This window comes from Cupressus sempervirens, chromosome 1 (assembly GCF_028749045.1).
Source record: "Cupressus sempervirens isolate cs-2001-9-10 chromosome 1, ASM2874904v1, whole genome shotgun sequence".
Classification (NCBI taxonomy): domain Eukaryota; kingdom Viridiplantae; phylum Streptophyta; class Pinopsida; order Cupressales; family Cupressaceae; genus Cupressus; species Cupressus sempervirens.
The window spans coordinates 120,734,744-120,806,832 of record NC_143118.1 but is presented as its reverse complement, the minus strand read 5'-3'; positions in this window follow the sequence as shown (position 1 = coordinate 120,806,832).

Below are 72,089 nucleotides of genomic sequence, written 5' to 3'. Positions count from 1 at the left end.
ATTTTAGTGGTTAGTAAATTTTATTTTTTTAATTAGAAGGTGTTAGAATTGGATATTAAAATTAGTTTGTTAGTTAATATATTTAGATTATGTTAAAGTTTAAGTTAAGATTTATTATTAAAATGATAAGTTATTTTTGAGTTAAGAGTTAGTAAGGATTGCAAGGGGGTTTGCATTAGAATAATTATTATTAGATTTTAATTAGTTGTTAATTTTTAATGTTAGTGAATAATGATTATTATTATTTTTGAAAATAATAATTCGATTTTAAATGAAAATGATTATTTATTTTTAATATGAATGTCAAATTGGTTGAGATATAAATATTGGGGTAAGTTTTATTTTATAATTATTCTTTAGTGTTAGGATTTAATTAAAGTTTAAAGTAATTAAACAATAACTAGATTTAATTATTATTGTTTCAAGTTATATTAAATAGTTTTTAACCAAATAACAAATGGAAGCTTTATTCATAAATTTGGTCAACTTTTAGTCAAACTTGATCTTTGTGTATGTGAATATGACCAAATGTGAGTATGAATTAGAGCAACAATTTGATGCAAATTCGCATTAAACATTTCAAAATGAAAAGATGAAGGTCTCTTAAATAGACTTTCCTAGAATTCATCAAAGGCTGAAATCAATTTCAATCAATGGTCAGGATAAAAGGTAAAGTTTAGTCATAAAGGGAGATTTCCAAATTAAAGGGAGTTAACAGATTTAATTTGAGTAAAATAAAGAGTTAACTGATTCAATTTGAGTAGAAAAAAGAGTTAACTGATTTAACTCATTTTTGATCAATAGTCAACTGGAAATTTCATTTTTTGAACTGAAGAGAGATTTTGTTGAGATATTTAATTTAATAAAATGAGATATGCTCTCATAATTACTTTTTCTATTTAATTAAATAATCTTTAATTAATTAGAGACAATTTTCTTATTTAATTAAATAACTTCATTTAATTAATTAGGAATGGCTTCTCATTTTATTAAATAACTTTGTTTAATTAATTAGAAGTAAGTACTCCATTTAATTAAATAATTTCGTTTAATTATTTCAAAATTATTTTCAAAACTAGTCAACTCAAGTCAACCGTGGTTAAATCTGGTCAACTTTTGGTCAAACTTAATCTTTGCGTATGTGAATATGAGCAAATGTGAGTATGAATTCTAGCAACAATTTGATGCAAATTCTCATTCAAGCTTTCAAAATGAAGAGATGAGGGTCTCTTAAATAGACTTTCCTGAAATTCATCAACGGTTGAGATCATTTTCAATCAACGGTCAGGATTAAAGGTGAAGTTCAGTCATAAAGGGAGATTTTCAAATTAAAAGGAGTTAATAGATTTATTTTGAGTAAAATAAGGAGTTAACTGATTCAATTTGAGTAAAAAAAGGAGTTAACTGATTTAACTCATTTTTTATCAATAGTGAACTGGAAATTTCCCTTTTTGAACTGAACAGAGATTTTGTTAAGATATTTAATTTAATAAAATGAGATATGCTCTCATAATTACTTTTTCTATTTAATTAAATAATCTTTAATTAATTAGAGACACTTTTCTTATTTAATTAAATAACTTCATTTAATTAATTAGGAATGGCTTCTCATTTAATTAAATAACTTTGTTTAATTAATTAGAAGTAAGTACTCCATTTATTTAAATAATTTCAGTTAATTATTTTAAAATTCTTTTCAAATCTAGTCAACTCAAGTCAACCGTGGTTAAATCTAGTCAACTTTTGGTCAAACTTCACCTCTGCATATATGAATATAAGAAAATGTTAGTATGAATTCCAGCAACAATTTGATGCAAATTCTCATTCAACCTTTCAAAATGAAGAGATGGGGATCTCTTAAATAGACTTTCCTGGAATTCATCAACAGTTGAGATTGATTTCAATCAACGGTCAGGATTAAAGGTGACGTTCAGTCATAAAGGGAGATTTTCAAATTAAAGGGAGTTAACAAATTTAATTTGAGTAAAATAAGGAGTAAATTGATTCAATTTGAGTAGAAAAGGGAGTTAACTGATTTAACTCATTTTTTATCAATAGTAAACTAGAAATTTCCCTTTTTGAACCGAAGAGAGATTTTGTTAAGATATTTAATTTAATAAAATGAGATATGCTCACATAATTACTTTTTCTTTTTAATTAAATATTCTTTAATTAATTAGAGAAACTTTTCTTATTTAATTAAATAACTTTGTTTAATTAATTAGAAGTCAGTAATCCATTTAATTAAATAATTTCATTTAATTATTTAAATTTTTTTTTCAAAACTAGTCAACTCAAGTCAACCATGGTTAAATCTAGTCAACTTTTGGTCAAACTTGATGTTTGCGTCTGTGAATATGAGCAAATGTGAGTATGAATTCCAACAATAATTCAATGCAAATTCTCATTCAACCTTTCAAAATGAAGAGATGAGGGTGTCTTAAATAGACTTTCCTAGAATTCATCAACGGTTGAGATCGATTTCAATCAATGGTTAGATTAAAGGTGAAGTTCAGTCATAAAGGGAGATTCCCAAATTAAAGGGAGTTAACATATTTAATTTGAGTAAAATAAGGAGTTAACTGATTCAATTTGAGTAGAAAAAGGAGTTAACTCATATAACTCATTTTTTATCAATAGTGAACTGGAAATTTCCCTTTTTGAACTGAAGAGAGATTTTGTTGAGATATTTAATATAATAAAATGAGATATGCTCTCATAATTACTTTTTCTATTTAATTAAATAATCTTTAATTAATTAAAGACACTTTTCTTATTTAATTAAATCACTTCATTTAATTAATTAGGAATGGCTTCTCATTTAATTAAATAAATTTGTTTAATTAAATAGAAGAAAATACTCCATTTAATAAAATAATTTTGTTTAATTATTTCAAAATTCTTTTCGAAACTAGTCAACTCAAGTCAACCGTGGTTAAATTTGGTGAACTTTTGGTCAAACTTAATTTTTGCGTATGTGAATATGAACAAATGTGAGTATGAATTCCAACAACAATTTGATGCAAATTCTCATTCAACCTTTCAAAATGAAGAGATGAGAGTCTCTTAAATAGAGTTTCCTAGAATTCATCAACGGTTGAGATCAATTTCAATCTATAGTCAGAATTAAAGGTGAAGTTCAGTCATAAAGGGAGATTTCCAAATTAAAGGGAGTTAACAGATTTAAATTGAGTAAAATAAGTATTTAACTGATTCAATTTGAGTAGAAAAAGGAGTTAACTAATTTAACTCATTTTTGATCAATAGTGAACTGGAAATTTCCCTTTTCGAACTAAAGAGAGATTTTGTTAAGATATTTAATTTAATAAAATGAGATATGCTCTCATAATTACTTTCTCTATTTAATTAAATAATCTTTAATTAATTAGAGACACTTTTCTTATTTAATTAAATAACTTCATTTAATTAATTAGGAATAGCTTCTCATTTAATTAAATAACTTTGTTTAATTAATTAGAAGTAAGTACTTCATTTAAGTAAATAATTTTATTTAATTATTGCAAAATTCTTTTCGAAACTAGTCAACTCAAGTCAATCGTGGTTAAATCTGGTCAAATTTTGGTAAAACTTGATCTTTGCGTCTGTGAATATAAACAAATGTGAGTGTGAATTCTAGCAACAATTCGATGCAAATTCTCATTCAACCTTTCAAAATGAAGAGATGAGGGTCTCTTAAATAGACTTTCCTAGAATTCATCAACGGTTGAAATTGATTTCAATCAGCGGTCAGGATTAAAGGTGAAGTTCAGTCATAAAGGGAGATTTCCAAATTAAAAGGAGTTAATAAATTTAATTTGAGTAAAATAAAGAGTTAACTGATTCAATTTGAGTAAAAAAAAGAGTTAACTCATTTAACTCATTTTTGATCAATAGTGAACTGGAAATTTTCCTTTTTGAACTGAAGAGAGATTTTGTTGAGATATTTAATTTAATAAAATGAGATATGCTCTCATAATTACTTTTTCTATTTAATTAAATAATTTTTAAAGGATTAGAGGCAATTTTCTTATTTAATTAAATAACTTCATTTAATTAATTAGGAATGGCTTCTCATTTAATAAAATAACTTTGTTTAATTAATTAGAAGTAAGTACTCCATTTAATTAAATAATTTCATTTAATTATTTCAAAATTCTTTTCGAAACTAATCAACTGTGGTTAAATCTGGTCAACTTTTGGTCAAACTTAATCTTTGCGTATGTGAATATGAGCAAATGTGAGTATGAATTTCAGCAACAATTCGATGCAAATTCTCATTCAAGGTTTCAAAATGAAGAGATGAGGGTCTCTTAAATAGACTTTCCTGGATTTCATCAATGGTTGAGATCGATTTCAATCAACGGTCAGGATTTAAGGTGAAGTTCAGTCATAAAGGGAGATTTCCAAATTAAAGGGAGTTAACAGATTTAATTTGAGTAAAATAAGAAGTTAACTGATTCAATTTGAGTAGAAAAAGGAGTTAACTGATTTAACTCATTTTTGATCAATAGTGAACTAGAAATTTCCCCTTTTCAACTGAAGAGAGATTCTGTTGAGATATTTAATTTAATAAAATGAGATATGCTCTCATAATTACTTTTTCTATTTTATTAAATAATATTTAATTAATTAGAGACACTTTTCATATTTGATTAAATAACTTCATTTAATTAATTAGGAATGACTTCTCATTTAATTAAATAACATTGTTTAATTAATTAGAAGTAAGTACTCCATTTAATTAAATAATTTTGTTTAATTATTTCAAAATTCTTTTCTAAACTAGTCAACTCAAGTCAACCGTGGTTAAATCTGATGAACTTTTGGTCAAACTTGATCTTTGCGTATGTGAATATGAGCGAATGTGAGTATGAATTCTAGCAACAATTCGATGCAAATTCTCATTCAACCTTTCAAAATGAAGAGATGACGGTCTCTTAAATAGACTTTCCTAAAATTCATCAACGGTTGAGATCGATTTCAATCAACGGTCACGATTAAAGGTGAAGTTCAGTCATAAAAGGAGATTTCCAAATTAAAGGGAGTTAACATATTTAATTTGAGTATAATAAGGAGTTAACTGATTCAATTTGAGTAGAAAAATGAGTTAACTAATTTAACTCATTTTTTATCAATAGAGAACTGGAAATTTCCCTTTTTGAACTGAAGAGAGATTTTGTTGAGATATTTAATTTAATAAAATGAGATATGCTCTCATAATTACATTTTCTATTTAATTAAATAATCTTTAATTAATTAGAGACACTTTTTTTATTTAATTAAATAACTTCATTTAATTAATTAGGAATGGCTTCTCATTTAATTAAATAACTTTTTTTAATTAAAATAGAAGTAAGTACTCCATTTATGTAGTGCCTACCCTCGTTCACATCTTTTCTCGAATTATTGAATTTGTTATTATCAGACTTTGATGGACTAGTTTTATGTTGATGGTTTAGTGGTATTATTTTGACAGTATCAGATATTATGATATGGATTCAGTTGATATATGATGAGATCATTTAGACTTTACATTTCATGTATGTATGATGATCATTACATTGTTTTCAGTTATTAATGATGACTAGTTAGATGGTATATTATCTCATGTGTTTTATTATGGATAGTTAGCCCATACTTGCATGTGTATGGTGTGAGTGTTTTCATATTGTATGGCGTTTCTAATGTGGTTAAGGAAGGGAGTCGTAGTCATCTGCTTAGTCAGGATCTACACGATGCACCACTTCCTGCCATTTTCTGTTTAGCTTAGCATTATATATTGTATGTACATGCATGGTTTTTCTGCAAGTTGTAGGTATCGGGTATCGACTTCCCTAAATTTCCAAGATGAGCATACCCTATTATACTATCTCAATGATAAGAGAAGGGAGATAAATTTTCAAGTCCAAATCTCAAACCTTTAAACCAATTGTCCTAGTGAGGTAGGACAAGTATCTGAATATTTTACCCATTGAATGTGTTAGATGACATGATTCGTGATTTTTAACACTTTAGACTAATTTTGAATGATTTGCTCTATGATGGGTTTTCATATTTTATCTTGGAGGTCTATGGTGAGTTATCTATTAATTAAGTCTTAATAAATAGATTTAATTAATAAATTAATTATTTTTGAGAAAATTAATAAAATATCATGATCTTTGATATTTTGAGTATAATTAATTAAATGAGAATTAATTGAGAGAAAAGAATTAAATAAAAGAAAATTAATAATTAATAATTAATAATTAATAATAATAATAAAATAATAATAATAAAGTAATAAATAAATAAAATAATTAAAGTTACAAAAATTAAAATGAAAGTTATAAATATTTAAATGAAAATTATATAAAAAGTGGATTGGAGTTGTAAGCTTTCATGGGAATTAATGCACTTTTCTATTTTTCATGTGTCAACAACATAGAGGTTAGTGCATTAATTAAGCACATGGTGTCTACAAACTTAAGGCTCATCTTGAAGGTTGGAAAAAGACCCATGCTTAGTTGGTGACACCTTCTAGTTGTTTCTAGAAGCATTCTAGATGTTTCCTGAAAGCTCTTTATATTCGAGCATTCATAGAAGCTTAGACATAGCATTGGAGAGCAATTGGAGCATTGGAGGACTCGAGAACTCTGAAGAGGGGAGCTTGTTCTGCGAGTTTTCTGAGGAAGAGCAAATTAGCATCAGAATCCGGGTAGATTCTCGTGATTTTACGTATGCTATTTCTGCATCTTGCATTCCCTGTCTTCTTTGTGTCTTCAATATGTCTTTTGAGGAATTTCATATTTTTATGCTTTCTCAATATGAGCAATTAAATTTATTTGAGAATTTTATATGCATAGATATGAAAGGAAAATGGAGCTAGGGTTTAAATTATAGCCAAATCCATTAGAAAGTTATTGAAAAAATTTAAAAGAGTAAATATTTTAGAATCGTATATATATATATATATATATATATATATATATATATATATATATATATATATATATATATATATATATATGATTTGTAGTGCCTGCCCCTAGTTCACATTTTGTTATCGTTGCTGAACTCTTTTAGGGCTAGTTTTATATTGATGGTTAGCAACATTGTTGTGAGATTACCAAATATTCTACTATGGATTCAATTTATTATGTGATGAGATTACTTAAACTCTACATTTCATATATGTATGATGGTTATTTTTAATGTTCGCAATTGTTGATGATGATTATTACATTGCTTTCAGTTATTTATTATCATATGTGTTTTCTTATGGATACTTACCCCATACTTGCATGTGTATGGTGTGCATGTTTGCTTTGCATGTTTGCTTTTGTATAGCATGTCTAATGTGGTTAAGGAAGAGAATCATAGTCACCTGCTAGTCGAGATCTACATGATGCACCACTTCCTGCCATTGCCAGTTTAGTTTAGTATATATTGTGCTTGTACATGCATGGTTTTTATGCAGGTTGCAGGTACCAGGTATCGACTTCCCTGAATTGTCAGGATGAGCGTACCCTATCATATTATCTCAATGATAAGAGAGGGGAGATAAATTTTCAAGTCCAAATCCCAACCCTTTAAGCCATTTGTTCTAATTGGAAAATTAGGACAAGTATTTGAGTTGAGTACCCTCTGAATATGTTGGATAATGTAATTCGTGATTTAAACCTTTGGTTTGATTTTGTATGTATTTTGGCTATGATGGATTTTCATATTTTTACCTTGTGAGTCTTTGATATATTTTCTATTAATTAAGCCTAATTAAAAGATTTAATTAATGATTTAATTTAATTAAAAATTAATATGGTATTTTAATATTTATTTTATTTAATTAATTGGAAAATTAATTAAATAAAATAATTAAATTTGAAGATAAAAAGTTAAAAGTTTAAATTTGGAATGTGAAAATATTTATTTTAATAATAATATATTTGGAATTCATTTTTAAATAAATGACTAAATAATATTATTATTAAAGCTAATAAATATTTTAGCAATTAAGTTTTTGGAAAATGAAATTTAAAAGTGGAAAATATATTTTAAAATTATTAAAAAATTCTAGATTTCATGTGACTAAAATATAAATATATTAAGATTGAAAAGTGGAATTATTAAAGTTAGTGCATGAGATTTAATAAATAAATTAATTAAATTGGAAAGAGTAAAGTAAATATTATATTAATGATTGTACATTATTTTAATATTTAGGAGTTTGCAAATTCTTGAGAGTTGTCATGTAGACAACACACAAGTTTGCACTCTAAGAATGCATTAGTTGTCTACACTTAGAAGTTAGCATTTAATTTGAGCACATGGTGTCTACAACCTTAAGACTCATCTAGAAGGTTGGATAAGACCCATGCTTGGTTGTCATGCTTATCTTCTAATTATTTTTAGAGACACTCTAGATGCATCTTAGAGGCCTTTAAATAGAGGCTCTCATAGTGTGTTTGGACAAGCTTAATGGAAGCTTAAATGAAAGCTTAATGAAAGCTTAAACGAAAGCTTAATGGAAGCTACAAGCTACAAGCTTAATGGAAGCTACAAGCTTAATGGAAGCTACAAGCTACAAGCTCATATTCTTCTTCATGCTCATATGCTTCTATATGCTTCCATGCTTCTTCTAGCATTTTTAGTCACTTGGAGATTCTCGGTTGGCTTGGATCTTGGAGAAATTGCGAATGATGGAGAAGGAAGAGATTTTCTATGGATTTCTGAGGCATGGCAAAATTAGCATCAGTGTCTAGGTGCACTCATGATATTCACATATTCTCTTTGCACTATTTCTCTTCCTATCTTCATCATATCTATTATATGTGTCTGATTATATTCTATGAATGAATTTGCAATTTGAAATGGAATCTAGATATTTTATTTGGTTGAGAAGAAAACATTAAAAAACCCTACATCCAATTAAAGAGAAATTAGATCTAAACGGTTTTGAGTTCGAATTAGAATCAAAATTGAGAATGATGATTTCAAATTTATAGTTAAACCTATTGGATGGATTAATGGATGGGTTTAGAAAACAATTATTTTAAAGAGAAAATTCTTAATTTAAGGAATTTGAAAGCCCTTCTTATTCAAAAGTTATATGTGTGTTCTATTTAAATATATAGAATCTGCATACTTTTATAAAAATATAGGAATACATATATACATACATACATACATATATATATATATATCTATATATATATATAAATGTAATTGTTTGATATGAAATTATCGATATTAATCGCAGTGGAGATTTATCGATTTTGTATCGCATGAAGCGTTATTGAAAAAATGCTATTTTAAACTACGTTTCATAAACATATATGTCAACTTATATTTTGGGGCGGGTGGGGTTACACCCACCACACCCACCTCCCTCTTACTATCTCTGTCCAACGGTTACCCATGAGTCAACACTGCGAACCCAGTGTACTCGACTGCAGAGAGAGGGTACGAGCGACTGCATGACATATACAATACCGCGCAGCGATTTAATAATCACTTTGCATGCACATTGTTTGAAGTTTCGACTTTGATTTATGTTTTTCTTTATATATGTAAGTTTGTGTTTAAAGTAATATGTTATTAATATTTAATAACTATTATATGCTTGATAAATGATTTTTAAAAAAATATTAATAAAAAATTATCAATTATTATTTTTAAAGGCGAGATATTAATTATTATTAATATAAATCACATTTGGTTTTGAAGTTAAAGTTTTCTTAGTATGATTAAAGTTTTAATAATAGGTTGTAATTCATTAACATATTTAATATCTATATTAATACTACTGTTGTATTATAAATAGATTCTATTTATAAATCGATGTTCATGAATATTGTTACTCAACACTAATAGTATTAAATATCAATTAATGTAATTGTCATTGGGCTAATAGTATGAGTATTAGTGATATAGTTAGAATGAACTTTAATAATTAAGTGATTTGTTATGTTGGGGTTCTCAATTGACCTATTTGAGAGTGATAAATGATAAATGATTAATAATAATTGGTCAATTATTATCAATAGAGAAAAGATATTGATATAGTTCATGTAGAGAACTTTTAATATTAATTATTTAATGTATATTAAGTACTATTTAATATATATTAAATAGTTAAGAAGTGGTAATTTATAAAGATGTTTAATGAGGATTATTAAGAGATGCAAATTTTATTGATACTAGACAATGGGTCATTGTTACATTTTGACCTTGTTATAACATAGCTATGATTTGAATTATTATTATAAAGTATTGATATACCTTAAAGGTTAGCAAAATATTAACTAATGAAGTTTACAGAAGGATTCTCTAGATCGATTATCTATAGATGAGTTTAGTATTTATTAATGTTTGTTAGGTTTAACAAACTATTAATAAATAATGGTATTAATGGCTTAAATAGTTAATTAAATTATAATTAGCGTACCATGGGAGAAATTTATTTGAAATGATAATATTTGGTATTGGGGATTTATTACGTCTTGTTATTAAATATTATCAAGTTGTTATTATTGAACTATTAATATGAATATTAGGGATTTGAGTTATAGTTGACTTTTAATGTTCAAGTTATAGTTAGCTATTAGTCAACTGATATTAATTAGAACTTTGCTATGGTTATGCAACTATTAATTAAATCAATCAATGAGACTTAATTAGATTTAATTAATAATTAAGTTATGTAACAAAGTTTTAATCGATATAATAATAACGATTCTTTTAGTGGAGTTGTTAAGTATCGAAGTTGATAAATCTTATTTTAATGACTTGAATAAAGACTTTAGTTATTTTAATGGTTATTATTGATGATTGCAATGATTAAATTAAGAGACATAGTATCTAGTAACATTTAGTTTTAATCAAATGTTTAAAGGTCATGGATGGTGTACCTATGTTAATTTAATTGATCATTTTAATAAAGTTATAATCTTCTTATTCGAAGACTAGTAATTGACTTTCTTACATAATGATCCTTGATTTATTTTGGAAATTGAAGTAACCTTAAAAGAAGTGTTAATCAATTAGAATATGGATCATGGTTAAAATAGAGAACAATTTAATTAAGGTCAATGATGATCAGTTTAGTGAATATTTAACCTTAAGTAATTCTTAGAATGCAATTCTTAATAATGGAAGGATAATGCTATCGGGGGAACAAATGGGTTGACTTGTAGGTCAAATGATGAAACTTAGACACTTGAAGTATACTTAAAATGAAAACCGAAGCTCTACACTTGATTCAACTATGAGATAATAGAAAAACCAAAACATGTGTCTGCATCGTGTATTCTATATGCTTCTTGATTTGGGTTGACTAGTGATGACCAGTCCTAGGTTGTTACCAGAGGCTCGGGGGTTATGAGATGTGTTGGCATGTTGATCTTATTTGGTCTCGATCTTTATAAGCCCAACCATGATTATGTGATCGTATACTCTATGAAATGTTTGTATTTGTTCATCAGTCTTCATGTGTGAAGCTGAGATGTATGTGTATGAGATACTTGAGCTAATCATTTTTGAGTCATCGATCAGTTATCCTTGGATTACTTTCTAGTCGCCATGATGGGACTGAAATGTGGATTTATTTCCTGATGATGTCATGTTGTGACATGTTTTGACTCAACCATTTTGGAGTCTTCGATCAGTATGATTTTTAGATATTCTTGGTTGCTTGTTGAGAACCAATGGATGAGATGATTTATTTTGGTTATTGAGAACCAATGGATACTTATGATTATCAGTGATGCCTTCAGTTGCCAATAGAGAATTGTTGTGGTCATAATTTTCTATGGATGTTTTTCCAGATGCTCATGGAAATTTTGATGATTCTTATCTTTAAGATTTGATAATTCTTATTATGGATATTTGATGCTTATATTGTGGATATTTGATGATTATTTTTATGGATTATCTTTTGGATTTCTTTACAGTTGCTTCTACAGGACTGTGGTGATTTATGATTCTATGAGCATTAGGGTAGGTAATCTACTTGTAGTGTCAGGAAGTGGCTTGCAATGGGGGTCAGGGCCCTAAGTGGTTGCCAGGGTAACTCATTGTAAGTTTTGTTAATAAGTGATAACATGTACACACTAAATGGGGATTAAATGAACCTAAAAAGATAATTTTTTTGGTTCTCCCCCATGCCTTGAGTGCTTGTACAAGCTAGGATGGGAGTAGTGAGAACGCATGGTTGCGACCTTGCATTCCATAGTATGCCTTGTCAGTATGAGAGGATACTAGTGGCCGCATGAGATCTGTATGGACCCATGGAGTTTAGCTAATTGCCAGGGTAACTTGTACGTGATAAATGCGATGACACTTTCCTGCTTGTAGAATAGGTTTCCTACATGTCATTGTGTGCCTCTGAGAATTAGATGTCGATTTTTGTGTGTGATGGAACCTTTGAGTTAGTATACTTTTAGGATTCCTGGACTTAAAGAGATTTATACTTTGTGATTTTGATATCCTATTTGGGACTTGAGACTATCTCCTCAGCACGGTGGGAGTGGACCATTGAGGTTCCACGCGGTCGGGTGGTAGTGTTTTTTTCCACTCTTATCATTTGAGATTCGTCTGAGACACCGTGGCTGGAGTATTATTGGTTGGTATTTATCTTCATTCTATTCTTGGAGCATTATGATAGATGATATACCTTATGATGGATGTATTTACTGGTATGTTCTTGTATTGATGATTTGCATATGTTAGTTGATGATATATTATGCTTTGCTTTGCATGTTAGTAGGATGTTTTAGGAGTGACATTCCTACTATGTTTATAGCCGATGATCTCTTCGGTGCTTTGGAATGTTACGCACGGAGGGATGGCTAGGATCCATGATGGTCTAATGATGCTATTTACGGTTGGGAGGAACCGTGCACTTAGTTAGTTATGTTTGTGATGTATGGTTATCTTTTATGAAGGATGTTTATATCTTTATGATGATGATGTATCATGTATGGTTATGGTTTCATTATGTTATTACATCATGGATTAATATTGGATGATGATGTACTTTATTTGCATGGATGTTTATTCTTTTAAACTTTTCATACCTTGTAACATGTATAGTGGATGATTGAGCAATCTAAAATGTACACTCGTATATGGTTTAAGAACATTGGATGTATCATTGTTATTTCATTGTTAAGGATGTAATGTTAAATGAATAAGTTATGATTAGAAGTAATTCAACGTTAAGGGATCTTTAAAGAATGTAATCTGTTATGTTATGTTATTTTCAGTTGGATGTTACTATTGCTTCCACAAGTGTTGTGTATGATTTTACTTTCATGTTTAAAAAAAAATTGTTTTGCAAACTTAGTGAAATTCTTTGGATCCCTTGGCGGGGCATTACAAGATTTTAGGTCTGCATTTTTAATGCATATCCAAATATATATGTTTATAAATTTTTTGCATACACACACACACACACACACACACATATATACATTTAAATAAATAAATATATATATATATATATATATTTATTGAAAGTTCGAATGTTGAATTTCATTTTTCTGTAAAACATTTATAAATTTTTTTATTAAATCGAATGACAAAATGTTTATTTCAAACATTATTGAAAATCGCAATTTTTTAAAAAAAAAAAAATATATATATATATATATATTTGGGAGGGGCGTACCCCCCCCGTACCCCATGTAAATGATATGAAGCCTGCGCACTATACCTATAGTCGCAGGTATTGCAACAACCGTCGCAGGCTCTGCGACGACAGGCAGGGTCGCACGAACACTGCCAATGGTGGTGGCTTTTGTTTTTTAAAACGAGGTTATTAAATTGAATGCCTCCATTTATATATGTAGCGCATGAATTATATCAATCAAATTTTGTTATAATTCAGTTTTACAATGTTAAAGATTGTGTTATTTATGATAGAGGTTGACAATGTATATGTTATTATATATATATTTATGTATGTATATATATATATATATATATATATATATATGTATATATATATATGTACATAAGTATATATGTATATATAATTAATTATAAATGAATATTATAAAGTTCTAAACTAATGGACCACTCTTGTAATGATTTAAAATATTGATATTGAGCTTGTCAATTATGAAGAGATATTAATAATTAATTTATTTGAACTCAATTTAATTAAGATTAGTCATTAGAATACATAATCGAAGTTTTGATTCATTGAGAGTGTCAATTTTTAAACAATGTTATATAAACAAAATATTATTAGATCAATTAGAAAATTGAGTCTAATAGTTTTGGGGAGAAACTTTTATCTATCAACCAAATACATTTGGTATCAGAGCTCGAGTTTCTACATTGGGAGCTCTGGATATTTTGGAACAACTAGAACTTTGAACTATCAAGTGTATCTGTTCAATTTGAAACTAGCTGAACTGAAATAGAACTTCAACTATTACTTGTATATTTTTCATAGTTCAACACTTAGTTTTCAAAACTAAAAATTTTACTTAAACTTAAACATAGAACTGAACTTAGTACCTTTTACTATTGTAGGATGGTATCTGGGACTAGGCCTTCTGTTAGAGGCCATGGTAGAGTCCGTGGAAGAGGGTTGTTCGTGGCAGAACTGTCAGTGCCCATGAGGGATCGGCTCGTGTAGAGAGCAGGGAAGAGCACTCTAGTAGGCAGCAGGAAGATAGCCGTAGAGAGGACCAAGCTAAGTCTGAAGAGGTTGGTTTGAGACAGATGATGAGGACTATTCTAGGACATCTACCTCCTATTCAAGAATAGCCTAAAGTGCATCAGACAGAACAAGAGCATAGACCCAGGTCTAGAAGTCCTCGGAAGGATTGTTAGAGGTCCATTGTGTCCACTCAGATGCAGGATCTTTCAAGATCCAAGGTTAAGCCTTTCAATGGGAAAGGTTCTAGTTATGTGGTCGAGTAGTGGCTTATTTCTCTCAACAAGATTTTTGCCATGCAGGAGTTCAAAAACAATGTTAAGGTAAGGTTTGCGATCACTAATCTAGAGAATTTTGGGGCCACTTGGTGGACGATAGAGGAGAAGAAGTTGGGAATCGATATGAGCAGTGTCACATGAGAATTATTCCTAGAGAGTTTTCATGAACGATTCCTACCAGAGGAATGGAAACAACAAAGGGCTGATGAATTTCATAATCTCAGATAGTACACTTTGTCAGTGATCGAGTATGAGCGTAAGTTTTATGAGCTTATGCCTTTCTCAGGGTTCAGTGAAAATTCAACTCAATTGACACAACATTTTATTAGGGGTTTGAATAACCGTATTATTGGGGGAGTTAAGGTATTTGAACCAAAAACCCTCAAGGATGCTATGCATCGAGCTATCCTTGTTGAGCAAAGTGTCAACCTTGGTCAAGGTGGTTTTTTAGGAGCGCCAGCGGCATTAGGATCTAAAAGCAACTACAATTCAGGTGGTAACAATAAGCTTTCTTTCTCTGAGGGGAAACGGTATCAGTAGCAGTCTCAACAAACACAGCAACAAAGGGGCTCAAATTCTCAAGCTCAAGGTAGTGGCAAAGGTTCTAACACCAAGAACAACCACAATGCTCAATGCAATAGATAGAATCAGACCAATCAGCCAGCTTAGAGTACCGAGTCTTTTGTTAGTAGGAACAGTCGTTGGCAATAAAATGTACCACCTATGGGAAGAGGTTCTGACAAAAATACAGAATGCTTTTCATGTGGTCAGATTGGGCATTATGCAACTCAGTGTCCTCAGCGAGCACCTCAGTTTTTAGGACCTATGCCTACAGTTTCAGAGCCTATAGTTGGTGATGCAGGTAGAGCTCATAGAGTTTTTGCAGCAGTTGAGTAGCGTCAGGCAGATCATCAAGGAACAGTGGTTGAGACCATAGGAGCTATTAGAGGTATATCTCTTTTAGTATTGTTTGATTCAGGAGCTACAGATTCTATTTCACCATCTGTAGTTCATAAGTGTGGGCTTAGCTTACGAAGCTTTGATATGACAATGGATCTTCGAGTCATACCCCTTGGTTCCTATGATGTGGTTTTAGGCATGGACTGGATTGGATCTCATAAAGCCAATATAGATTACAGGAAGAAGATTATTATGTGCCAAGATGACCAAGGGAATGATGTGCAAATAGTTGGGATACCAAGGCCTATATCTCTGCAGATGATTTCTGCTATGCAATTGAAGCAAAGTTTTCGTAAGGGATGTCAGATATTTGCTGTTATGGTAAATGATCTTGATGAGGAAGATTCCATGAGGGAGACTTTAGATCACCCGATTTTGCAGGAGTACACAGATGTTTTTCCAAGTGAGATTCCAAGCATGCCTCCTAAGAGGGACATTGATTTTAGTATTGATCTGATTCCTGGAGTGGAGCCTATCTCTAAAGCTCCTTATCACATGACTACTCAAGAATTGTGTGAGCTATGTCTTCAACTAGAGGAACTTCTGGCCAAAGGGAGCATTCGACCTAGTGTATCACCATTGGGAGCTCCAGTGCTCTTTGTGAAGTAGAAAGATAGTTCTTTGTGCCTTTGTATTGACTATAGATAGTTGAATAAGGTGACTATTAAGAATAGGTATCCCTTGCCTAGGATTGATGACTTATTTGATCAGATCAAGGGAGCTACAGTATTCTCCAAGGTTGACCTTAAGTCAGGATAACACCAGCTTCGTATTAAGGAAGCAGATATTCACAAGACCGCTTTTCGAACTCGCTATGGACATTATGAGTTCACAGTAGTACCTTTTGGATTGACTAATGCTCCATCGATTTTAATGAGTTTGATGAATGGTGTGTTCCAATCTTATCTGGATAGGTTTGTACTCATGTTTCTTGATGATATATTGATATATTCTAAGACTCAAAAGGAGCATGAGGAACACCTGCAGTTGGTTTTGCAATGTTTGAGAGACAATCAGCTTTATGCCAATGCAGCTAAGTGTGAATTCTTCAAATCAGAGATTTAGTATTTAGGGCATGTTATTTCAGGTGATGGTATTTCAATGGATCCTGCAAAGATTCAGGTGATAATAGATTGGCCGACTCTGACTAATGTGTCAGAGATTCGTAGTTTCATGGGTTTAGCCGGTTATTATCGTAGATTTGTCCAGAACTTCTCTAGGATAGCACATCCTATCACTTCTCTTCAAAAGAAAGGAAAGAAGTTCGTGTGGATAGAGAAATGTGAGGAAGCTTTTCGGAAGCTCGAGGAGCTTTTGACCAGTGCACCAATTCTAGTTGTACCAGATCTAGAAGGTGATTTCATGGTATGTACATATGCTTGTCTTGAAGGGATTGGGGCAGTGTTGATGCAGAATGGAGGGGTGATTGCATACGAATCACGCAAGCTCAAGGATCATGAGTTAAATTATCCTACGCATGATCTTGAGTTAGCAGCAGTAGTTAATGCTTTGACAAGGTGGAGACATTTCTTGTTTGGGCACAGATTTAAGCTACACAGCGATCATCGTAGTCTTCAGTACATTTTTACTCAGCCTAATTTGAATGCTCGCCAGAGGCGATGGATGGATTCATGTACGTAATTCAACGTTAAGGGATCTTAAAGAATGTAATCTGTAATTTATGTTATGTTTACTTTCAGATAGACAATGCTATTGCTTCCGTTAATGTGCATAAGTTATATGTGATGTTTACTTCTTTGAAAAAAAAAATTTCAGTGAAATTCTAGGTTAATACTGTGGATCCCTTGGCGGGGCATTACAATTTAACTAAATAATTTTGTTTGATTATTTCAAAATTCTTTTCAAAAATAGTCAACTCAAGTCAACCGTGGTTAAATCTGGTCAACTTTTGGTCAAACTTGATCTTTGCGTATGTGAATATGAGCAAATGTGAGTATGAATTCTAACAATAATTCGATGCAAATTCTCATTCAACCGTTCAAAATGAAGAGATGAGGGTCTCTTAAATAGACTTTCTTGGAATTCATCAACGGTTGAGATTGATTTCAATCAACAGTCATGATTAAAGGTGAAATTTAGTCATAAAGGAAGATTTTCAAATTAAACGGAGTTAACAGATTTAATTTAAGTAAAATAAGGAGTTAACTGATTCAATTTGAGTAGAAAAATGAGTCAACTAATTTAACTCATTTTTTATCAATAGTAAACTGGAAATTTTCCTTTTTGAACTAAAGAGAGATTTTGTTGAGATATTTAATTTAGTAAAATGAGATATGTTCTCATAAATAATTTTTCTATTTAATTAAATAATCTTTAATTAATTAGAAACACTTTTCTTATTTAATTAAATAACTTCATTTAATTAATTAGGAATGGCTTCTCATTTAATTAATTAGAAGTAAGTACTCCATTTAATTAAATAGTTTCGTTTAACTATTTCAAAATTCTTTTCGAAACTAGTCAACTCAAGTCAACCGTGGTTAAATCTGGTGAACTTTTGGTCAAATTTGATCTTTGCATATGTGAATATGAGCAAATGTGAGTATGAATTCCAGCAACAATTCGATGCAAATTCTCATTCAACCTTTCAAAACGAAGAGATGAGTGTCTTTTAAATAGACTTTCCTGAAATTCATCAACGGTTGAGATCGATTTCAATCAACGGTCAAGATTAAAGGTGAAGTTCAGTCATAAAGGAAGATTTCCAAATTAAAGGGAGTTAACAGATTTAATTTGAGTAAAATAAGGAGTTAACTAATTCAATTTGAGTAGAAAAAGGAGTTAACTGATTTAACTCATTTTTTATCAATAGTGAACTGGAAATTTCCCTTTTTCAACTGAAGAGAGATTTTGTTGAGATATTTAATTTAATAAAATGAGATATACCCTCATAATTACTTTTTCTATTTAATTAAATAATTTTTAATTAATTGGAGACAGTTTTCTTATTAAATTAAATAACTTCATTTAATTAATTAGGAATGGCTTGTCATTTAATTAAACAACTTTGTTTAATTAATTAGAAGTAAGTGCTCCATTTAATTAAATAATTTTGTTTAATTATTTCAAAATTCTTTTCGAAACTAGTCAACTCAAGTCAATCGTGGTTAAATTTGGTCAACTTTTGGTCAAACTTGATCTTTGCGTATGTGACTATGAGAAAATGTGAGTATGAATTCCAGCAACAATTCGATCCAAATTCTCATTCAACCTTTCAAAATGAAGAGATGAGGGTATCTTAAATAGACTTTCCGAGAATTCATCAACGGTTCAGATCGATTTCAATCAACGGTCTGGATGAAAGGTGAAATTCAGTCATAAAGGGAGATTTTCAAATTAAAGGGAGTTAACAGATTTAATTTGAGTAAAATAAAGAGTTAACTGATTCAATTTGAGTAGAAAAATGAGTTAATTGATTTCACTCATTTTTTATCAATACTGAACTGGAAATTTCCATTTTTGAACTAAAGAGAGATTTTGTTGAGATATTTAATTTAATAAAATGAGATATGCTCTCATAATTACTTTTTCTATTTAATTAAATAATCTTTAATTAATTAGAGACACTTTTCTTATTTAATTAAATAACTTCATTTAATTAATTAAGAATGGCTTCTCATTTAATTAAATAAATTCGTTTAATTAATTAGAAGTAAATACTCTATTTAATTAAATAATTTCATTTAATTATTTCAAAAATATTTTCAAAAGTAGTCAACTCAAGTCAATCGTGGTTAAATCTGATCAACTTTTGGTCAAACTTGATCTTTGCGTATGTGAATATGAGCAAATGTGAGTATGAATTCCAGCAACAATTCAATGCAAATTCTCATTCAACCTTTCAAAATGAAGAGATGAGGGTCTCATAAATAGACTTTCCTAGAATTCATCAACGGTTGAGATCGATTTCAATCAACGGTCAGGATTAAAGGAGAAGTTCAGTCATAAAGGGAGATTTCCAAATTAAAGGGAGATAACAAATTTAATTTGAGTAAAATAAGGAGTTAATTGATTCAATTTGAGTAGAAACAGTAGTCAACTGATTTAATTCATTTTTGATCAATAGGGAACTGAAAATTTCCCTTTTTGAACTGAAGAGAGATTTTGTTGAGATATTTAATTTAATAAAATGAGATATGGTTTCATAATTTCTTTTTCTATTTAATTAAATAATCTTTAACTAATTAGAGACACTTTTCTTATTTAATTAAATAACTTCATTTAATTAATTAGGAATGGCTTCTCATTTAATTAAATAACTTTATTTAATTAATTAAAAGTAAGTACTTCATTTAATTAAATAATTTTGTTTAATTATTTCAAAATTCTTTTCGAAACTGGTCAACTCAAGTCAACCGTGGTTAAATTTGATCAACTTTTGGTCAAACTTGATCTTTGCGAATGTGAATATGAGAAAATGTGAGTATGAATTTCAACAACAATTCGATGCAAATTCTTATTCAACCTTTCAAAATGAAGAGATGAGGGTCTCTTAAATAGACTTTCCTGGAATTCATCAACTGTCGAGATCGATTTCAATCAACGGTCAGGATGAAAGGTGAAGTTCAGTCATAAAAGAAGATTTCCAAATTAAAGGGAGTTAACATATTTAATTTGAGTAAAATAAAGAGTTAACTGATTCAATTTGAGTAGAAAAAGGAGTCAACTGATTTAACTCATTTTTGATCAATAGTGAACTGGAAATTTCCCTTTCTGAACTGAACAGAGATTTTGTTGAGATATTTAATTTAATAAAATGAGATATGCTCTCATTATTACTTTTTCAATTTAATTAAATAATCTTTAATTAATTAGAGACACTTTTCTTATTTAATTAAATAACATCATTTAATTAATTAGGAATGACTTCTCATTTAATTAAATAACTTTTTTTAATTAATTAGAAGTAAGTACTCTATTTAATTAAATAATCTAGTTTAATTATTTCAAAATTCTTTTTGAAACTAGTCAACTGAAGTCAACCGTGGTTAAATCTGGTCAACTTTTGGTCAAACTTGATCTTTGCGTATGTGAATATGAGAAAATGTGAGTATAAATTCCATCAACACTTCAATGCAAATTCGCATTCAACCTTTCAAAATGAAGAGATGAGGGTCTCTCAAATAGGCTTTCCTAGAATTCATCAACGGTTGAGATCGATTTCAATCAACAGTCAGGATTAAAGGTGAAGTTGCATCATAAAGGGAGATTTTCAAATTAAAGGGAGTTAACAAATTTAATTTGAGTAAAATAAAGAGTTAACTGATTCAATTTGAGTAGAAAAATGAGTCAACTGATTTAACTCATTTTTTATCAATAGTGAACTGGAAATTTTTCGTTTTTGAACTGAAGAGAAATTTTGTTGAGATATTTAATTTAGTAAAATGAGATATGTTCTCATAATTACTTTTTCTATTTAATTAAATAATCTTTAATTAATTAGAGACATTTTTCTTATTTAATTAAATAACTTCATTTAATTAATTAGGAATGGCTTCTCATATAATTAAATATCTTTGTTTAATTAATTAGAAGTAAGTACTCCATTTAATAGTTTCGTTTAACTATTTCAAAATTGTTTTCGAAACTAATCAACTAAAGTCAACCGTGGTCAAATCTGGTGAACATTTGGTCAAACTTGATCTTTCCGTATGTGAATATGTGCAAATGTGAGTATGAATTCCAACAACAATTCGATACAAATTCTCATTCAACCTTTCAAAATGAAAAGATGAGTGTCTTTTAAATAGACTTTCCTGAAATTCATCAATGGTTGAGGTCGATTTCGATCAATAGTTAGGATTAAAGGTGAAGTTCAGTCATAAAGGAGAATTTTCAAATTAAAGAGAGTTAACAGATTTAATTTGAGTAAAATAAGGAGTTAACTAATTCAAATAGAGTAGAAAAAGGAGTTAACTGATTTAACTCATTTTTTATCAATAGTGAACTAGAAATTTCCCTTTTTGAACTGAAGAGAGATTTTGTTGAGATATTTAATTTAATAAAATGAGATATACCCTCATAATTACTTTTTCTATTTAATTAAATAATCTTTAATTAATTAGAGACGCTTTTGTTATTTAATTAAATAACTTCATTTAATTAAATAGGAATGGCTTCTCATTTAATTAAATAACTTTGTTTAATTAATTAGAAGTAAGTGCTCCATTTAATTGAATAATTTCATTTAATTATTTCAAAATTCTTTAGGAAACTAGTCAACTCAAGTCAATCGTGGTTAAATCTGATCAACTTTTGGTCAAACTTGATTTTTGCGTATGTGAATATGAGCAAATGTGATTATGAATTCTAGCAACAATTCGGTGCAAATTCTCATTCAACCTTTCAAAATGAAGAGATGAAGGTCTCTTAAATAGACTTTCCTAAAATTCATCAACGATTGAGATCGATTTCAATCAACGATCAGGATTAAAGGTGAAGTTCAGTCATAAAGAGAGATTTCCAAATTAAAGGGAGTTAACAGTTTTAATTTGAGTAAAATAAGGTGTCAACTGGTTCAATTTGATTAGAAAAAGGAGTCAACTGATTTAACTCATTTTTTTATCAATAGTGAACTAGAAATTTCCCTTTTTGAACTGAAGAAAGATTTTGTTTTGATATTTAATTTAATAAAATGAGATATGCTTTCATAATTACTTTTTCTATTTAATTAAATAATCTTTAATTAATTAGAGACACTTTTCTTATTTAATTAAATAACTTTATTTAATTAATAAGGAATGGCTTCTCATTGAATTAAACAACTTTGTTTAATTATTTAGAAGTAAGTACTCCATTTAATTAAATAATTTCATTTAATTATTTCAAAATTCCTTTCGAAACTAGTCAACTCAAGTCAACCATGGTTAAATTTGGTCAACTTTTGGTCAAACTTGATCTTTGCGTATGTGAATATGAGAAAATGTGAGTATGAATTCCAGCAACAATTCGATCCAAATTCTCATTCAACCTTTCAAAATGAGGAGATGAGGGTCTCTTAAATAGACTTTCCTAGAATTCATCAACGGTTGAGATCAATTTCAATCAACGGTCTGGATGAAAGGTGAAGTTTAGTCATAAAGGGAGATTTCCAAATTAAAGGGAGTTAACAGATGTAATTTGAGTAAAATAAAGAGTTAACTAATTCAATTTGAGTAGAAAAATGAGTCAATTGATTTCACTCATTTTTGATCAATAGTGAACTGGAAATTTTCATTTTTGGACTGAAGAGAGATTTTGTTGAGATATTTAATGTAATAAAATGAGATATGCTCTCATAATTACTTTTTTTATTTAATTAAATAATTTTATTTAATTATTTCAAAACTATTTTCGAAACTAGTCAACTCATGTCAACCGTGGTTAAATCTGGTCAACTTTTGGTCAAACTTGATCTTCGCGTATGTGAATATGAGCAAATGTGAGTTTGAATTCCAACAACAATTCGATGCAAATTCTCATTCAACCTTTCAAAATGAAGAGATGAGGGTCTCATAAATAGACTTTCCTAGAATTCATCAACGGTTGACATCGATTTCAATCAACGGTCAGGATTTAAGGAGAAGTTCAGTCATAAAGGGAGATTTCCAAATTAAAGGGAGGTAACATATTTAATTTGAGTAAAATAAGGAGTTAACTGATTCAATTTGAGTAGAAAAAGCAATCAACTGATTTAATTCATTTTTTATCAATAGTGAACTGAAAATTTCCTTTTTTGAACTGAAGAGAGATTTTGTTGAGATATTTAATTTAATAAAATGAGATATGCTCTCATAATTTCTTTTTCTATTTAATTAAATAATCTTTAATTAATTAGAGACACTTTTCTTATTTAATTAAATAACTTCATTTAATTAATTAGGAATGGCTTCTCATTTAATTAAATAACTTTTTTTAATTAATTAGAAGTAAGTACTGCATATAATTAAATAATTTTATTTAATTATTTAAAAATTCTTTTTGAAACTGGTCAACTCAAGTCAACCGTGGTCAAATTTGATCAACTTTTGGTCAAACTTGATCTTGGCGTATGTGAATATGAGAAAATGTGAGTATGAATTCCAACAACAATTCGATGCAAATTCTCATTCAACCTTTCAAAATGAAGAGATGTGGGTTTCTTAAATAGACTTTCCTGGAATTCATCAATGGTTGAGATCGATTTCAATCAACGATCAGGATGAAAGGTGAAGTTTAGTCATAAAGGGAGATTTCCAAATTAAAGGGGGTTAACAGATTTAATTTGAGTAAAATAAAGAGTTAACTGATACAATTTGAGTGGAAAAAGGAGTCAACTTATTTAACTCATTTTTGATCAATACTGAACTGGAAATTTCCCTTTTTGAATTGAAGAGAGATTTTGTTGAGATATTTAATTTAATAAAATGAGATATGCTCTCATAATTACTTTTTCTATTTAATTAAATAATATTTAATTAATTAGAAATTTTTTTCTTATTTAATTAAATAACTTCATTTAATTAATTAGGAATGGCTTCTCATTTAATTAAATAACTTTGTTTAATTAATTAGAAGTAAGTACTCCATTTAATTAACTAATTTCGTTTAATTATTTCAAAATTCTTTTCGAAACTAGTCAACTCAAGTCAACCATAGTTAAATCTGGTCAACTTTTGGTCAAACTTGATCTTTGCGTATGTGAATATGAGCAAATGTGAGTATAAATTCCAGCAACAAATCGATGCAAATTTTCATTCAACCTTTCAAAATGAAGAGATGAGGGTCTCTTAAATAGACTTTTCTAGAATTCATGTACGGTTGACATCGATTTCAATCAACGGTTAGGATTAAAGGTGAAGTTCAGTCATAAAGGGAGATTTCCAAATTAAAATGAGTTAACAGATTTAGTTTGAATAAAATACGGAATTCACTGATTCAATTTGAGTAGAAAAAGGAGTCAACTGATTTAACTCATTTGTTATCAATATTGAACTGGAAATTTCCCTTTTTGAACTGAAGAGGGATTTTGTTGAGATATTAAATTTAATAAAATGAGATATTCTCTCATAATTACTTTTTCTATTTAATTAAATAATTTTTAATTAATTAGAGACACTTTTCTTATTTAATTAAATATCTTCATTTAATTAATTAGGAATGGCTTCTCATTTAATTAAATAACTTTGTTTAATTAATTGAAAGTAAGTATTCCATTTAGTTAAATAATTTAATTTAATTATTTCAAAACTCTTTTCGAAACTAGTCAACCGTGGTCAAATTTGGTCAACTTTTGGTCAAACTTGATCTTTGTGTATGTGAATATGAGCAAATGTGAGTATGAATTCCAGAAACAATTCGATGTAAATTCTCATTCATCCTTTCAAAATGAAGAGATGAGGGTCTCTTAAATAGACTTTCCTAGAATTCATTAACAGTTGAGATCGATTTCAATCAAACAGTGAGGATTAAATGTGAAGTTCAATCATAAAAGGAGATTTCCACATTAAAGGGAGTTAATATATTTAATTTGAATAAAATAAGGAGTTAACGGATTCAATTTCAATAGAAAAAGGAATCAACTGATTTAACTCATTTTTTATCAATAGTGAACTCGAAATTTCCCTCTTTGAACTGAAAAGAAATTTTGTTGAGATATTTAATTTAATAAAATGAGATATGCTTTCATAATTACTTTTTCTATTTAATTAAATAATCTTTAATTAAATAGAGACACATTTCTTCTTTAATTAAATAACTTCATTTAATTAATTAGGAATGGCTTCTCATTTAATTAAATAACTTTGTTTAATTAATTAGAAGTAGGTACTCCATTTAATTAAATTATTTTGTTTAATCATTTAATTATTTTTTTGAAACTAGTCACCTCAAGTCAAAATGGTTAAATCTGGTCAAGTTTTGGTCAAACTTGATCTTTGCGTATTTGAATATGAGCAAATGTGAGTATAAATTCCAGCAACAATTTAATGCAAATTCTCATTCAACCTTTCAGAATGAAGAGATGAGGGTCTCTTAAATAGACTTTCTTGGAATTCATCTACGGTTGACATCGATTTCAATCAACGATCAGAATTAAAGGTGAAGTTCAGTGATAAAGGAAGATTTCTAAATTAAAATGAGTTAACAAATTTAATTTGAGTAAAATATGGAGTTAACTGATTCAATTTGAGTAGAAAAAGGAGTCAACTAATTTAACTCATTTTTGACGAATAGTGAACTGAAAATTTCCCTTTTTGAACTGAAGAGAGATTTTGTTGAGATATTTAATTTAATAAAATGAGATATGTTCTCATAATTACTTTTTTAATTTAATTAAATAATTTTTAATTAATTAGAGACACTTTTCTTATTTAATTAAATAACTTCATTTAATTAATTAGGAATGACTTCTCATTTAATTAAATAACTTTGTTTAATTAATTAGAAGTAAGTACTCTATTTAATTAAATAATTTTGTTTAATTATTTCAAAATTCTTTTCAAAATTAGTCAACTCAAGTCAACCGTGGTTAAATCTGGTCAACTTTTGGTCAAACTTGATCTTTGCATATGTGAATATGAGCAAATGTGAGTATAAATTCTAGCAACAAGTCAATGCAAATTCTCATTCAACCTTTCAAAATTAAGAGATGAGGGTCTCTCAAATAGACTTTCTTAGAATTCATCAACGGTTGAGATCAATTTCAATCAACAGTCAAGATTAAACGTGAAGTTCAGTCATAAAGGGAGATTTTCAAATTAAAGGAAGTTAACAGATTTAATTTGAGTAAAATAAGGAGTTAACTGATTCAATTCGAGTAGAAAAATGAGTCAACTGATTTAACTCATTTTTGATCAATAGTGAACTGAAAATTTACCTTTTTGAACTGAAGAGAGATTTTGTTGAGATATTTAATTTAGTAAAATGAGATATGTTCTCATAATTACTTTTTCTATTTAATTAAATAATCTTTAATTAATTAGAGACACTTTTTTTATTTAATTAAATAATTTAATTTAATTAATTAGGAATGGATTCTAATTTAATTAAATAACTTTGTTTAATTAATTAGAAGTAAGTACTCCATTTAATTAAATAGTTTCGTTTAACTATTCTAAAATTCTTTTCGAAACTAGTCAACCGTGGTTAAATTTGGTCAACTTTTGGTCAAACTTGATATTTGCGTATGTGAATATGAGCAAATGTGAGTATCAATTCCAGCAACAATTCGATGCATATTCTCATTCAACCTTTCAAAATGAAGAGATGACGGTCTTTTAAATAGACTTTCTTAGAATTCATCAACGGTTGAGATCGATTTCAATCAACGGTTAGGATTAAAGGTTAAGTTTAGTCATAAAGGGATATTTCCAAATTAAAGGTAGTTAACAAATTTAATTTGAGTAAAATAAGGAGTTAACTGATTCAATTTGAGTAGAAAAAGGAGTCAACTGATTTAACTCATTTTTTATTCAACTGATTAATTAGAGACACTTTTCTTATTTAATTAAATAACTTCATTTAATTAATTCAGAATGGCTTAACATTTAATTAAATAACTTTGTTTAATTAATTAGAAGTAAGTGCTCCATTTAATTAAATAATTTCATTTAATTATTTCAAAATTCTTTTCGAAACTAGTCAACTCAAGTCAATCATGGTTAAATTTGGTCAATTGTTGGTCAAACTTGATCTTTATGTATGTGAATATGAGCAAATGTGAGTATGAATTCCAACAACAATTCGATTGATTTTAATTAATTAGGTAGGAATGGCTTCTCATTTAATTAAATAAATTTATTTAATTAATTAGAAGTAAGTACTAAATTTAATTAAATAATTTTTTTAATTATCTCAAAGTTCTTTTCGAAACTAGTCAACTCATGTCAACCGTGGATAAATCTGGTCAACTTTTGGTCAAACTTGATCTTTGCGTATGTGAATATGACCAAATGTGAGTATGAATTCTAGCAACAATTTGATGCAAATTTTCATTTAACTTTTCAAAATGAAGAGGTGAGGGTCTCTTAAATAGACTTTCTTGGAATTCATCAATGGTTGAGATCGATTTCAATCAATGGTCATGATTAAAGGTGAAGTTTAGTCATAAAGGGAGATTTCCAAATTAAAGGGAGTTAACAGATTTAATTTGAGTAAAATAAAGAGTTAACTGATTCAATTTGAGTAAAAAAAGGAGTTAACTGATTAACTCATTTTTTATGAATAGTGAACTACAAATTTTCCTTTTTGAACTGAAGAGAGATTTTGTTGAGATATTTAATTTAATAAAATGAGATATGCTCTCATAATTACTTTTTCCATTTAATTAAATAATCTTTAATTAATTAGAGACACTTTTCTTATTTAATTAAATAACTTCATTTAATTAATTAGGAATGGCTTCTTATTTAATTAAATAACTTATTTTAATTAATTAGAAGTAAGTACTCCATTTAATTAAATAATTTCATTTAATTATTTTTAAAAAAAATTTGGAACTAGTCAACTCAAGTTAACTGTGGTTAAATTTGGTCAACTTTTGGTCAAACTTGATCTTTGCGTATGTGAATATGAGCAAATGTGAGTATGAATTCCAGCAACAATTCTATGCAAATTCTCATTCAACCTTTCAAAATGAAGAGACAAGTGTCTCTTAAATAGACTTTCCTGAAATTCATCAACGGTTGAGATCAATTTCAATCAACGGTCAGGATTAAAGCTGAAGTTCGGTCATAAAGAGAGATTTCCAATTTGAAGAGAGTTAACAAATTTAATTTGAGTAAAATAAGGAGTTAACTGATTCAATTTGAGTAGAAAAAGGAGTTAACTCATTTAACTCATTTTTTATCAATAATGAATTGGAAATTTCTCTTTTTGAACTGAAGAGAGATTTTGTTCAAATATTTAATTTAATAAAATGAGATATGCTCTCATAATTACTTTTTCTATTTAATTAAATAATCTTTAATTAATTAGAGACATTTTTCTTATTTAATTAAATAACTTCATTTAATTAATTAGGAATGCCTTCTCATTTAATTAAATAACTTTGTTTAATTAAATAGAAGTAAGTACTCCATTTAATTAAATAATTTCATTTAATTATTTTAAAATTCTTTTCAAAACTAGTCAACTCAAGTCAACTGTGGTTAAATCTGGTCAACTTTTGGTCAAACTTGATCTTTGCATATGTGAATATGAACAAATGCGAGTATGAATTCTAGCAACAATTCGATACAAATTCTCATTCGACCTTTCAAAATGAAGAGATGAGGGTCTCTTAAATAAACTTTCCCAGAATTCATCAACGGTTGAGATTGATTTCAATCAGAGGTCAGGATTAAAGGTGAAGTTTAGTCATAAAGAGATATTTCCAAATTAAAGGGAGTTAACAGAGTTAATTTGAGTAAAATAAGGAGTTAACTAATTCAATTTGAGTAGGAAAAGGAGTTAATTGATTTAACTCATTTTTTATCAATAGTGAACTGAAAATTTCCCTTTTTGCACTGAAGAGAGATTTTGTTGAGATATTTAAATTTATAAAATGAGATATGCTCTGATAATTACTTTTTCTATTTAATTAAATAATCTTTAATTAATTAGACACACTTTTCTTATTTAATTAAATAACTTCATTTAATTAATTAGGAATGCCTTCTCGTTTAATTAAATAACTTTGTTTAATTAATTAGAAGTACTCCATTTAATTAAATAATTTCGTTTAACTATATCAAAATTCTTTTCAAAACTAGTCAACTGAAGTCAACTATGGTTAAATCTGGTCAACATTTGGTCAAACTTGATCTTTGCGTATGTGAATATGTGCAAATGTGAGTATGAATTAAAGCAAAAATTTGATGCAATTTCTCATTCAACCTTTCAAAATCAGGAGATGAGGGTCTCTTAAATAGACTTTCTTGAAATTCATCAATGGTTGAGATCGATTTCAATCAGTGATCTGGATTAAAGGTGAAGTTCAGTCATAAAGGGAGATTTCCAAATTAAAGGGAGTTAACAGATTTAATTTGAGTAAAATAAGGAGTTAACTGATTCAATTGGAGTAGAAAAAGGAGGTAACTGATTTAATTTATTTTTAATCAATAGTGAACTAAAATTTTTCCTTTTTGAATTAAAAAGAGATTTTGTTGAGATATTTAATTTAATAAAATGAGATATGCTCTCATAATTACATTTTCTATTTAATTAAATAATCTTTAATTAATTAGAGACACTTTTCTTATTTAATTAAATAACTTCACTTTATTAGTTAGGAATGGCTTCTCATTTAATTAAATAACTTTGTTTAATTAATTAGAAGTAAGTACTCAATTTAATTAAATAATTTTGTTTAATTATTTCAAAAAAAAAAATCAAAACTAGTCAACTGAAGTCAATCGTGGTTAAATCTGGTCAACTTTAGGTCAAACTTGATCTTTGCATATTTGAATATGAGCAAATGTGAGTATGAATTTTAGCAACAATTCGATGCAAATTCTCATTCAACTTTTAAAAATGAAGAGATGAGGGTCTCTTACATAGACTTTCCTGAAATTCATCAACGGTTGAGATCGATTTCAGTCAGCGATCAGGATTAAAGGTGAAGTTTAGTCATAAAGGGAAATTCCCAAATTAAAGAGAGTTAACAGATTGAATTTGAGTAAAATAAGGAGTTAACTGATTCAATTTGAGTCGAAAAAGGAGTTAACTGATCTAACTCATTTTTTATCAATAGTGAACTTAAAATTTCCCTTTTTGAACTAAAGAGAGATTTTGTTGAGATATTTAATTTAATAAAATGAGATATACTCTCAGAATTACTTTTTCTATTTAATTAAATAATCTTTAATTAATTAGAGACACTTTTTTTATTTAGTTAAATAACATCATTTAATTAGTTAGGAATGGCTTCTCATTTAATTAAATAACTTTGTTTACTTAATTAGAAGTAAGTACTCCATTTAATTAAATAATTTCGTTTAATTATTTTAAAATTCTTTTTGAAACTAGTCAACTCAAGTCAACCGTAGTTAAATCTGGTCAACTTTTGGTCAATCTTGATCTTTGCGTATGTGAATATGAGCAAATGTGAGTATGAATTTCAGCAACTATTTGATGCAAATTCTCTTTCAACCTTTCAAAATGAAGAGATGAGGGTCTCTGAAATATAATTTCCTGAAATTCATCAACGATTGAGATCGATTTCAATCAGCGGTCAAGATTAAAGGTGAAGTTTAGTCATAAAGGGAGATTTCTAAATGAAAGAGAGTTAACAGATTTAATTTGAGTAAAATAAGGAGTTAACTGAATCAATTTGAATAGAAAAAGGAGTTAACTCATTTAACTCATTTTTGATCAATAGTGAACTAGAAATTTCCCTTTTTGAACTGAAGAGACATTTTTTTGAGATATTTAATTTAATAAAATGAGATATGCTCTCATAATTACTTTTTCTATTTAATTAAATAGTCTTTAATTAATTAGAGACACTTTTCTTATTTAATTAAATAACTTCATTTAATTAGTTAGGAATGGCTTCTCATTTAATTAAATAACTTTGTTTAATTAATTAGAAGTAAGTATTCCATTTACTTAGATAATTTTGTTTAATTATTTCAAAATTCTTTTCGAAACTAATCAACTCAAGTCAGCCGTGGTTAAATCTGGTCAACTTTTGGTCAAAGTTGATCTTTGCGTATGTTTATATGAGCAAATTTGAGTATGAATTCCAGCACAATTCGATGAAAATTCTCATTCAACCTTTTAAAATGAAGAGATGAGGGTCTCTTAAATAACTTTCCTGGAATTCATCAACGGTTGACATCGATTTCAATTAACGGTTTGGATTAAAGGTGAAGTTTAGTCATAAACAAAGATTTCCAAATTAAAGGGAGTTAACAGATTTAATTTGAGTAAAATAAGGAGTTAACTAATTCAATTTGAGTAGAAAAAGGAGTTAACTTATTTAATTCATTTTTTATCAATAGTGAACTGAAAAGTTCCCTTTTTCAACTGAAGAGAGATTTTGTTGAGATATTTAATTTAATGAAATGAGATATGCTTTCATGATTACTTTTTCTATTTAGTTAAATAATGTTTAATTAATTAGAGACACTTTTCTTATTTAATTAAATAACTTCATTTAATTAGTTAGGAATGGCTTCTCATTTAATTAAATAACTTTGTTTAATTAATTAGAAGTAAGTAGTCCATTTAATTAAATAATTTTGTTTAATTATTTCAAAATTCTTTTCGAAACTAGTAACCTCAAGTCAACCGTGGTTAAATCTGGTCAACTTTTGGTCAAACTTGATCTTTGCGTATGTGAATATGAGAAAATGTGAGTATGAATTCCAGAAACAATTCGATGCAAATTCTCATTCAACCTTTCAAAATAAATAGATGAGGGTCTCTTAAATATACTTTCCTAGAATTTATCAATGGTTGAGATTGATTTCAATCAGCGGTCAGGATTAAAGGCAAAGTTCAGTCATAAAGGGAGATTTACAAATTAAAGGGAGTTAACAGATTTAATTTGAGTAAAATAAGGGGTTTATTGATTCAATTTGAGTAGAAAAAGGAGTTAACTATTTTAACTCATTTTTAATCAATAGTGAACTAGAAATTGTTGGAAATGAGAATGGAGTAACTGAGAGGGGAGGGGTGAATCAGTTACTACAAAAACTTTTCCTACAAGTCCCTTAAGATGTCAAAGGAAATACTCATTGCTGATACTCATATAATCAAACTTGTTAAAGGTTACAAAACACACTGTTAGGTGCGACCTTGTTAGAGGATTTAATCACCCTGCTAGGAGTGGCCTTGCTAGAGATCTTTAGATCAATTCAACTGAATTGCCACCTTGTTAGAGGATTTTACAAAAGGCTGTTAAACCCACTCTGTTAAGAGATTTGAAAACACTGTTACAATTGTTAGAAAGTAACAATGAGTGATCTGAAATAAATACAACTTATCTTTGCTGATACAGATCTCTGTTCTGTTCCTCTAGATCCTCTCTGATCAAATGCAACTCTGCATCTCTGATCCTTCAAAAATTTGCTCTGACCTTCCTTATAATTTGCATATTAGATATTCAATCATATCTGCTAGCTTTTTCACATTCATACTTCCATACTTGAATTCGCAACTTGATCCTTCATATATACCTTTCAGATTTTCAAGTCGGCTCAAATACAAGTTACAATTATAAATAATTGTGCTATAAGTCGGCTTCATACATTACATAAAGTAATTAACTTTAATTACTTAACCTTCGAGAAATCCTTCGCTGACCGACTTAACTCGGTAAATACTGCACAGAAAATAATTCCTGTGTTAACCGACTGAGCTCAGTTAATACAGAGAATTTCGTGAAATCCTTCAGTCGCCGAGTGAACTCGGTAAACACCGATTTCTCCGACTTTCCTTTGATGACCGAGTGAGCTCGGTTAACACTGTCTGCTACTTTTCTTCGATGACCAAGTGAGCTCGATTAACACTGTCTACTACTTTTCTTCGATGACCGAGTGAGCTCGGTTAACACTGTTTGCTACTTTTCTTTGATGACCGAGTGAGCTCGGTTAACACTGTCTGCTACTTTTCTTCGATGACTGAGTGAGCTCGGTTAACACTGTCTGCTACTTTTCTTCGATGACCGAGTGAGCTCGGTTAACACTATCTGATGACTGATATGACATCTGTGTAACATCAAAGACAATCATGCAATTATCAATTGTATCCAACAATCTCCCTCTTTGGCATTGATGGCAACACAACATGTCATAGCAGAATGAAATTTGAAAACAAGTCCTTATCAGCATAATGTGTCATCAAAAAAATTCTCCCTCTAAGATGATAGACTCTCCCTCTTTCAGTAATCTCCCTCTGTGAAGGAATTACATAAGAACTTTCTTTTTCACACAAATTTCAGAAAGATATGACAGTAAAGTAAATCTCTCCCTCTTTGACAAAAAATGCCAAAGACAATAGAACTTAAATGAATTGTAATGTATCTTTAGTACTGATTCATATGCAAAGCTTCTAGATTTGACTACATCAACAGATAGATTTTCATTTTGGTATGCGTTGATGCATCACTAAAACTTGTTTTTAGTGAATTTCGGATAGGGGTGTAACCCCTAACTTACCTCTGAGATACAAGAATGCATCCTTAGGTAGTGGCTTTGTGAATATGTCAGCAATTTGTTCCTTTGAATTGACATATTCCAATCTGATCTCCTTGTCTTGTACCAATTCTCTGAAAAAATGATATTTGATTGCAATATGCTTGGTCTTAGAATGCATCACTGGATTCTTTGATATATTGATTGCACTAGTATTGTCACAAAACATAACAACTGGTTCTTTGATTTCCATCCTCATTCCTTGCAATAACTGCTTAAACCAAACAATATTTGAACAATTTACTGCTGCAGCAACATACTCTGCCTCTGCTATAGATTGGGATGTACAATTCTGCTTTTTAATTGTCCAAGAAACCAATCTCTTTCCAAGAAAGAATGCTCCTCCACTTGTGCTTTTCCTGTCATCAAGGTTTCCTGCCCAATCAACATCAGTAAATACTTTCAAATCCAAATTACCTCCAAATTTATACCATAGCCCATAATCTTCAGTTCCTTTCAAATATCTCATTATTCTTTTGATTGCCATTATATGAGTTTCTCTTGGTTTTGCTGAAAATCTTGCTACAATACCGACTGCAAGGGCAATATCCGGCCTAGTATGTACTACATACTGCAACTTTCCAATCATAGATCTATACAGTGTTTGATCCACTTCTTTGGATTCATCTTCCTTGGTAAGTTTCAATCCATTACACATAGGGGTTCCAACTGGTTTACAATCCTCCATACCAAATTTTTTTTAATATCTCCTTGATGTATTTTGACTGTGTGATGAAGATGCCATTCTTACTTTGTTGGATTTGAAGACCTACAAAGAATTTAATCTCACCAAACATAGACATCTCAAACTCCTTGTTCATTTGTTCTGAAAATTCTTTGCATAGATCATCATTGCCTGTGAAAACAGTGTCATCTACAAATATTTCTGCCAAAACAATCTTATTATCTGGACCTTCTTTTATATACAAGCTACTGTTATCATTAGTCCTTTGAAAACCAATCTGAATAAGATAGTTATGCAATCTTTCATACCATGCTCTAGGAGCTTGTTTTAGACCATACAGCGCCTTGTGTAATTTGCAGACCATGTTCTTCTTATCTGGATCAACAAAACCTTCAGGTTGTTCAATGTAAACTTCTTCATCCAGTATTCCATTGAGAAATGTTGACTTGACATCCATCTGATAAACTTTGAATCCTTTGTGAGTAGCATATGCAAGTAAGGTTCTTACACCTTCCAATCTTGCAACAGGAGCAAAGGTTTCTCCATAGTCTATACCTTCTTCTTGAGCATATCCTTTGCATACTAGTCTAGCTTTATTTCTTGATACCTTTCCATCTTCATTTAGTTTATTTCTGAATACCCATTTTGTTCCAATCACATTCTTATCTTTGGGTCTAGATACAAGAGTCCATGTTTTGTTTTTCTCTATCTGTTGTATTTCTTCATTCATAGCCTCAATCCAACTATCATTTGCCAATGCATCTTTGATATTTCTGGGTTCAAAATCAGCAAGTAAACAAGTGCCTTTTAACTTACTTCTTGTCAGAGTTCCTTCAGATTTGTCTCCAATGATCTGATCTGGAGCATGATGCCTTCTGACATATTTAGCTAACACAGGTTCTTTACTTCTTGAATGAGTTTCATTGTTGTCCCTTTGTACTTCAGATTCTTGCTGTTCTGGCTCAGTAGATTCAGACTCGGTAGATACTTGCTTGGTAGAGTTTGAAAGTGACTCGGATTCTTTTAGCTCGGTAAAAACTTCCTGTGTCTCGGTTTGAACTTCCTGCAACTCGGTCATTGATGACTCGGGAGTTGAGGATTCCTGATTAACTGGAGTACTTGGTATAGTATCAGGTTCAATGTAAATAAATCTTCTGTAGTCTTCAGGAACCTTCTTGCTTTCTTCTTCTGATTTCTCTGCAAACTCATCAACTTTCACATGTGCACTTTCTATGACCTTGTGAGTAGATAGATTTAAACATCTATATGCTTTGCTTTTACAAGAGTAACCTAGAAATATTCCTTCATCTCCTTTTACATCAAATTTACCTTTTCTAAATTCTTTCAGAATATAACATTTGCTTCCAAATACTTTCAAATAACTTACATTGGGTTTGTAGCCATACCATAATTCATAGGGAGTTTTGAATGAGTCCTTTTTTAGTTGTACTCGGTTCAAGGTATGAACTGCAGTGCTGATAGCTTCTTTCCAGTATTTGATAGCAATGTTCTTTTCAATCATTAGGGTCCTTGCACAATCCATAATGGATCTATTTCTTCTTTCAGCTATCCCATTTTGTTCTGGAGTTCCTGGTGCTGAAACTTGTCTTTTAATTCCTCTTTCAATGCAAAAGTTATTGAACTCATGTGAAATGAATTCACCACCTCTGTCTGACCTTAAGCATTTCAATCTTTTCCCTGTTTCTTTTTCTACTCTTGCCAAGTACCATTTGAATTTCTCAAAAGCTTCTGATTTATTCCTTAGATACATAACAGTCATCATTCTTGAGTAATCATCAACAAAAAGAATGAAAAAATTTTCTCCAGTATAACTTTCAATTCCAATGGGTCCACATAAATCAGTATGCACAATTTCTAACATATCTTCAGACTGATAGCTTTTACTTTTAAAACTAGTCTTTCCCATTTTTCCAATCTGACAATTCTTGCATAAACCGACCTCAGGTTTTTTTATATTAGGAATGCCTCTTACCTTTTTGAATTTGCTTATCTTCACCAGATTATCAAAATTGACATGACACAACCTCTTATGCCATAACCAACTTTCTTCAATTTGAGCAATAAAACATGAGCATTCACCAAGTTCTAGGTAGAACAAGTTACCTTTAGTTTGTGTGCCAGATCCTATCAGCTTTCCTTGCTCATTCAACAGTCTTGCCTTTCCGTGCATGAATTCCACCTTAAATCCAGTATTGAGTAACTGTGCCACACTTAGCAAGTTATGTTTAAGACCTTCAACCCAATAGGCATTGTTGCATATAAGTTCTTTGGTTAGAGAGATTCTTCCTCTTCCTTTTATGAAATGAGGTTCATTATTACCAAACCTTACACTGCCACCATCATAATCTTCAAACTGATCAAACTTAGTTTTATCACCAGTCATATGATGAGAGCAACCACTATCTATAATCCATGTATCATTCATACTTATATGAGAGATAAGAGCCATTTTATCTTCCTCATCACTATCAGAATCATCTTTCATAGCAATATAAACAATTTCATCTTCACTATTATCAGAATCCTTAGAATTTTCAGCCATGAAACATGATTTCTTACCTTTGTTCTTGAATGATTTGTAATCTTTCTTTCTATTTCATTTATGACCCTTCTTTTCATCATTGTTCTGCTTGTTTGGGCACCTAGCTGCAATATGACCAATTTCTTCACATGAAAAACAGATTAGAGGAACTTTACCTTTATATTTTCCTCTACCTCTAGAGTATTTCTTTGCCAGTAGAGCTTCAATTACTTCAAGATCACTGTCTGAACTTTGGTCTGATTCATCATCACTTTCTGACTCTGATTTCTTTTTGCCTTTATCTTTGAGTGAAAGTTTGGCCTCAAATGCTGATTCAGTGTTTTTGGAAGCTGGAACATAGTTGTCAAAATTGTCTAGTTCAAATGCGGTTAGTCTTCCAACTATAGCCTCCAAATTGATATTATGATTTGCTTCACACCTTCTTTCTTAAATTGCAGAAACTCTGATTGCATAGATGGGAAGCAAGGTTCTGAGAACTTTGCTTATAACCGTCTCTTCTTTGATATCACCTCCAGATGCCCTGATTGCACTGACACATGCTTTGATTCTATCAACATATTTTGCAATATTTTCATCCTCTCTCATTCTCATTTGGTCAAATTGTCCTCTTAGACTTTATGCTTTTGCTCTTTTCACATTGTCATCTCCTCCATAGATTTCTTTCAGCTTGTTCCACATGTCAAAAGCGGTTTGGCAATCCTTGATATCATCAAATTCTTCATAGCTTAGTGCAGATGCAATGTCTATCATCATATTGTTATGAGTCTTCTTTTCAGCAATATCATTGACAGATAATGTGCCGGAAGGTTCTTTGTATTTTTCATCAAGATATTTCAGTCCTGTATCACCAATAGTAGCCAAATGAAGTTTCATCAATCCTTGCCATGCAGAGAAGTTATTTTTGTTGAGTCTTGGAATTTCTCTCTTGTAAGACATCTTGATCTTTGGCTTAGATCCTTGAAATCTTTTCCTGCAAGCACCAATAAGCTCTAATACCAATTGTTGGAAATGAGAATGGAGTAACTGAGAGGGGAGGGGTGAATCAGTTACTACAAAAACTTTTCCCACAAGTCCCTTAAGATGTCAAAGGAAATACTCATTGCTGATACTCATATAATCAAACTTGTTAAAGGTTACAAAACACACTGTTAGGTGCGACCTTGTTAGAGGATTTAATCACCCTGCTAGGAGTGGCCTTGCTAGAGGTCTTTAGATCAATTCAACTGAATTGCCACCTTGTTAGAGGATTTTACAAAAGGCTGTTAAACCCACTCTGTTAAGAGATTTGAAAACACTGTTACAATTGTTAGAAAGTAACAATGAGTGATCTGAAATAAATACAACTTATCTTTGCTGATACAGATCTCTGTTCTGTTCCTCTAGATCCTCTCTGATCAAATGCAACTCTGCATCTCTGATCCTTCAAAAATTTTCTCTAACCTTCCTTATAATTCGCATATTAGATATTCAATCATATCTGCTAGCTTTTTCACATTCATACTTCCATACTTGAATTCGCAACTTGATCCTTCATATATACCTTTCAGATTTTCAAGTCGGCTCAAATACAAGTTACAATTATAAATAATTGTGCTATAAGTCAGCTTCATACATTACATAAAGTAATTAACTTTAATTACTTAACCTTCGAGAAATCCTTCGCTGACCGACTTAACTCGGTAAATACTGCACAGAAAATAATTCCTATGTTAACCGACTGAGCTCGGTTAATACAGAGAATTTCGTGAAATCCTTCAATCGCTGAGTGAACTTGGTAAACACTGATTTCTCCGACTTTCCTTTGATGACCGAGTGAGCTCGGTTAACACTGTCTGCTACTTTTCTTCGATGACTGAGTGAGCTCGGTTAACACTGTCTGCTACTTTTCTTCGATGACCGAGTGAGCTCGGTTAACACTGTTTGCTACTTTTCTTCGATGACCGAGTGAGCTCGGTTAACACTGTCTGCTACTTTTCTTCGATGACCAAGTGAGCTCGGTTAACACTGTCTGCTACTTTTCTTCGATGACCGAGTGAGCTCAGTTAACACTGTCTGATGACTGATATGACATTTGTGTAACATCAAAGACAATCATGCAATTATCAATTGTATCCAACAGAAATTTCCCTTTTTGAATTGAAGAGAGATTTTGTTGAGATATTTAATTTAATAAAATTAGATATACTCTCATAATTACTTTTTCTATTTAATTAAATAATCTTTAATTAATTAGAGGCACTTTTCTTATTTAAATAAATAACTTCATTTAATTAATTAGGAATGGCTTCTCATTTAATTAAATAACTTTGTTAATTAATTAGAAGTAAGTACTCCATTTAATTAAATAATTTCGTTTAATTATTTCAAAATTCTTTTCGAAACTAGTCAACTCAATTCAATCATTGTTAAATCTGGGCAACTTTTTGTAATGCCACTCAAGACATACTGAAAGAATATAAAACAAAATACAATTCCATAAATGCAATAATTTGTTTTTTAAAATTATCTCAACAAAAGTTCCATTACAATAAAAATACATAAAGAGTTTAGAACTATAATGAAATACAATTTCATTTCTTAACACCTATGTCCAACTTTAGAACCCTAAATGCTGATTCAGAAGTAACTTCAATAAACATCCTTAGCTACTTGAATCTCGAAGCACCTGAAAACCACACAGAATGCAACATAACACAAACAGGGGCTTAGTACACACTGAGTTAAAAGGTGAAATCCATCTGCATACATGTTACTACCAACATATAGATATCCAAAAACAGATTTCTAATCCATCTATTATAGTGCAAATCTGATAATAATATGCAAGAAGTAAACAATTACTTTTCATTGCAAAAATTAAAGTCAAACTAAGAATAACTCATAAATGAAACATATATATTCTGAGATGTCATCGTTATGGCACTAAGTTTCTGCATCCAAATATGGTATGCTCATAGTCATCATATAACGGTATTCTCTATTTTACTTGTCATTGACAGAATAGAGACATGCCTTTTCTCCATACTTAACCATATAGGTTTAAGTCATAGGTAAGGCCAATTTTCTTTTATGTGAAATTAACCCACCAAATTTATTTTTAAAGTTATCACTGAATTAATTAACTGAATAGGATAAACCAACTTCAGCCACCTCGATATACGTTCATCACAGATATTTCTAAAATACACATCAAACAGATATACTAAGAATGAACATGCAGCAATTATAAAATCAGTTTACAATATGATACTACATCCTTAAATCCATTTGTAACACATCTTATACTGCCAAGTTCAAAGGTAAATATGGATAATTACATCAACAGGATTAAAACCTATAATATCAAGATTGCATAGATACAATTGAACTGTTGCACAACTCAATGATACTTACAAAATCTTCATACTATACTTAACATCGAATTGACCAAGATAACGAATCATAATGCACATGATATTCACATCATCAAACATGTATCAAAAAATGCCTCAATTCATATACTACTTTTATTTTTATTAAGAAATGAAATTCATCTTACATAATAAAAGAATTCTGTCTTAAGCATCTAATCTCAAACAATTCAATAAAGCTAATAGATCACATTATAATCATAGTAAAAACTAAGTACAACCAAATCTTAACAAGTGATCATTAACTAAGATATTAAGATAAACCAGTGTCTATAAAAGTAACACCTCTGTTTTGACAATATGCCACCACCAAAATAACCATAACAACATATTAAGATGTGATGTTTAAAATCGATTTAGAATATAATTCACAATATGCAAAGTGACTTTCAGCATTTTACACAACTATTTAACAATATGTCGATACCTTGATTATATATGTATGTTTGTTTTCAAAATTACAATTTATACGTTATGTCAAAAATCTCATTCTTGTCAGTGATCAAAAATGAATAGAATACAACTTCCTTTGAAGGTATTTCACAAAGATCGACTAATGCTTTTAACATGTTTACTGCCAACTATTCTCACTAAATTATCTACAACCTAAAGTTCCATATTGACATTAAAAACCAACTAGTTACAATATGCGTCGAACCTCATTCCATAACAGAATTTCTGAATTCACCCAAAATTTATTCTATTTAGGCTTATTTGACTTAAACAATTTAAACCTCCCAAATACGAATTTAACATAACAATAGTTATGCTGTTACAATATAAACCAACTTCAATTATAATACAAGGTAAATGCTATATATTCCAACGAATGGAATATAACCACTAAGCACTAAGATTGTGACATCCAATAAACTTATTGTGAACAACATAATCATCCGTTAAAACATAAGACCCTAAACTCCGCTAAGTACATTTCTAAACTAATATGCTTGTTTATAGCTGAACTGTTTGACAAAATGCCGATGACATTAATTTCATAAGAAATTTAACTCAACTGTTTTTTTTTATTTTTATTTTTTAAAACACTAACAGTCCATGTAACAACATAACCAACCTAAATTTGAAAACCATTGTTTATGAATACGCTATACTCTGTTTTGAATAAGATATTGGGATAAACAACTATGCCCTAGCTCAAATGCAAAACCCAGTAAAAAGAAAACCTGATTCCATTTATTGAGTTGTTTAACTCTAGACGTATCACACCATACATAGTGACCTCCTCTTTTTCCTCAACATAATAAACACCCAAAAATGTACAACATAACACAACGATAGTTTCACTCAAACTTCTAATTTAAAACTCAGAATTCGGCCAAATATAATTAATAGCTGAGAGCTATGTGATAACAAACAATAAAGCTCAGACATATCCATGTTTCCCAAGTACACTTTCATAACCTCCCTTGAGTATGGGAACAAACGTTGCCCAAAAAATATCTCTGAACCTTGCCTATTTCTAGGCTCAAAAGTAGTTTACGCAAATGTCCTTCAAAACATTTTAAAATCAAACTTCTACCATTCCTAATTTAAACATTTAAATGCAGTAGCAAGAGAGAGAAGGATAGAAAATGCCCCTACGTGAGGTAAGGAGACACAACTTGTTCAACAAAGTCCCTACTACACAACTTGATGTGAAGCCCAAAATGCCAAATCTGACCAAAGTTCAAGATGCAAAGATGGAAGAGCTTGATAAACAAACTGGCTCTGAATAATATCCTAAGGCTCAGCCTCATATGCATGAAAATAGTTCCAACAAACCCTTCCACGTTTTCGAAAATCACTGCAACTTAGTTCACAAATGCATGCCAAACAGAGCACGGCGACCATGATTCCAACCAAGCCTTACTAGTAAACCCTCTCAAAATTGAAATGATCAACAGAACACCGAGTGCCATAATGCCTCTTTAATATTTCTTTTATTGCTACAATGCAACATAGCAATACAGGTACAATACAAATAAACCCATTACCACCTCCATTTTGGCATTTTGTAACAATGCGAAATTCACATCATTTAAGCATTCAAGACTAATTTACAAAACAAATAGTATGCATGATCTATCATCCGCGAGTAATAAAACCCTAACTTAAACAAGTGAAGCATTGACATGAAATCAAAACCATTATAGGGTAAGATGCAGTTAAATATATTTAACCCTATTCACAACATTTGCAAATATACCAAGTCAAAAACCTCTAAGGTTGTGATTAATCTATTTACAATTTATATGCATAAACCTTGTAAAACTTAACCTCATGAACACTTGATACCCTATTTAATGAATTCTTATAATCAGGTTTACAATCCTTAAAACTCAAATTAAGTTAAGAACTTAAAACATTTTATTCCTTCAAAGATATCTATTATAAGCAACCAAAAAATATCAAGTATTAAAACCTCTTATATTAAAATCATAAGTCATCCGTAATATCTAGATAAAGTAATGCTGATACCGAAAACACACTCAACAAAAGTTTTATGTTCTTGCTAAACAGAATATAATCAAATTCTGACTGAACAATCAATGTATCAAACTCAAAGAAATTAGATCACAGCTAAGTCATAAAAGCAGAGTAACTAAAAGAAGGAGTCAGGCATGACACTTTTGGTCAAACTTGATCTTTGCATATGTGAATATGAACAAATGTGAGTATGAATTCCAGCAACAATTCGATGCAAATTCTCATTCAACCTTTCAAAATGTAGAGATGAGGGTCTCTTAAATAGACTTTTTTGGAATTCATCAACGGTTGAGATCGATTTCAATCAACGGTCAGGATTAAAGGTGAAGTTCAGTCATAAAGGGAGATTTCCAAATTAAAGGGAGTTAATAGATTTAATTTGAGTAAAATAAGGAGTTAAGTGATTCAATTTGAGTAGAAAAAAGGAGTTAACTGATTTAACTCATTTTTTATCAATAGTGAACTGGAAATTTCCCTTTTTGAAATAAAGAGAGATTTTATTGAGATATTTAATTTAATAAAATGAGATATGCTCTCATAATTACTTTTTCTATTTAATAAAATAATCATTAATTAATTAGAGACACTTTTCTTATTTAATTAAATAACTTCATTTAATTAATTAGGAATGGCTTCTCATTTAATTAAATAACTTTGTTTAGTTACTTAGAAGTAAGTACTCCATTTAATTAAATAATTTCGTTTAATTATTTCAAAATTCTTTTCGAAACTAGTCAACTCAAGCCAACCATGGTTAAATTTGGTCAACTTTTGGTCAAACTTCATCTTTGCATATGTGAATATGAGAAAATGTGAGTATGAATTCCAAAAACAATTCGATGCAAATTCTCATTCAACCTTTCAAAATAAAGAGATGAGGGTCTCTTAAATAGACTTTCCTGGAATTCATCAACGGTTGAGACCGATTTCAATCAACAGTCAGGATTAAAAGTGAAGTTCAGTCATAAAGAGAGATTTCCAAAGTAAAGAGAGTTAAAAGATTTAATTTGATTAAAATAAAAAGTTAACTGATTCAATTTGAGTAGAAAAAGGAGTTAACTGATTTAACTCATTTTTGGTCAATAGTGAACTAAAAATTTCCCTTTTTGAACTAAAGAGAAATTTTTTTGAGATATTTAATTTAATAAAATTAGATATGCTCTCATAATTACTTTTTCTATTTAACTAAATAATCTTTAATTAATTAGAGACACTTTTCTTATTTAATTAAATAACTTCATTTAATTAATTTGGAATGGCTTCTCATTTAATTAAATAACTTTGTTTAATTGATTAGAAGTAAGTACTCCATTTAATTAAATAATTTCGTTTAATTATTTCAAAATTCTTTTCAAAACTAGTCAACTCAAGTCAACCGTGGTTAAATCTGGTCAACTTTTGGTCAAATTTGATCTTTGTGTATGTGACTATGAGCAAATGTGAGTATGAATTCCAACAACAATTTGATGCAAATTCTCATTCAACCTTTCAAAATGAAGAGATAAGAGTCTCTTAAATAGACTTTCCTGGAATTCATCAACGGTTGAGATTGATTTCAATCAACGGTCAGGATTAAAGGTTAAGTTCAGTCATAAAGGGAGATTTCCAAATTAAAGAGAGTTAACAGGTTTAAGTTGAGTAAAATAAGGAATTAACTGATTTAATTTGAGTAGAAAAAGGAGTTAACTGATTTAACTCATCTTTGATAAATAGTGTACTGGAAATTTCCCTTTTTGAACTGAAGAGAGATTTTGTTGAGATATTTAATTTAATAAAATGAGATATGCTCTGATAATTACTTTTTTTGTTTATTTAAATAATCTTTAATTAATTAGAGATGCTTTTCTTATCTAATTAAATAACTTCATTTAATTAATTAGGAATGACTTCTCATTTGATTAAATAACTTTGTCTAGTTAATTAGAAGTAAGTACGCCATTTAATTAAATAATTTCATTTAATTATTTCAAAATTCTTTTCGAAACTAGTCAACTAAAATCAAGCGTGGTTAAATCTGGTCAACATTTGGTCAAACTTGATCTTTGCGTATGTGAGTATGAGCAAATGTGAGTAAGAATTCCAGAAACAATTCGATGCAAATTCTCATTCAACCTTTCAAAATGAAGAGATGAGGGTCTCTCAAATAGACTTTCTTGGAATTCATCAACGGTTGAGATCGATTTCAATCAACGATCAGGATTAAAGGTGAAGTTCAATCATAAAGGGAGATTTCCAAATTAAAGAGAGTTAACAGATATAATTTGAGTAAAATCAGGAGTTAACTAATTTTATTTGAGTAGAAAAAGGAGTTAACTGATTCAACTCATTTTTTATAATTAGTGAACTGAAAATTTCCCTTTTTGAACCGAAGAGAGATTTTGTTGAGATATTTAATTTAATAGAATGAGATATGCTCTCATAATTGCTTTTTCTATTTAATTAAATAATCTTTAATTAATTTGAGACACTTTTCTTAGTTAATTAAATAAGTTCCTTTAATTAATTAGGAATGGCTTCTCATTTAATTAAATAACTTTGTTTAATTAATTAGAAGTACTCCATTTAATTAAATATTTTTTTTTAATTATCTCAAATTTTTTTCGAAAGTAGTCAACTCAAGTCAACTGTGGTTAAATCTGGTCAACTTTTGGTCAAACTTGATCTTTGCGTATGTGAATATGAGCAAATTTGAGTATGAATTCCAGCAACAATTCGATGCAAATTCTCATTCAACCTTTCAAAATGAAGAGATGAGGGTCTCTTAAATAGACTTTCCTTGAATTCATTAACAATTGAGATTAATTTCAATCAACGGTCAGGATTAAAGGTAAAGTTCAGTCATAAAGGGAGATTTCCAAATTAAAGAGAGTTAACAAATTTAATTTGAGTAAAATAAGGAGTTAACTGATTCAATTTGAGTAGAAAAAGGAGTTAACTGATTTAACTCATTTTTTATCAATAGTGAACTGGAAATTTCCCTTTTTGAACTGAAGAGAGATTTTGTTGAGATATTTAATTTAATAAAATGAGATATGCTCTCATAATTACTTTTTCTATTTAATTAAATAATCTTTAATTAATTAGAGATTCTTTTCTTATTTAATTAAATAACTTCATTTAATTAATTAGGAATGGCCTCTAATTTAATTAAATAACTTTTTTTAGTTAATTAGAAATAATTACTCCATTTAATTAAATAATTTTGTTTAATTATTTCAAAATTCTTTTTGAAGCTAGTCAACTCAAATCAAACGTGGTTAAATCTGGCCAACTTTTGGTCAAACTTAATCTTTGCGTATGTGAATATGATCAAATGTGAGTATGAATTCTAGGAACAATTCGATGCAAATTCTCATTCAACCTTTCAAAATGAAGAGATGAGGGTCTCTTAAATAGACTTTCTTGGAATTCATCAACGGTTGAGATTGATTTCAATCAACGGTCAGGATTAAAGGTGAAGTTCAGTCATAAAGGGAGATTTCCAAGTTAAAGAAAGTTAACAGATTTAATTTGAGTAAAATAATGAGTTAACTGATTCAATTTGAGTAGAAAAAGGAGTTAACTGATTTAACTCATTTTTTATCAATAGTGAACTGGAAATTTCCCTTTTTGAACTGAAGAGAGATTTTATTGAGATATTTAATTTAATAAAATTAGATATGCTCTCATAATTACTTTTTCTATTTAATTAAATAATCTTTAATTAATTCGAGACACTTTTCCTATTTAATTAAATAACTTCATTTAATTAATTAGGAATGGCTTCTCATTTAATAAAATAACTTTGTTTAATTAGTTATAAGTAAGTACTCCATTTAATTAAATAATTTTATTTAATTATTTCAAAATTCTTTTCAAAACTAGTCAACTCAAGTCAACTTTGGTTAAATCTGGTCAACTTTTTGCCAAACTTGATCTTTGCGTATGTGAATATGAACAAATGTGAGTATGAATTCCAGCAACAATACGATGCAAATTCTCATTCAACCTTTCAAAATGAAGAGATGAAGGTCTCTTAAATAGACTTTCCTGGAAGTCATTAATGGTTGAGATAGATTTTAATCAACGGTTAAGATTAAAGGTGAAGTTCAGTTATAAAGTAAGATTTCCAAATTAAAAAGAGTTAACAGATTTAATTTGAGTAAAATAAGGAGTTAATTGATATAATTTGAGTAGAAAAAGGAGTTAACTCATTTAACTCATTGTTTATCAATAGTGAACTAAAAATTTCCCTTTTTGAACTGAAGAGAGATTTTGTTGAGATATTTAATTTAATAAAATGAGATATGCTTTCATAATTACTTTTTCTATTTAATTAAATAATGTTTAATTAATTAGAGACACTTTTCTTATTTAATTAAATACCTTCATTTAATTTATTAGGAATGGCTTCTCGTTTAATTAAACAACTTTGTTTAATTAATTAGAAGTAAGTACTCTATTTAATTAAATAATTTCATTTAATTATTTAAAAATTCTTTTCAAAACTAGTCAGGTCAAGTCAACCATGGTTAAATCTAGTCAACTTTCAGTCAAACTTGATCTTTGCGTATGTGAATATGAGCAAATGTGAGTATGAATTCCAACAACAATTCGATGCAAATTCTCATTCAACTTGTCAAAATGAAGAGATGAGGGTCTCTTAAATAGACTTTCCTAAAGTTAATCAATGGTAGAGAACGAATTCAATCAACGGTCAAGATTAAAGTTGAAGTTCAGTCATAAAGGCAAATTTTAAAATTAAAGGGAGTTAACAGATTTAATTTGGGTAAAATAAGGAGTTAACTGATTCAATTTGAGTAGAAAAAGGAGTTAACTGATTTAACTCATTTTTTATCAATATTTAATTGGATATTTCTCTTTTTGAATTGAAGAGACATTTTGTTAAGATATTTAATTTAATAAAATGAGATATGCTCTCATAATTACTTTTTCTATTTAATTAAATAATCTTTAATTAATTGGAGACACTTTTCTTATTTAATTAAATAACTTCATTTAATTAATTACAAATGGCTTCTCATTTAATTAAATAACTTTGTTTAATTAATTAGAAGTAAGTACTCCATTTAATTAAATAATTTCATTTTATTATTTCAAAATTCTTTTTGAAACTAGTCAACTCAAGTCAATCATGGTTAAATCTAGTCAACTTTTGGTCAAACTTGATCTTTGCGTATGTGAATATGAGCAAATGTGAGTATGAATTCCAACAAATGTGAGTATGAATTCCAGCAACAATTCGATCCAAATCCTCATTCAGTCTTTAAAAAATGAAGAGATGAGGGTCTCTTAAATAGACTTTCCTAGAATTCATCAACGGTTAAGATCGATTTCAAATAGCGATCAGGATTAAATGTGAAGTTCAGTCATAAATGGAGATTTTCAAATTAAAGAGATTTAACAGATTTAATTTGAGTAAAATAAAGAGTTAACTGATTCAATTTGAGTAGAAAAATGAGTTAATTGATTTAACTCATTTTTTATCAATAGTGAACTGAAATTTTCCCTTTTTGAAATGTTAATTTAATAAAATGAGATATGCTCTCATAATTACTTTTTCTATTTAATTAAATAATCTTTAGTTAATTAGAGACACTTTTCTTATTTAATTAAATAACTTCATTTAATTAATTATGAATGGCTTCTCATTTATTTAAATAACTTTGTTTAATTAATTAGAAGTAAGTACTCCATTTAATCAAATAATTTCGTTTAATTATTTCAAAATTCCTTTCGAAACTAGTCAACTCAAGTCAATCGTGGTTAAATCTGGTAAACTTTTGGCCAAATTTGATCTTTGGGTATGTGAATGTGAGCAAATGTGAGTATGAATTCCAACAACAATTCGATGCAAATTCTCATTCAACCTTTCAAAATGAAGGGATGAGGGTCTCTTAAATAGACTTTCCTAGATTTAATCAATGGTTGAGATCGATTTCAATCAGCGGTCAGGATTAAAGGTGAAGTTCAGTCATAAAGGGAGATTTCCAAATTAAAAGGAGTTAATAGATTTAATTTGAGTAAAATAAGGAGTTAAATGATTCAATTTGAGTAGAAGAAGGAGTTAACTGATTTGACTCATTTTTGATCAATAGTGAACTGAAAATTTCCCTTTTTGAACTGAAGAGAGATTTTGTTGAGATATTTATTTAATAAAATGAGATATCCTCTCGTAATTACTTTTTCTATTTAATTAAATAATTTTTAATTAATTAGAGACACTTTTCTTATTTATATAAATAACTTCATTTAATTAATTAGGAATGGCTTCTCATTTAGTTAAATAACTTTATTTAATTAATTAGAAGTAAGGACTCCATTTAATTAAATAACTTTGTTTAATTATTTCAACATTCTTTTCGAAACTAGTCAACTCAAGTCAACTGTGGTTAAATATGGTCAAGTTTTGGTCAAACTGGATCATTGCGTATGTGAATATGAGCAAATGTGAGTATGAATTCCAGCAACAATTCGATGCAAATTCTCATTCAACTTTTCAAAATGAAAAGATGAGGGTCTCTTAAATAGATTTTCTTGAAATTCATCAATGGTTGAGATCGATTTCAATCAACGGTCAGGATTAAAGGTGAAGTTCAGTCATAAAGGGAGATTTTCAAATTAAAGGGAGTTAACAGATTTAATTTGAGTAAAATAAAGAGTTAACTGATTCAATTTGAATAGAAAAAGATGTTAACTAATTCAACTCATTTTTGATCAATAGTGAACTGGAAATTTCCCTTTTTGAACTCAAGAGAGATTTTGTTAAGATATTTAATTTAATAAAATGATATATGCTCTAGTAATTACTTTTTGTATTTAATTAAGTAATCTTTAATTAATTAGAGACACTTTTCATATTTAATTAAATACATTCATTTAATTAATTAGGAATGGATTCTCATTTAATAAAATAACTTTTTTTCATTAATTAGAAGTAAGTACTCCATTTAAATAAATAATTTCGTTTAATTTTTTCAAAATTCTTTTCGAAACTAGTCAACTCAAGTCAACCGTGGTTAAATCTGGTCAACTTTTGGTCAAACTTGATCTTTGCGTATGTCAACATGAGCAAATGTGAGTATGAATTCCAGAGAAAATTCGATGCAAATTCTCATTCAAACTTTCAAAATGAAGAGATGAGGGTCTCTTAAATAGACTTTCCTGAAATTCATCAATGGTTGAGATTGATTTCAATCAACAGTCAGGATTAAAGGTGAAGTTCCGTCATAAAGGAAGATTTTCAAATTTAAAGGAGTTAACAGATTTAATTTAAGTAAAATAAGGAGTTAACTGATTCAATCTGAGTAGAAAAAGGAGTTAACTGATTTAAGTCATTTTTTATCAACAGTGAACTGGAAATTTCCCTTTTTGAACTGAAGAGAGATTTTTTTGAGATATTTAATTTAATAAAACGAGATATGCTCTCATAATTACTTTTTCTATTTAATTAAATAATCTTTAATTAATTATGGACACCTTTCTTATTTATTTAAATAACATCATTTAATTAATTAGGAATGGCTTCTCATTTAATTAAATAACATTGTTTAATTAATTAGAAGTAAGTACTCCATTTAATTAAATAATTTCATTTAATTATTTCAAAATTCTTTTCGAAACTAGTCAACTCAAGTCAATCGTGATTAAATCTTGTCAACTTTAGGTCAAACTTGATCTTGGTGTATGTGAATATAACCAAATATGAGTATGAATTTCAACATCAATTCGATGTAAGTTCTCATTCAACCTTTCAAACTGAAGAGATGAGGGTCTGTTAAATAGACTTTCCTGGAATTCATCAACAGTTGAGATCAATTTCAATCAACGGTCAGGATTAAAGGTGAAGTTTAGTCATAAAGGGAGATTTCCAAATTAAAGGGAGTTAACGGATTTAATTTGAGTAAAATAAAGAGTTAACTGATTCAATTTGTGTAGAAAAAGGTGTTAACCGATTTAACTCATTTTTTATCAATAGTGAACTGGAAATTTCCCTTTTTGAACTGAAGAGAGATTTTATTGAGATATTTAATTTAATAAAATGAGATATGCTCTCATAATTACTTTTTCTATTTAATTAAATAATCTTTAATAAATTAGAGACACTTTTCTTATTTAATTAAATAACTTCATTTAATTAATTAGGAATGGCTTCTCATTTAATTAAATAACTTTGTTTAATTAATTAGAAGTGGCTTCTCATTTAATTAATTAGGAATGGCTTCTCATTTAATTAAATAACTTTTGATCAAACTTGATTTTTGCATATGTGAATATGAGCAAATGTGAGTATGAATTCCAGCAACAATTCGATGCAAATTCTCATTCAACTTTTCAAAATGAAGAGATGAGGGTCTCTTAAATAGACTTTCCTGGAATTCATCAATGGTTGAGATCGATTTCAATCAACGGTCATGATTAAAGGTGAAGTTCAATCATAAAGGGAGGTTTCCAAATTAAAGGGAGTTAACAGATTTAATTTGAGTAAAATAAGGAGTTAACTGATTCAGTTTGAGTAGACAAAGGAGTTAACTGATTTAACTCATTTTTTATCAATAGTGAACTGAAAATTTCTCTTTTTAAATTGAAGAGAGATTTTGTTGAGATATTTAATTTAATAAAATGAGATATGCTCTCATAATTACTTTTTTAATTTAATTAAATAATCTTTAATTAATTAGAGACACTTTTCTTATTTAATTAATTAGGAATGGCTTCTCATTTAATTAAATAACTTTTTTTAATTAATTAGAAGTAAGTACTGCATTTAATTAAATAATTTCGTTTAATTATTTCAAAATTCTTTTCAAAACTAGTCAACCGTGGTTAAATCTGATCAACTTTTGGTCAAACTTGATCTTTGCGTATGTGAATATGAGCAAATATGAGTATGAATTCTAGCAACAGTTCGATGCAAATTCTTATTCAACCTTTCAAAATGAAGAAATGAGGGTCTTTTAAATAGACTTTTCTAAAATTCATCAACGGTTGAGATCGATTTCAATCAACGGTCAGGATTAAAGGTGAAGTTCAGTCATAAAGGGAGATTTCCAAATTAAAGGGAGTTAACAGATTTAATTTGAGTAAAATAAGGAGTTAACTGATTCAATTTGAGTAGAGAAAGGAGTTAACTCATTTAACTCATTTTTTATCAATAGTGAACTAGAAATTTCCCTTTTTGAACTGAAGAGAGATTTTGGTAAGATATTTAATTTAATAAAATGTGATATGCTCTCATAATTAGTTTTTCTATTTAATTAAATAATCTTTAATTAATTAGAGACACTTTTCTTATTGAATTAAATAACTTCATCTAACTAATTAGGAATGGCTTCTCATTTAATTAAATAACTTTGTTTAATTAATTAGAAGTAAGTACTCCATTTAATTAAATAATTCCGTTTAATTATTTAAAAATTCTTTTCAAAACTAGTCAACTCAACTCAACCATGGTTAAATCTGGTCAACTTTTTGTCAAACTTGATCTTTGCGTATGTGAATATGAGCAAATGTGAGTATGAATTCCAAGAACAATTCGATGCAAATTCTCATTCAACCTTTCAAAATGAAGAGATGGGGGTCTCTTAAATAGACTTTCCTAGAATTCGTCAACGGTTGAGATCGATTTCTGTAAGGTCCCTCCTCGCATGTACTTATTAAATATGAATTTCTCTGTCAAATCTATTGTAGGATATTTGAATGGATATGGAGTAATGTTGTAGGTTTTTAGATGTTCTAATGAAAATTGAGAACAACAGATACATCCATGCTTTAATACTTAAAGATTAGAAGAATGACTATGTTGTCTCGACTGTTTAAATATTAAATTTGCACTAACAATAATACAAGGTGTTTCACTTAATGATGATGTTATTGATTTTGTTACCTCAATAATTATTCTTGTATTTAATCTAAATTAATGAATAAGTTATATGTCATATTGTTTATGTGATTACTGATGATTAAATGTGAGTAGAAATGAATTAAATAGTTAAGTAATTGAAGCATTATGTTCTGAGTTTGCCCTGATCTATTGTAGCATAATGATACATTACTATTATTTTGATACTCACGAATCGAGATGTTGAGACATTATCTGATGCTTGAACATATTATATTTCATGCTGTGTGATGTTACTTTCAAATATTTGATGTTTTCCATTTAATATTTTATATATATGTACGTCGATGAAATCAGTAAATGTAGGATTGATATTTTGATTTAAGAGATTTTAAATGGTTAAGAATTAAGTAGGATGAAAGAAACGCTGATTGATGTATGTTTCAATTTATGTGAATTTCTGATACGTATATATATATATATATATCTATGTACATGTGATTTTTGGGACTACTAATGTGTGCAATGAGTGTGCAGATATTTTAGCCGAGAAAATTGATGGAGGAAGAGAACTGATCTCTATGTACTAATTTTGGAAACCTTGTTGTATGTAATTCAAGTATTGTATTGTGAGATGTATGTATGTATCTTTCTGTGTTCAGTGAATGTTAATGTTCGTAATTGTTTTCTTGTGGTGTCGCTTGACACTCGTGATTTGTTTATGTTCATCAATGTGTGGATTAAGGTTAGTTGTGTAACTTTTGGACCTAAGTCAGTTTAAGTTAGTGTCAGTTTGCTAATTTGGTTCTTAACCAAGTTTAGTCACCCTAATCCGGATTAGTGCTTAATCTGCAATGTTAGAGTAGTTAGATGGTCCTATTTTATTTTTTCCTAAATTTTGTTTGGCTCTAAACCTTTTTCCTAAGGCTTAAAACATGAAATAATTATACCCAAAGGGTATGGGTATGGGTTAGGGGTCTTTTCCAACCCCTCAACCCCTTTTTTTGACTTTTGAGGTCACTCAAAAAGTCTCTTTTCACCTTTGTGCGAAAATTGACCATGGTTATCCTGAGTTACCTCACCTCATCTCCACTTAGTGTTTAACCATAGTGAGGGTAGAATTAGGAGTTTCTAGAATTTCAAGTGGGTGGGAGAAGTTATTGATCCCTTTGGTGGTTGAGTTTGAAGCTTATTTCGAGGCCCTTCTTGGACTAGTGGAGGGGGTTACCCAATCTCTACATTTAGAGAGAAGTCTTGGAAGATTGGAGCAAGGAAGGGGAAAGCTCTACTCAAACTTGTTCATTTCCATTACCTCTTTGTGAAGGTTGGAATTCTCATCTCCCTTGTTCAGATTTCATTCTTGTTTCATGCGTTGTTGTTCTTTGAATATTTGTATTGTTTGTGGGTATGTTGGAAAGATTTGAAAACCATATTATTTTGGATGATTTCTTTTTATGTTTATGTTAAAATTTTGAGAATTTTCTTGCATGGGAGTTTTGGTATTACTCACCCTTGGATAGGGCAGAAGTAAGCAATTTTGAGAGAGGTCTGTTTAGTCGGACTCCAACCAGTGTAGAGTCTCTTCTCAGGATGAGAAGAGGGAGAAAAGGTAGGGTGTTATGGGACCCTACTTGTCAGCACAAACCATGTATGAGTATGGTATGTCAGCACAAACCGTGTATGAGTATAGTATGTTGAAATGGAAGAACAGAAGTTCTTGGTTTATAGCCCCGATTGGGCATCTATTTGGTGTTATGCTTGACTTCTCCTGGTTGGAAGAATCCACCTTTCCCTAGTGTTGATTCATTGTGAATCATATTGTGAAAACTATGTATGAATATGCATGTTTGATTGTCTCTTGATTATGCTTGGTTGTCACTTGATTAGATTCTATTTCCTGCACGGTTTGTAGAAATGTGTTGCAGAATTTGATATAGAACCCTCGATGAGGGTCATGAAGAAAATTTAATTTAAGTGTTGTAATTTAAGATTGAAATCCTATGTATTTTGTATCTCAAAACTCTGTTGTTATGGTGAAAAAGCCAAGTTTTCTTCCTGGTTCTTTCCCAGTTGAGCCCTTGAATCAGTTTTACCAATAAAAATGTTGTTTGAGTATATATGCTTGCACTGAGTCTTATAGCTTATTTTCAGTTTTGCATATGTAATTTTAAAAAAAAATCAGATGTAATGGTATTAGCTTACTGCACATTCTTATGATTGGTAATCACATTCGTTTAAATTAGATTAATCAGATAACATGTTGATATATACTTAGCTATGCAATTTTAAGTTTAAAATATGTTAAGACAATTTGCATTTGAGTTGTGCTTCAATTTTATAATTATACATGTGTGTAAGGAAGCTAAGTGAATTTATTTGAATACTTGTTTATTACATTTAATCCTATTATAACTTTTAAATATTAAAACAAAACTTGTGTTTCATTTTTCGGCATGACCATTTGAATCAACGGTCAGGATTAAAGGTGAAGTTCAGTAATAAAGGGAGATTTTCAAATTAAAGGGAGTTAACGGATTTAATTTGAGTAAAATAAGGAGTTAACTGATTCAATTTGAGTAGAGAAAGGAGTTAACTGATTTAACTCATTTTTTATCAATATTGAACTAGAAATTTCCCTTTTTGAACTGAAGAGAGATTTTGTTGAGATATTTAATTTAATAAAATGAGATATGCTCTCATAATTACTATTTCTATTTAATTAAATAATCTTTAATTAATTAGAGACACTTTTCTTATTTAATTAAATAACTTCATTTAATTAATTAGGAATGGCTTCTCATTTAATTAAATAATTTTGTTTAATTAATTAGAAGTAAGTACTCCATTTAACTAAATAATTTCATTTAATTATTTCAAAATTCTTTTCGAAACTAGTCAACTCAAGTCAACTATAGTTAAATCTGGTCAACTTTTGGTCAAACTTGATCTTTGAGTATGTGAATATGAGCAAATGTGAGTATGAATTCCAGCAACAATTAGATGCAAATTCTTATTCAACCTTTCAAAATGAAGAGATGAGGGTCTCTTAAATAGACTTTCCTAGAATTTATCAACGGTTGAGATTGATTTCAATCAACAGTCAGGATTAAAGGCGAAGTTCAGTCATAAAGGGAGATTTCCAAATTAAAGGGAGTTAACAGATTTAATTTGAGTAAAATAAGGAGTTAATTGATTCAATTTGAGTAGAGAAAGGAGTTAACTAATTTAACTCATTTTTGGTCAATAGTGAACTAAAAATTTCCCTTTTTGAACTGAAGAGAGATTTTGTTGAGATATTTAATTTAATAAAATGAGATATTCTCTCATAATTACTTTTTCTATTTAATTAAATAATCTTTAATTAATTAGAGACACTTTTCTTATTTAATTAAATAACTTCATTTAATTAATTAGGAATGACTTTTCATTTAATTAAATAAATTTGTTTAATTAATTAGAAGTAAGTACTCCATTTGATTAACTAATTTCATTTAATTATTTCAAATTTCTTTTTGAAACTAGTCAACTCAAGTCAACTATTGTTAAATCTGGTCAACTTTGGTCAAACTTGATCTTTGCATATGTGAATATTAGCAAATGTGGGTATGAATTCCAGCAACAATTCGATGCAAATTCTCATTCAACCTTTCAAAATGAAGAGATGAGGGTCTCTTAAATAGACTTTCCTAGAATTCATCAACAGTTGAGATCGATTTCAATCAACGGTTAGGATTAAAGGTGAAGTTCAGTCATAAAGGGAGATTTCCAAATTAAAGGGAGTTAACAGATTTAATTTGAGTGAAATAAGGAGTTAACTGATTCAATTTGTTTAGAGAAAGGAGTTAACTGATTTAACTCATTTTTTATCAATAGTGAACTGGAAATTTCCCTTTTTGAACTGAATAGAGATTTTTTTGAGATATTTAATTTAATAAAATGAGATATGCTCTCATAATTACTTTTTCTATTTAATTAAATAATCTTTAATTAATTAGAGACACTTTTCTTATTTAATTAAATAACTTCATTTAATTAATTAGGAATGTCTTCTCATTTAATTAAATAATTTTTTTTTAATTAATTAGAAGTAAGTACTCCATTTAATTAAATAATTTCATTTAATTATTTTAAAATTCTTTTTGAAACTAGTCAACTCAAGTCAACCGTGGTTAAATCTGGTCAACTTTTGGTCAAGCTTGATGTAATGCCCCACCAAGGGTTCCAAAGAATTAACTTAGAATTTCACTAAGTTTAGTAGCATTTCTTTTTTTTGAAAATAAATACCATATATATAACTCATGCACAATAACGGAAGCAATAGCATTGTCCATCATAACATACATAACAGATTACATTCTTTAAGATCCATTAACGTTGGATTACATACATGAATCCATCTAGTACAACATCCACATGAAACAATAATGATAAGTCCAATGTTTATACATTACATTTCAAATACTCAATCATCCACTGTACATGTCACAGGGTATGTGTAATGCCCCACCAAGGGATTCAAAGAAATTACAGTAAGTTTACCAAACAATTTTTTGTTTTAAACATGAAAGTAAAACCATTTACAATTTACGCATAGTAACGGAAGCATTAACATCAATTCAACTGAAAGTAAACATAACATAATAGGTTACATTCCTTAAAGATCCCTTAACATTGTATCAGATCTAAATTAACCATTCATCTCACATCACATCCTTATTCATAAATTGCATTTTCAATTGCTCAATCATCCACTATACATGTTACAAGGTATGAAAGGCTTAAAAGAATAAACATCCATGTAAATAAAGTACATCATCATCCAATATTAATCCATGATGCAATAACATAAATGAAACCACATTTCATACATGATACATCATCATCATAAAAGATATAAACATCTATTATAAGAGATAATCATATATCACAAACATAATTAACTAAGTGCACGGTTCCTCCCAACCGTAAATAGCATCATTAGACCATCGTGGATCCTAGCCATCCCTCCGTGCGTAACATTCCAAAGCACCAAAGAGATCATCGGTATAAACATAGTAAGAATGTCACTCCTAAACACATCCTACTAACATGAAAAGTAAAGCATAAGATATCATCATCTAACATATGCAAATCATAAATACAAGAAACATACCAGTATATACATCTATCATAGGGTATATCATCTACCATAATGAAGATAAATACCAACCAAGAATGCTCCAGCCATGGTGTCTCGAACGGATCTCAAATGATAAGAGTGGAAATACACTATCACCCGACCACGTGGAACCTAAGTGGTCCACTCCCACTATGTTGAGGAGATAATCTCAAGTCCCAAATAGGATATCAATTCACAAAGCACAAATTTCTATAAGTTTAGGAATCCTAAAAGTATACTACTCAAAGGTTCCATCGCAAAAAATCGACATCTAATTCCTAGAGGCACAACAATGACATGTAGGAAACCTACTCTGCAAGTGGAAAAGTGTCATCGCATTTATCATGTACAAGTTACCTTGGTAGTTAGCTAAGCTCCACAGGTCCATACTGATCTCATGTGGCCACTAGTATCCTCTCATATTGACGAGGTATACTACGGAATGCACGGTCGCAACCATGCATTCTCACTACTCCCATCCTAGCCTGTACAAGTGCTCAAGACATGGGCGAGAACCAAAACAATTATCTTTTTAGGTTCATTTAATCCCCATTTAGTGTGTAAATGTTATCACTTATTAACCAAACTTACAATGAGTTACCCTGGCATCCACTTAGGGCCTTAGCCCCCATTGCAAGCCACTTTCTGACACTACAAGTAGATTACCTACCCTAAGCTCATGGAATCATAAATCACCACAGTCCTGTACAAGCGACTGTAAAGAAAATCCAAAAGATAATCCATAAAAAAAAAAATATCAAATATTCACAATATAAGAATCAAATATCCATAATAAAAATCATCAAATCTCCATGAGCATCTGAAAAAGCATCCATAGAAAATCATGACCACAATAGTTCTCTATTGGCAACTGAAGGCATCACTGATAATCACAATATCCATTGGTTCTCAACAAGCAACTAAGAATATCTCAAAATCATACTGATCGAAGACTCCAAAATGGTTGAGTCAAAACATGTCACAGCATGACATCATCAAGAATAAATCCATATTTCAGTTGCATCATGATGACTAGAAAATAATCCAAGGATAATTGATTGATGACTCAAAAATATGGTTAGCTCAAGTGTCTCAGATACATATACATCTCAGCTTCACACATGAAGACTGATGAACAAAAACAACCATCAATTACAAGCATTTCATAGAGCATACGATCACATTACCATGGTTGGGCTTATAAAGATTGAGACCAAATAAGATCAACATGCCAACACATCTCATAACCCCCAAGCCTCTGGTAATAACCTAAGACTGGTCAACACTAGTCAACCAAAAAAAACCAAAACAAGAAGCATATATAATACATGATGCAAACACATGTTTTGGTTTTCTAAATTCACATAGTTGAATCAAGTGTAGAGTTTCATTTTCCATTTTCAAGTGTAGGGGTTTTCAGTTTTCGTTTCAAGTATACCTCAAGTGTCTATGTTTAATCATTTCACCTACAAGTCAACCCATTTGTTCCCCAATAGCATTATCCTTCCATTATTGAGATTTACATTCTAAAAATAACTTAAGGATAAATATTCACTAAACTGATCATCATTGACCTTTAATTAAATTTTCCTCTATATTTAATCATGATCCATATTCTAATTGATTAATCTTTCAACTTTTCTAAGATCATTATTCGTTTAGGTTATCAGGAAGCCAGTTACTAGTCTTCAAATAAGAAGATTATAACTTTATTAAAATGATGAATTAACATAGGTACACCATCCATGACCTATTACATTCTAATAGTTTCCAATTCAATATTACTAAGTCTCACCATTAAAACATCTAAGGTCATTAATCAAGTCATGAGAGTACGACTTATCAACTTCGATGTAAATACTGCACAACTTTGCTAGAGGAACCGATATTAGCATATTAATTAAAACTCTATTACATAACTTGATTATTAATTAAATCTAATTAACTCTAATTAATTTAATCAATAATTACATATCCAAGGCAATGTTCCAATTAATATCAGTTGACTAATAACTAACTAGAATTCTATAAGATAAAAGTCAACTATAATTCAATACTCAAATGATCATATTAATAATTCAATAATAATAACTTGTTAATATTTATTAACAAGCTATATTGAAAATCTCAATAATAATCTTGTAACATCCATATTCGTCTTACTAATATTTTTTTTACAATTTTGTATTAATGATAATCATTTCAATTAAAACTCTATCGCATTTAATTATATTGACAACTCATTAATTGATTAAAATCAATTATAATCCAAATCCAAAAATTATTATCTTTTGCAAAACTTCAATCAATAAATAATCTCCACTAGATTAACTTTAATTAGATTATTTGATATCTATTTAAACTATTTATTATTTATTAATAGTTTGTTGGACCCAACAAACATTAATAAATAAACTAATCACAACTATAAGTAGTCGATCTAGAGAATCTTTACCTAAACTTCATTAGTTAATATTTAACTAACTCTTAGTACGGTTAAGGTATAACAATAAGATACTTAATAATTTGAATGTATTAACATTAACATAACAATGTTATAACGATGTTATAATATAGAAATGACCCATTGTCCAATATCAATAAAATTTGAATTACTTAATTTAAAATCATCTCGTAATATAAAAATTACCATCTCCAAATTATTTAATATATATTAAATATTATTTAATAAATATATCTCTTTCCATTAGTTCTATTTACAATCGTTTCTATTAAAATCTTCCATTAATTTATTTAGAACATTCTTATTAGTCTTTAGACTAATTAAGTAGTTATGAATTCTATCTATATTGCTTTATTGAAATTTCAATAACTCAATTAATAACTTAAATTCTTCATTTATAAAATTCCCCTTTAACCTTAATTGGATTAAATTCCAATTAAGTAAATGAATCAATTTAAAACTATATATATTATTTATAAATCTTGATTATTAAACAAATCCATTAATATTATATATATATAATATTATATATATAAACTCATAACAAACTTTAATATATTAAAAATCAAATATGAGATAATTAGTATCTAACATCATGCGTATGATTATAAAGTCGAATGTTTCAATTACACATTTGACGGTGGATGAATTGCAACGCCGTGTGACTATCATCGCGATGCGACCGTGGCCGTCCGCTGACGGCTGCTGCCGCAGTCGGCCTTGTGACCGCAGTCACAGGTACGACTACGTTAGCAGTCCGTGGCTGGCATAAATAAAAGGAGCAAGGGCTGGGGTGGGGTAAACCCCGCCCTCCCATATAATTTTCTTTATAAACGTTTTTAAATATCGTTCAAAAGCAATTCGCATATAACATTTTTCATTAAAATGTTTCCATGTGATTCGAATTCAATATTTATATTCGAATTTAACATTTACACAATTTTATACATATATATATATATATATATGTATATATATATATACGTATATGTATATATGTATATATATATATGTATATGTATATATGTATATATATATATATATACGTATATGTATATATGTATATATATATATATACGTATATGTATATATGTATATATATGTGTGTGTAAACATATACAAATTGTAATTCAACACTATTATTTTAAGATATATATATATATATATATATATATATATATATATAGATATGCAAATTTGAACATATATGTATTTCTACAGAGAACATATTTATAACTTTTAAATAAAGAGGGTTTTCCAATTCTTTTAAATAAGAATCTCTCTTTTAAAATAATTATTCTCTAAATATGATCATAATCCATCTAATAGATTTAACTATAAATTTGAAATCATCATTGTCAATCTAATTCGAATCCAAATCCATTTAGATCTAATTTCTCCTTAATTGGATCTAGGGTTTCTAATGTTTTCTTCTCAACCAAATAGCATATCTAGATTCCAATTGTAGATTTAATCACAGAGAGTATTCTGATACATATAACAGACATGATGAAGACAGGAAGAGAAATAGTGCAAAGAGAATATGCGAATATCATGAGTGCACCTAGACACTGATGCTAATTTGCCATGCCTCAGGAGTCCATAGAAAATCCCTTCCTTCTCCATCATTCGCAATTCCTCCAAGATCCAAGCCAACCAAAAATCTCCAAGTGATTGGAAGTGCTAGAAGAAGCATAGAAGCATGTAAAAAATATATGAGCATATGAGCTTCTCTAATGCATGTAAGCTTTGAAGCTTCCATTTTAGCTTGTAGCTTGTAGCTTCCATTCAGATTTCATTTAAGCTTCCAAAACACACTAGGACAGCTTCTATTTAAAGGCCTCTAAGATGCATCTAGAGTATCTCTAGAAACAACTAGAACATAAGCATGACAACCAAGCATGAGTCTTCTCCAACCTTCTAGATAAGTCTTAAGGTTGTAGACACCATGTGCTCAAATAAAATGCTAACTTCTAAGTGTAGACAACTTGTGCATTCTTAGGGTGCAAACTCCTGTGTTGTCTACATGACAACTCTCGAGAATTCACAAACTCCTATGTGAGCAAATATTAGAATAATGCACAATCATTAATATAATATTTACTTTTACTTTTTCCAATTTAATTAATTTATTTATTAAATCTCATGCACTTACTTTAATAATTTCACTTTTCAATCTTAATATATTTATATTTTAATCACATGAAATCTATAATCTTTTAATAATTTTAATATATTTTTCACTTTTAAATTTTTATTTCCCAAAACTTAATTGCTAAAATATTTATTAGCTTTAATAATAAAATTATTTAGTCATTTATTTAAAAATGAGCTCCAAATATATTATTATTAAAATAAATATTGTCACATTCCAAATTTAAACTTTAAACTTTTATTTTCAAATTTAATTATTTTATTTAATTAATTTTCTAATTAATTAAATAAAATAAATATTAAATACCATATTAATTTTCATTTAATTAAACCATTAATTAAATCTTTTAATTAGGCTTAATTAATAGAAAATACATCAAAGACTCATAAGGTAAAAATATGAAAACCCATCATAGCCAAAATACATACAAAATCAAACCAAGGGTTTAAATCACGAATTACGTCATCTGACGCATTCGGAGGGTACTCAACTTAGATACTTATCCTAATTTTCCAATTAGAAAAAATGGCTTAAAGGGTTGGGATTTAGACTTGAGAATTTATCTCCCCTCTCTTATCATTGAGATAATATGATAGGGTACGCTCATCCTGGAAATTCAGGGAAGTTGATACTCGGTACCTGCAACCTACATAAAAACCATGCATGTACAAACACAATATATACTAAACTAAACAAGCAATGGCAGGAAGTGGTCCATGCATCGTATAGATCTCGACTAGCAGGTGACTACGACTCCCTTCCTTAACCACATCAGACACGCCATACAAAAGCAAACATGCACACCATACACATGCAAGTATGGGGTAAGTATCCATAAGAAAATACATATGATAATAGATCATCTTACTAATCATCATTAATAACTGAAAGCAATGTAATAATCATCATCAATAATTGCAAACACTAAAAATAATCATCATACATACATAAAATGTAGAGTCTAAGTAATCTCATCACATAATAAACTAAATCTATAGCACAATATTTGATAATCTCAAAAGAATGCTGCTAACCAACAGCATAACACTAGCTCTAAAAGAGTTCAACAACGATAACAAAATGCGAACTAGGGGCAGGCACTACAGTATGAAAAGCTCAAAAAAATACATACATAGAATAAGGTACATCATCCTATTCTAATCCATGATACATCAAAGTAGAGATAATCACATGATACATCATAAAGATCAAACATAATAAACTAAGTGCACAGTTCCTCCCAATCATCAATAGCATCATTAGACCATCGTGGATCCTAGCCATATAACATTTCAAATCACTGAAGAGATCATCAGTGTTACATATTAGGAATGTCACTCCTAATATATACAACATCATATGTAGAAAGTAATCTAACATTCAAATAAAAGCATAAGATAACATCATCTAACATATTCTAATCATCAATGAAAAAGGATACATATCCACCATCATGAGGGACGCATCAGCCACGATGTCTCAATGAATATTAAAATGATAAGAGTGGAAAATACACTACCACCCAACCATGTGGTACCTAAGTGGTCCACTCCCACTATGCTAAGGAGATAATCTCAAGTCCCAAACAGGCTATCAAAATCACATAACACATATCTCTATAAGTCCAAGAATCCTAAAAGTATACTAACTCAAAGGTTCCAAACTCAAAATCTGACATCTAATCCTAGAGGCACACAATGACATGTATGAACCTACCATGCAAGCGAGAAAGTGTCATCACAATTATCACGTACAAGTTATCCTGGCGGTTAGCTAAACTCCATGGGTCCATACTGATTTCATGCGGCCACTAGTATCCTCTCATATTGACGAGGCATACTACAAAATGCAAGGTCGCAACCATGTGTCTCACTACTCCCATCCTAGCTTGTACAAGCACTCAAGGCATGGGCGAGAACAAAACACTTATCTTTTTAGATTCATTCAGTTAGTATTAGTTGTGAATGTTATCACTTATTAATCCAAATTACAATAAGTTACCCTGGCAGCCTCTTAGGGCCCCGGCCCCCATTGCAAGCCACTTCTCATCACTACATGCAGATATCCTACCCTAATGCTCATGGACTCATAAATCTCAAAATCACAAAAGATAAACCATAAAATCATCAAATATGCATAAAAGCATCAAATCTCCATGAGCTAACATCCATAGAAAATCATGAACACAATAGCTCTCTATTGGCAACTGAAGTATCACTGATAATCAAATATCCAATGGTTCTCAATAACCAAAATATATATCTCAATCATACTAATCGAAGACTCCAAAAATGGTTGAGTCAAACATGTCACAACATGACATCACCAAGAATAAATCCACATTTTAGTCCCATCATGGTGACTAAAAAAATAAACCAAGGATAACTGATCGATGACCAAAATAATGGTTAAGTCAAGTGTCTCATACATAAGAATCTCAATTATAACAATCAGTAATCACAACCAATACATAGAGCATTCCATCACATAACCATGGTTGGATTTATAAAGATCGAGATTAAAACATCATCATGTCACCACAATCACATAACCCCCAAGCCTCTGGTAGATGTCCTATAGTGGCCAACACTAGTCAACCCAAAACTCAAAACAATAGCATAAAGAATACACAATGTAAACACATGTTTTGGTTTTACGACTTGAATTTAAATGTAGAGATCTCAGTTTAAGTTTCCAAGTTTGAAGAATGAATGGGGAAACACTCATATTTTTTTGGATAAATAAAAGTTTTCCTTATTAGAATTAAAAATCCATTTTCCAATTTATAATATTTGTTTGATACATCCCCCACCAAACTATAAATTCCTTATTTAATAATTTAAAACAATTAAATTATTAAATAGTTGAAAGTTATTAAAGAGTCACCTTTATGAAAATAAATCTTCAATATAAATCATTGATCAAATAATAATAACTTAAATTTATAAGTAACTTATTTACATATTACATATATATATATATATATATATATATATATATATATATATATATATATATATATATATATATATATATATATATATATATATATACATACATATGTAAATATATTAATACGTTTTCATAAAATTGATTTAACAATTTTGTTTGACACCATATTATATAGCAATGTGAATTGATTGTTTATAAACAATTTAGCATAACGTTTTTTTTTGCATAACATTAACATCAATTAAACCCCCCCAAAACTCTTGCTGTGGTACGTAGTACCTGCAGTCGCAGGCACTGCACCGATAGCGGGTACGTAGTACCCCTGTCGCCATAGACCTGTGACGACAGGTCTCTGCCTTTCGCAGGCACAGGGTATGAATCGTGCCCACGGCATTATAATATACACTTATTTCATGCGATATGAATCGCGATGCAATTTATTAAATTTCCCACTGTGATTTATCAATCGCTCAATTCGGTGCATTATATATAAATATGAAACTTATTAGAAGACATATGGAAGACACGAAGAAGACAAGGAATGCGTGATGTGAAAATAGCATAAGTAAAATCATAAGAATCTACCCAGATTCTGATGCTAAATCGCTCTTCCTCAGAAAATTCATAGAGCAAGCTCCTCCCTTCTTTAGAATTCTCAAGTCCTCCAATGCTCCAATTGCTCTCCCAACGCTGTGTCTAAGCTTCTATGAATGCCTAAATATAAAGAGCTTTCAGGAAACATCTAGAATGCTTCTAGAAATAGCTGGAAGGTGTCACCAACTAAGCATGATTCTTTTCCAACCTTCAAGATGAGCCATAGGGTTGTAGGCACCATGTGCTTAATTGATGCACTAACCCCCGTGTTGTTGACACATGAGAAATAGAGAAGTGTGTTAATTCCCATGCAAGCTTATAACTCCAATTTTCTTTTTATATAATTTCTATTTAAATATTTATAACTTTCATTTTAACTTTATAACTTTTATTATTATTATTTATTTGTTACTTTATTATTATTTTATTATTATTTTTAATTTTAATTTCTAATTTTCTTTTAATTCTTTTTCCTCAATTAATTCTCATTCAATTAATTATAATCAAAATATCAAATAACATGATATTTTATATTAATTTCCTCAAATCATTAATTTATTAATTAAATCTATTTATTAAGACTTAATTAATAGATAATTCACCATAGACCTCCAAGATAGAATATGAAAACTCATCATAGAGCAAATCACTCAAAATCAGTCTAAAGGGTTAAAAATCACGAATTATGTCATCTGACACATTCGGTGGGTAAAATATCTAGATACTTGTCCTACCTCACTAGGACAACTGGTTTAAAGGTTTGGGATTTGGACTTGAGAATTTATCTCCCTTCTCTTATCATTGAGATAGTATAATAGGGTACGCTCATCCTGGCAATTCAGGGAAGTCGATACCCGGTACTTGCAACCTGCAGAAAAACCATGCATGTACATACAATATTTATAATGCTAAGCTAAACAAACAATGGCAGGAAGTGGTGCATCATGTAGATCCCGATTAAGTAGATGACTACGACTCCCTTCCTTAACCACATTAGAAATGCCATACAATAAGAAAACACACACAACATACACATGCAAGTATGGGGTAAGTATCCATAATAAAACACATAAGATAATAAACCATCCATCTAATCATCAATAATAACTGAAAACAATATAATGATCATCATGTATGCATGAAATGTAAAGTCTAAATGATCTCATCTTATAACCACTGAATCCATAACATAATGTCTGATAATGTCAAAACAATACCACTAATCTATCAACATAAAACTAGTCTATCATAGTTTGATAATATTAACAATGTCCAGAAAAGATGTGAACGAGGGTAGGCACTACATCCACCCCCCCTTGGGTTAGGCTTACTCCTGAAAGCCTACAAACAAGTAGGGATATAACTCCCTCAATCTAGTTGCATCCTCCCAAGTAGCTGAAGAATCATCAGTAGAGTCCCATTAGACCCTTACCTGCTCGATGGTTCGACCCCTGAGGGTCAACCTCCGCTACTCTAGAATACGAATTGGCTCCAAAGTGAGCTACCTGTCCTATACCTGCAATGCATTTCAATCAAGAACATGTACAATATCAGGAATATACTGTTGAAGCACTGAAACATGGAAAACATCATGAATGCGAGCTAGGTTGGGCGGTAGAGCAAGGCAGTAAGCAACTGGGCCAATCCTCTCCAAAATCTCAAATGGTCCCACAAAGCGAGGTGCTAGCTTAGAACCCTTTCCATATTGGATCAGACTCTTTCGCGGTCGCACTCTCAAGAAAACCTTATCACCCACAACAAATTGCTTATCAATCCTATGAGCATCGGCATACTTCTTCTGCCTATCCTGTGCCGTAGTTAAATGCTCATGGATACGCACTACCTGTTGCTCCATATCACGAAGCATCTCAGGTCCCAATAGGATGCGATCCTCAAGACTATCCCAACTCAATGGTGTATGACAAGGATGCCCATATAATGCCTGAAATGGTGCCATACCAATAGAACTATGATATCTGTTGTTGTAAGAAAACTCCACTAAGTAGAGGTAATCCTCCCAATGTGTCTGCCTATCCATCACATACATCTGCAACATATCCTCCCAAAACTGATTCACCCTCTCTGTCTGACCATCAGTCTTTGGATGATATGCTGAACTGAAGTTTAACTGCGCTCCAAGCTCATGCTGCATCGATGTCCAGAATGCAAATGTGAATACAGGATCCCTGTCAGAAATGATCTTTCTAGGAATACCATGTAATCTCACAATATCACACATAAAGATATTAGCTACAGAAGCTACTGTGTAGGAAGACATAATAGGTGAAAAATGTGCCACCTTAGTCAACCGATCAATGGTGACCATGATAGCATCATGACGTCGAACTGTCATAGGTAATCCTACTATAAAATCCATGGAGATGATATCCCACTTCCAAGAAGGAATAAGATTAGGCTACAAAAGTCCAGCCGGGTGCTGATGTTCTGCCTTAACTCTCTGACACTCAAGGCATCTAGCCACAAAATCAGCAATATCTTGCTTCATCCCAGACCAAAAGAACAAACGTCTCAAATCAGCATGCATCTTCTTGACACCTGGATGTGCTAAGTAAGGTGTATGATGGACTTTTGCTAGAATCAAGGTGCGAAGTTCATCCGAAAATGGCACATAAATCCTCCCCAAATGTCTTAAAAGACCATCTAATTCTCAAACGTAACCTGAAAATTTACCTTCCAAAGATCTTCCTGAATCAATCTCTCTACACACATCTTGATACCATGAATCCGTAGGAAGTACCTGAAGAATCTGACTCCTCAAATCCACACTAAGAGTCATCGATGATGCCACATGTCTCCTGTGACTCAAAGCATTCGCCACCACATTCTCCTTACGCTGAATGTACTTAACCTCAAAATCATATTTGCAAAGAAACTCCATCCATCGCCTCTGACAAGCATTCAAATTAAGCTGAGTAAAAATGTATTGAAGACTATGATGATCGCTATGTAGCTCAAATTTGTGCCCCCACAAGAAATGTCTCTGCCTTGTCAAAGCATGAACTACTGCCGCTAACTCAAGATCATGTGTAGGATAATTTAACTCATAATCCTTGAGCTTGCATGATTCATACGCAATCACCCGTCCATTCTGCATCAACATTGCCCCAATCTGTTCAAGAGAAGCATCTGTACATACCATGAAATCACCTTCTGGATTAGGTACAGCTAGAATCGGTGCAGTGGTCAAAAGCATCTTGATAATTTGGAAAGCTTCCTCACATTTCTCTATCCATACAAAATTCTTTCCTTTCCTTTGAAGAGAAGTGATAGGATGTGCTATCCCAGAGAAGTTCTGGACAAATCTACGATAATAACCAGCTAAACCCATGAAACTATGAATCTCTGACACATTAGTCAGTGTTGGCCAATCTATTATCTCCTGAATCTTTGCAGGATCCACTGAAATACTATCACCTAAAATAACATGCCCTAAATACTAAATCTCTGTTTTGAAGAATTCACACTTAGCTGCATTGGCATAAAGCTGATTGTCCCTCAAACACTGCAAAACCAACCATAGGTGTTCCTCATGCTCCTTTTGAGTCTTAGAATATATCAATATGTCATCAAGAAACACGAGTACAAACCTGTCCAGATAAGATCGGAACACACCATTCATCAAACTCATAAAAACCGATGGAGCATTAGTCAATTCAAAAGGGTACCACTGTGAACTCATAATGCCCATAACGAGTTCGAAAAGCAGTCTTGTGAATATCTGCTTCCTTAATGTGAAGCTGGTGGTATCTTGACTTAAGATCAATCTTGGAGAATACTGTAGCTCCCTTGATCTGATCGAATAAGTCATCAATCCTAGGTAAAGGATACCTGTTCTTAATAGTCACCTTATTCAACTATCTATAGTCAATACAAAGGCGCAAAGAACCATCTTTCTTCTTCACAAAGAGCACTGGAGCTCCCCATGGTGATACACTAGGTTGAATGCTCCCTTTGGCCAAAAGTTCCTCTAGCTGAAGACATAGCTCACCCAATTCCTATCTCGTCATGCGATAAGGAGCTTTAGAGATAGGCTCCACTCCAGGAATCAGATCAATACTAAAGTCAAAGTCCCTCTTCGGAGGCATGCTTGGAATATCACTTGAAAAAAACATCTACGTACTCCTGCAAAATTGGGTGATCTAAAGTCTCCCTCATGGGATCTTCTTCATCAAGATCATTTACCATAACAACAAGTATCTGACATCCCTTCTGGAAACTTCACTTCAATTGCATAGCAGAAATCATCCACAGAGATATAGGCCTCGGTATCTCAACTATCTACACATCATTCCCTTGGTCATCTTGGCACATAATAATCTTCTTCCTGCAATCTATACTGGCTCTATGAGATCCAGGCCAGTCCATGCCTAAAACCACATCATAGGAACCAAGGGGTATGATTCGAAAATCCACTGCAGTATCAATGCTTCCTAAGCTAAGCCCACACTTATGAACTATAGAATCTGTGGAGACCTTAATGCCTGAGGCTAGTTCCACTTGCCAACCACGATCTTGCTTCACCGCATCTAGCTTACACTTAGAAACTATAGATGGTGAAATAAATGAATCTGTAGCTCCTAAATCAAACAATACTGAAAGAGATATACCTCTAATAGAACCTATGGTCTCAACCACTTTTCCTTGATGATCTTCTTAACATTGATCAACTGCTGCAAAAACTCTATGAGCTCTACCTGCATCGCCAACTGTAGGCTCTGAAACGGTAGGTCTAGGTCCTGAAAACTAAGGTGCTCGCTGAGGACACTGAGCTGCAAAATGTCCAATCTGACCACATGAAAAGCATTCCATATTTTAGCCATAACCTCTTCCCATAGGTGGTACATTTGATTGCTGGCGACTGTTCCTACTCACAAAAGATTGGCTACTCTGAGCTGGCTAATTGGACTAATTCTGTTTATTGCGTTGAGAATTGCGGTTGTTTTTGGTGTTAGAACCTTTGCCACTGCCTTGAGCTTGAGAATTCAATCTCTTCTGTTGCTATGTCTATTGAGACTGTTGTTGATACTGTTTCCCCTTAGAGAAAGAAAAATTCTTGTTACCACCTGAATTGTAGTTGCTTTTAGATCTTGATGTCGCTGGCGCTCCTACAAAACCACCTTGACCAAGGTTAACACTTTGCTCAACAAGGATAGCTCGATGCACTGCATCCTTGAGGGTTTTTGGCTCAAATACCTTAACTCCCCCAATAATACGGTTATTCAAACCCCTAATAAAATGTTGTGTCAACTGAGCAGAATTTTCACTAAACCTTGAAAAAGGCATAAGCTCATAAAACTTATGCTCATACTCGATCACTGACAAAGTGTACTATCTAAGATTATGAAATTCATTAGCCCTTTATTGTTTCCATTCCTCTGTTAGGAATCATTCACAAAAACTCTCTAGGAATAACTCCCATGTAACTCTGCTCATATCAATTCCCAACTTCTTCTCCTCTATCGTCCACCAAGTGGCCCCAAAATTCTCTAAATTAGTGATCGCAAATCTTGCCTTAACATTGTTGTCGAACTCCTGCATGGAAAAAATCCTATCGAGGGAAATAAGCCACTGCTCAGCCACATAACCAGAACCTTGCCCATTGAAAGGCTTAACCTTGGATCTTGAAAGATCCTTCATTTGAGTGGACACAATGGACCTTTGACGTTCCTTCTAAGGACTTCTAGATTTGGGTCAATGCTCTTATTCTATCTGATGC